A 72,089-nucleotide genomic window follows, 5' to 3' on the forward strand; every position below is an offset into this window, starting at 1 on the left:
AAGTCAGTCTTCATTGCACGACTATGTGCAACAGGGACAGTTTTTTGGGTTTACAAAGTCAAACAATAACACTTTGACCCTGTCTGTCTGGGATCTCAATGACGAATTGTCTGTACCATGTTTGGAGGAGGTATTGTGGCCCCGGTATCAAATTGGGTACCGGGGCCACCCCACTATGCAGTCCAGATACTTGTTTGGTGGAATTCTGACACGTGGAGGGTTTTTTAATTATATTGTGGCCTCGGTACCAAATTGTGTACCGGGGCCACCACACTACGCAGTCAAGATAGATAGATGCGTATTGCGTATCATAGATAAAGTACATTCAGTGGTGTGGGGCAAATTGAAAAATATTCAAAATGCACTGACATTATCAAAAACAAGAGGTTGTCACACGCTAAAACTCCAACATGTATATGATGGAGAGGATGGAGGAGCAGCCGTATGTGTAGTGTAATGCAGATCTGTTGAAGGTTTTTTATATATTTTATTGTGGTGCCCAGTGCCCACTCCTCTACGCAGTCCAGGTACATTTATTGGTGCGAATCATAAAAGTTCAGGGTTTTTAATATATATTGTGGTGACCCACTCCTCTACGCAGTCCAGGTACATTTATTGGTGCGAATCATAAAAGTTCAGGGTTTTTAAGATATTGTGGTGACCCACTCCTCTACGCAGTCCAGGTACATTTATTGGTGCGAATCATAAAAGTTCAGGGTTTTTAATATATTGTGGTGACCCACTCCTCTACGCAGTCCAGGTACAATTATTGGTGCGAATCATAAAAGTTCAGGGTTTTTAATATATTGTGGTGACCCACTCCTCTACGCAGTCCAGGTACATTTATTGGTGCGAATCATAAAAGTTCAGGGTTTTTAAGATATTGTGGTGACCCACTCCTCTACGCAGTCCAGGTACATTTATTGGTGCGAATCATAAAAGTTCAGGGTTTTTAATATATTGTGGTGACCCACTCCTCTACGCAGTCCAGGTACAATTATTGGTGCGAATCATAAAAGTTCAGGGTTTTTAATATATTGTGGTGACCCACTCCTCTACGCAGTCCAGGTACATTTATTGGTGCGAATCATAAAAGTTCAGGGTTTTTAATATATATTGTGGTGACCCACTCCTCTACGCAGTCCAGGTACATTTATTGGTGCGAATCATAAAAGTTCAGGGTTTTTAATATATTGTGGTGACCCACTCCTCTACGCAGTCCAGGTACAATTATTGGTGCGATTCATAAAAGTTCGGGGTTTTTAAGATATTGTGGTGACCCACTCCTCTACGCAGTCCAGGTACATTTATTGGTGCGATTCATAAAAGTTCAGGGTTTTTAAGATATTGTGGTGACCCACTCCTCTACGCAGTCCAGGTACATTTATTGGTGCGATTCATAAAAGTTCGGGGTTTTTAAGATATTGTGGTGACCCACTCCTCTACGCAGTCCAGGTACATTTATTGGTGCGAATCATAAAAGTTCAGGGTTTTTAATATATTGTGGTGACCCACTCCTCTACGCAGTCCAGGTACAATTATTGGTGCGAATCATAAAAGTTCAGGGTTTTTAATATATATTGTGGTGACCCACTCCTCTACGCAGTCCAGGTACATTTATTGGTGCGAATCATAAAAGTTCAGGGTTTTTAAGATATTGTGGTGACCCACTCCTCTACGCAGTCCAGGTACATTTATTGGTGCGAATCATAAAAGTTCAGGGTTTTTAATATATTGTGGTGACCCACTCCTCTACGCAGTCCAGAAAGATACCTTGTTGCAACGTTTTGGACTAATAACTATATTGTGAGGTGTTCAGAATACACTGTAAATTAGTGGAAATGCTTGTTATTGAATGTTATTGAGGTTAATAATAGCCTAGGAGTGAAAATAAGCCCAAAAACTTGATTTTTAAACTTTTTATGTTTTTTTCAAAAAAAATCCGAATCCAAAACCTTAAATCCGAACCGAGACCTTTCGTCGAGTGTTTTGCGAGACAAATCCGAACCTCAAAAATAACGAAAATCCGGATCCAAAACACAAAACACGAGACCTCAAAAGTCGCCGGTGCACATCCCTAATTAAAATAAACACTTTAGGTTTAATACTATCTGCAATGAGCTCTGAAACAATAACTGACAGTGAAAAAAGTGAGTAACTGAAGGCAACATTGTACCTACAGTTTAAGCTGTTCTTATAAATGATTAAATAACATGTCATAAGCCTGAAGTCCTGTGATAAAATGCATAGCAGGGAAGTTTTTACCAAATAACACACCTGGGATAAACCTTTATTCCAAACCAAAAAAAGACACGGACACAAAATTAAAGTTGGAATGAATGACGGTATTTATTTAAATTAAACTAATAGGACTGTAAGACGGACGAGAGCAGGGCAGTCAGGAACGCAAAACCAATAAGGTGGAAAGGTCAGACCATAATACCACCAACCCAGGATCATACCTTATCTATTGGCCGGTGCTAAGATCAAGTCCAACGGCAAGACTACACCCCCAATAAACTCCGCCAGTATAAACCATACAAAACTGGCCCAAAGGTCCTACTAACAAAACGGACCAACCATGGTATGACACCATAACCGCAGGGGGGGTAGTGACCTATGACAAGATCACCCAAGCACCATATGCACAGTTACAGACTGCACTGTTCTCCTACCACGCCGCATGGAATTATACATGCGGCCCGCCAACTACAGACCTAACAACACCCCTTAAACGCCAAAAAAGCTGGTCAATAAACAAACTAACACCCTCATCTGACAAATGAACACCGTCAAATCTATATAAAAAGGGGGACTCTACTCTCAACAGGGGATGCTTTATAACAGAACCACCCACAGAACAAAAAATTTTACTGGCCACCTGATTTATTTTCCGTACCGCCGCCCCGATGTTAATGGCGGGCATATCAGATCTCCAATGTCTACGAGGAACAATACAGGACCAGCATAATTTAATATTAGGCCATCTGTTTGAAATAGCATACGTGTCCTCCCGAATTCTGATAATTAACTCCAGGGTCTTAATTTGCCCCACATCGTTACCACCAGCGTGGACCACTAAAACGTCCGGCACACCAAATGATAAAATTTCCTCTGAGAGAAGAGGGAGTAAATTGTCCCATTTTAAACCACGTTTACCTATCCATCTAATGTAAACGTTATCCGCTAACCAATGACAATTACGAGATAACGGATGTCTGCTAGCCCAGAAAATGTAGGAGTGGCCCAACACCCAAACGGAAATCATAGAGGAATTGGATCCTAAAACGAGATAATAAAAGAGGAGGATAAGCAATAAAGCACGAAAAACTAACTAAGCGGAGAAGGAACAACATTAACATATTTGCATAAACTAAAGAACCATGAACTGAAGTTAAAATTACCCAAATATAAGGCACACCTATTTATAACTAGGAGGAAGGGGGTGAGGTGAATGCTGGGACAAAAACATTAATTCCAACCTTAAACCTGACAGAACGAAAGGAAAAGCAGCAACCCAGGTGAAGGTGAAAACCTATGAGGAAAAAGCCCTTCAACGCCCCCGCAAATAGCGGCGAGCAGCCTAGAGCCCTGGGTTCACTAGCTTAGAGGAGAAAAGAGGAAGAGAAGAGCTGCTTAGAGGGAAAAAACACATGTTAAACATCAGGACGAATATACGATTTATAACAACCAGACTTCCATCTTCCTAGCCTTTGTATGGAAGTTACTGAAGCCCCACTCGCTGCAGCCGCTGTGGCTGCCCCTATCCGAAATGAATGCGTCCCGAATTCTGATGAATTTAAACCAAGAGCGTTTAAAGTGTTGCACATAACCGCATGAAATTGAAATTTGGTGAGGGGGGAGAGATCTTCATGCACTAGCCAAACCTCTGATCCATGTGGCCTAATGCTGGAAAAATATTTACAAATTTTAACCGGACATATACTTTGATCCTGTATTTTACTAAGCGTGAACCAATGACCAATCCCTGCCTGATCTGTTTTTGATCGTCTAATTTTCACTTGAATGCTGTCGTCCGACAACACCACATGTTTACCTAATAATGAAGCATCTGTCCTGCTTTTGGATTGTGCAACTAACTCACTAACTCGCATGGTGCCATGAAAAGCTAAGGAGAATGCAGCCGCAAACAGGGAAGCATCGAAATGGTCCAATGTAATCTCCGGGAAAGTAAAAATCATACGGGACAATAAAATAGGATCTATGGGCTTTCCCCTATCCTTTGGGGTGGGGTGGAGCCTAGACCAGCCTTTTAATGCTTTACTTATTAGAAATGATTTAGTGGGATCAGGTACACTTTGTAACTTGGCCATGAACGATATACCTGCCAGCATAGCTGCCATAGATGTTCTACTAAGGCCCTCCTGGTAACACCCCCACATGAAGTCTATCATACCGTTAGAATCCCCCGAGGAACGATCGGGACCGGATAACAGAAAAACCTCCCATCGTTTCCAGGCTGCCCGATAAGCCTTCCACGTACTTGGTGCTAGAGAGGCCTCTGCTAAGAATGTTAAACCGGACCGACCATCTGATAAACATAAAATGGACAAGGTGTACCCACGGGGTCAGCACTAGGAGCTAAAGATCTAAAGCGCTCCCACTCAAAACGGGACAGGGAATCAGCAATACAATTGTCTATACCAGGTACATGTTTGGCGCGAAAATTTATGTCGAAGACCAGGCAACGAAGCACCAGAACGCGTAGCAAATTAATTGCCGGCTTAGAGGAAGCGCTCTGACAGTTAATCGCCTGCACCACGCCCAAATTGTCACACCAAAAGGAAACATTATGCCCTGACAGCTGAGAGGCCCACAATTCCAGCGCTACGACTATGGGAAAGAGCTCCAATACCAATAAATTCTTTGTAAGCCCCCCGTCTATCCACGATTGCGGCCAGGAAGCAGCGCACCACCGACCTTGGAAGAAAGCACCAAAGCCTTTAGCGCCTGAGGCATCTGTGAATAGGTCTAACTCTAATGTGGAAATGGGAGGTGAAGGCCAAATCCTGGAACCGTTGAACTTCTGAAGGAATGTCACCCATATTGCCAAATCTTCCCTTATCTCGTCACTCAAAGCTATTAAAGCATGGGGTCTGTTTCTGCCTGCCGTAGCCAACTGCAGTTTCCTGCAGAAGATTCTACCCATGGGTATAACTCTACATGCAAAATTGAAGGATCCTAATAACGCTTGAACTTGTTTAAGAGTACGACAAGGAGAGGCCAGAGTACTGGATATCAAACTCTCCATTTTAGCTATTTTGTCAGTTGGCAAGCGACAGCAGCCCGCCTCAGAATCTATTTCTATCCCTAGGAACGACAAGCAAGATGATGGGCCTTCTGTCTTATCCCTTGCTACTGGTACCCCATAACCAAGAAAAGAGCTTGAGCTGCGTATAGCATATCAGAGCACACTGAAGAGCCAGCCGGGCCTACGAATAGAAAATCATCCAAGTAATGAGCGATGCCCTCGTGCCCTGTGCCCGCCTGGATCTCCCAGTGAAGAAAGGAACTGAAAGCTTCAAAGTAAGCACATGACAAGGTGCACCCCATGGGAAGGCATCTGTCAATGAAATATTTATCTTTAATTTTAAAACCCATGTACCGGAACAATTCCGGGTGTAAGGGAAGTAGTCTGAAAGCCGCCTCAATATCTAATTTGGCCATGAGAGCCCCTGTTCCATACCTACGAATAAGCATTAAAGCCTCCTCGAATGACTGATAAACCACTGAACTTATGTCCTGATCTATGGCGTCGTTAACGGACTTGGCTGCGGGATGTGACATGTGCTGAATAAGCCTAAATTTACCCGGTACTTTTTTAGGGACTATACCTACTGGGGATATGACTAAATCTGCCAGGGGGGGGGAATCAAATGGGCCGATTATGCGGCCTAGGCTTATCTCACCACAAATTTTTTCGTCAAGGATATCGGGGAATAAATACGCTGATTTTAAGTTCCTAGAGGCCCTAGCACTAACTGATGTGTTGATAGGAAGCCTAAACCCGTGGCGAAAGCCTTCTCTTAAGAAAGAAGCCTGCTCCGTATTTGGGTACAGTCTAAGCCATCTTTCCAGTGCGTCATTACATATGGGGGATGGGGCTTTACTGAGCGTTGTTATCATTGCCACGGTTTCTGGAGAGGCCGGGGGCACTCCTCGGACACTCTCTGGCTGCGTGGCCCCCGCGGCAGTAGGAGCAGATATGTTTGTATCTGCAAGATTCACCCCTGCCGCACGCTCCATTGTTGAAGGCGAAGCATCTGTTTTTTGCAAACTGGGGAGCTCCACGTCTCCCCCCTTGCGGAAACCGATTCCACTGTGCCCCTGAACTGAAGGCTAAACTAGCCCGGTTTAGTTGCATCCAGATCTTGACATCCTTAACGCCCAAGGGCATGTCTACCCGACCTTCTACTCTCTCTCTAAACAATTCGTCGTATTTGCGCCACGTCCCTGGGCGGTCGTTGATAAACATCTCGTTTATCATGTGCAAATATTTCCAGACCTCCTCGGTGGCCTGAGGTCTCGTCTCAATATAGCACGCCGCGAAGGAGCAATAACCTGACAGCCAGTTAGAAAAGGTTTTGTATGCGTCTTCTCCTATCCCCCCTTTTCCTCTGGCTGATTTTAACTCTTTCCTGCTAGCCTTAGTGATCTCGAACATGTCTACAAACCACCCTTTCTTAATCCTATCTCTAATACAGGGCCGAACGCCCGCTAAAAGGGCGGTGTTCTCGACACAGAACCATGGGGTTTTTACTCAATGACGACTTCCCTATTGGCCCACGTCTATCTCCTTTCGATGCTGACCTACTGAAGTGAGTATTAAGGATCTTAATCAACTTCCGGGGACCCTCCCCCGATGAAGAGGGGGAGTCCTCGTCAGTGGACGACATAGGAGGGCTATGTGTCAAAACATGTGGCAGACTGACATCCAGTAACTCACCGCCTGTGTTCGCCACCGCCTGCTGTCCGGCTCCCGTCGCTCCGGAAGGTCCCGCTACCGCTGAAGCCTCCATAACCTGTGACTCCGGTCCCGACGGAATTCCTGTCGGCCCTGTTGCAGTCGATTCTTGTGTCTCCAAAGTGACCCCTGACCGGTCTGCAGCCCTGAACGTGCTCCTGACCAAGTTCAATGGTTGTGTCGATGAGACCTCTACTGGGGCTTGAGAATCTGCAAATACAGGCATGTTAGAATCGGAAACAACTTGATGCATACCGGCAGGTAGCCCACACCATGCCCTTCTTGAAATACCCCCAGTCTGACCGCGACCTGCCCCGATAAATCCTGGCTGAGGGGGTCTGCATAAGGAAGTGTCCTGAATGCCTATACCGCTAACCTCCGATTGCTCGGCCGGAACTGGATAATAATGGGCGTAAGATCCGAATGGAATGGGATAAAGAGGAGCAGACCCGCTCGCGATACCCGCGGATGACATTCCCCCGGCCGGGGGATAGGGCAGACTCCATCCTCTCTGTATGTTGCTGTTAAGATGAACGGATTGGTAATCCAAGAAACTCCCTGGGCTAGCAGGGAACTCTCGGTGCCCGCCACCCCCACCTTGATGAAGGGGAAGGGCCCCCGAAACCGGACCGGGAAATGTCTGAGAAGGGAAACCTGGGATCTCGGAAGAAAACCTCCTAACCCCCACTGTACTCGAGAAGGACCCTAAATTGGAACGGCAAGCCTCTGATCTCTCCCCCCCAGCTGTGAATGACCCGGGACCGGAAACCAAACTACCCATGCCCTCCAGGACAACCCCTTTGTTACCCAGGCTCTTATTACCACAGGACAGGTCCAGCCCCGGGCCCGGGACCAGAGGGTCATAAATGATGGGTCCTAATCCCCTATAGGGCAAAGGGGCTGATACCTCTTGCATGGCTCTAACAGACCCCCCTTCCGCCTCCCAGCTCCGGAAAATGTTGGACATAGCTGCATTACTAGTAGGCGGTGGAGCCGCCTGATTCACCACCTGAGCCCCTTTAAAGCTTCCCCTGTCAGCAGCCGCAACCCCCCGCTAGTACCCGCTGTAGGGGATAAACCCACGCCCACCGCTGACAACTGACCCTGCACACTGGCGGCGGAGCTTCCTGCCCGGCGCCCAACGGAAGATGACCTACCCCTGGGCCGCCTGGACGAAGGAGCGCTAAGGGACCCCTAGCGGGTACACCGCTAACTAGAGGGGACAGCGCTACCTCCACGTGTGAGACGGCGGGAGAGGAGAGGGACCTGGCTGGGGGAATGGAGTCTAGAAACCTGGCAGGGGGATTCCTAACGCGGCTGGGCCGTGACATATTGACAAAAGGTATGAGAAAATGTAGCAAAATAAGCGGAATGAGGGGGAGAGGAGGAGGGGGGAGAATGTGGAGAGCGGAGCCCCGTGCCTAAGAGGGGGAAGGAGAAACAGGAAGAGGGAGAGAAATAAGGAAAAGGAGAAAGGAAAGGCAGAAGAACAAGGCAAAAATTTTACACAGAAATATACCAAAGATAGCAAATATAGCTACTCAGCCTGACACTCTCAGCAATCCGGAAGCAGGAAGGGCAGAAGCCTCTGCACACTGACTTATAACTGTGTATAAGTCCCAACCCCTTCCTGCACTCATTGGCTGAAACTTACAGGGATCCACAGCTAATAGGTTCTTTGGTAAGTCACTCACCCGCATGATTTTAACTGCGTTTAGTCTGAGGGATACACTTCTCTAATGTTAAAAGGCCATGATTCCTTTAAACAGGTGCAGGGCACCAGGTGGTCATGACATCAAAATGGCAGACTGAGCGGAACAAACACAGATCAGAACCAGCACAGTGAGTAACGGCCAGAGAGGAGCCTGCAAACAAGTCAGAAGAAAGAAGTCAGAAGAGAAGAAGAGAAGTAAAGAGATGAAAGAAGCCAATAGAAAGGTAAGTAAAGGAACGGAGGGGGGGAAAGCAGAAAAGCACAGTGTGAGGAAAAAGGGTAAGAGAAAGGCACAGTGTCAATGAAAAAAAAGGGGGGAGGGAGAAAGGCACAGTGTGAATGAAAAGGGGGGGAAGGCACAGTGTGAATGAAAAAAGGGGGGGTGAAAGGCACATTGTGAATGAAAAAAAAAGGGGAGGAAGGCACAGTGTGAATTAAAAAAAAGGGGGGGAGGAATGCACAGTGTGAATGAAAAAAGAGGGGGGCACAGTGTGAATGAAAAAGGGGGGCCCGGTGAAGCAGCATAGAGGGCGCAGTGTGATCATATGGGGGCACATCATGGTGATGATGAAGGGGCACAGTAATGTGTGTGTAATGGCTCAGGGGCCTTGTGGAAATGTAGTGTGTGTGAGGTAGGTGGTGGCTAATTAATGGGCTTTATTTTGTTTGGGGGGCAATTTAATAGTGGGGACTATTATTTTAAGATGGGGTGGTTTGGGGGCTATTGAATGTGGGGGTGAGTTTGGGGAGAATGAGGTCTCTTTATTAAATGTGACTATAAATTATTTAATGGCAGTGACGGAAAATAGGTATATTTATGAAATGTAAATACTATTAATTTATTGCTCGGGCTGTTTGTAGGGAGGGAAGTAGGTTAATTTATTAAATCAGAATACTATTATTTTAATGTTGGGGCTGGAGGAAGGCCTAATTATTAGTTGTGGGTGCTATTGATTTAACGCCGGGATTGGTTTGAATTTTCTAAATGTACCCATTTTTTTCCAAATAAGGCCCCCAAAATTCCAGGATCCAGACAAGCCGCAACTAAAGAAAGCAGCAGCCACAGGTGGTGAAAGTGACAAGAACAGGTAGGAGAGAGCTGGAGAATTTGTGAAATGTTGTGATTCTAGTGGGACAATCTAAATTTTTGGTGAGTGTTCTGCCCAATGTAAGGGGCAGGCCAAGATTATTAACTCCTTACATACACACTGCATTGTTTATATACTACACTATGGTGTTAGATGTCCTAAAAGTCAGGAGTGCAGAACAATGCATATGAATACACCAATAGCTACTTTTACACGGTGGCGCAAATTTTTCTACCATGCTCAACTATAAGGGGGGCCCCATGAAGTTGTTGTACCGGGGCCCTGAATTTCTCTTGGCAGCCCTGAGTATGTGACATCACACATTGTCCAAGGAGCTCAATTTTGTTAATCTCATGAGATTTAGTGTTTCCATACTCAGGCAGTACCAGTAGGTATGTATGCTAGTCTGGGGGAGTTATGTGTGTGTATGTGTGTGAGATGTGTCTAGGGGGGTCTGTGATTTATCTAGGGGGTAGTGATGTGGCTGGCACGGTGGTGTAATGTGGCTGAGCAGTGGCATGATGTGACTAGGGGTGGCATCATCAATGTAATGTATGTATTATAAACTGAGTGATCTGTGCTATGTACTATGTTCACATTGCTCAGTTTTCAACATTTCATGCACTTATACATTTTCCAAAGAGGTCCCAACATTTAAGGATTCATACAAAAATCCAATAAGACAGGTGAGAGCAGCACAGTTTTAATAAATAATATGTCGTGTTTAATGCGACACAGCCATGCCACATGTTGATCACGCATCCAAAACTGTGGCCCCCTTCAGCAGCAGCACACACCCCTTTACCTTCTCCACTATGGAGGAGGGCCGAAAAAAGTTGCTGTACCAAGGCCCCAAATTTCTCTTGGCAGCACTGGCCCCCACTAAAATAACATTGTTTTTTAATGTGTCACCTTCCTTTCTCTCTTTAAGAAAATGAATGGTAATGATACCAGCATAAGAACACTTTTGGAAAATTTCTGTCAATGAATATCTGCTCGCACACAAAACAGTCAAATGCAACAAAATACTGATCTACTGAGTTCATTTCCCACATCCATTCAGTTGAAACAATTCTTTGTGTAGCTGAGATTGGCGGAAATAATATCAAACTCATACATCCAAATCAATCTAAGAGGAAGATGATTAACAATGGAACTCTAGCAGCCAATATAAAGTTGTAGGTGAAATAGCATGGAGCATCTGGCATATTACTCACCATGGGGAAATCTTTCCTACATTGTATTTAATTGATGATAGATGAGTTTGGAATGAAATCATCTTTTGTAAACTGCACATAAAATATCCATGTATAAATTGATTCATTCAACTTAAATTTGAAAATGTGCCTATTTCCTATACAAAAATACTATTTAGTTTTGTAATTTCCTCTCTACTTGCCAGAACGTTAGCTATCTTAGTCCTGAAGATGCTCATATTACCAATGCTACTGGTTGGCACAGTCAAAATGAGTAACACAAGTAGGCATCAGCAGCCAGTCAAGACAGGATGACCATCAATGACCTCAGTTTGTAAGTGATGTCAAGGCAGAGCATTGTCACATCACGTCAGTGTCTTCCTGTAGTCTCCCCTTCCACTTTTGTGACTGTTCCCATTGTAGGCCTGCAAAAGTAACAATTTGGGAAAGGAGAGAGAATCCTGCTAGTGTGCACTTACAATTGGGCCCCTAAGCAGCCACATAGGCTTATACAGCCATATTTATGCCCTTGACAGTCAATCGGTTTGGTTCCTACAAAAAAATTAGCCTGTCATCATAGTGTGTAAGGCCAATTTGGCCAAAACCGGAATAAAGACGACTTGGTACACTATCCTGTGGTTGAATACACTATTTTAATATATTATGGCTGCAGCTCTCACCTTTTTGATCCCATCTTCTGCTTTAGACCTAATGATGCTGAGTGGGAAAACAGCCTACACAGGGTCAGAGGTATGCTTAGTAGGTTGACCGAGCTACTCTCTTGTCATCATAAGAACTTTTGTTTTATCTGGATTCAACCCCAACCAACTGGAACTTATCCAATCCTGGAGCTTAGCTAGACATCTATTGAGGTTTGATATTGGGCTCTTAGTAATCAGAGTAAAGGACAGGTACATCTGAGTAATTAAGGCCATGATATCTGATTTTTTTCACCGGGTAGTAGCATGTATAGTGCAAATAGCATGGAAGGTAGTATAGAACTCTGTGGAATGTCGCATGACAGGGGCACTAGTGCAAATGAGAGTGCTCCTGAAGACACTCTCATGAGCTGCCAGTGAGAAACAATTTAAACCAACTAAGGACAGTGCACAGAAAATTTTCAGATGCTCTATTAGAGTCCAATGGTCCATGGTATTAAATGCTGCAGAGCGGACAAGATTGAACAATCGCCTCTGCCTCTTGCCACCAGAAGATAATTAAGCACACACACCGAGGCTGATTCAGTGCTTGTACAGTACAATATGTTGTCTCCTGAATACCGGCTGGAATGGATCATAAATATCATGGGTTCCCAATCACCTTTTCTAGAAATGTATGGTTTGATAACTGTTAGTCATGCAGATTGGATCTAAAGAAGGTATTTCTAGAAGAGATCTGACAACTGCTTACTTTAGTGGTTCAGAAAACATGTCTGCTTGCAAAGAGCTTTGTACTGTTTTGACAAATGCTGGACCATTTACTTCAATATACCCTATTAGAAGTATATACCCAAAAGAAAGTGATTGGATTTGTGATTTCTCTTAATAATTTTTTTTTCCCAAAATCTACTTATGCACCAAACATATTATCCTGATCCTTATTAGATATACCAGATCATTTTAATTACTGATATCATAAACAGTAAATATACCCTATTTAATTATTTCACTTTAGAAATGATCCTGCAAACCATACAGGGAAAACAGGTAGCAAAATACCATTAAAAACACTGGCCTGAAATACACTGACCAAAATACATTTATTGTGGCACACAAACATACACAACACCTCTAATAAGGTTCAAATATTTGGTATTCCTAAAAATGCAAAAGGTCACAGACTAAATTTGGGGATATAGTTATAGGGTAATACTTCTTGTGTGAAAATGTCAAAAGACAGAATAATGGTTCAGTGTAATTTTCCTTATACAATTTTGAATGCCTGCAGTTTTGCAAGTGCATATAAATTTAAAACTAGGCATATGTGACATCTGTGAAATGTATTCTCAGTCAAAGGAAAATATATATATATCACCCACAAAACAGTGCGCTAGTTGGAAACATCGTGCAAAGGGTAAAAAAATGTTATAAGCATTAAGACCAAAATTGGGTTAATGAAAAAAAATAATAAAACAAATTAAAATGTAAACTTTAACAGATGAGCAGGAGATTATAGGAGCTAGTGTAAAAGTAATGTTTACACTGTCTGGTATGTGCAGGTAGTTGGAGCAGACAATAAGTTTCTGTGGCATATATAAATGGAGCAGTGGAAGCGAGATTGTGCCCCTACCCAAAAAATCAATTATTATTTTAGTTATTGTTACAAATAAAATATATTTGTTACTATTGGGGCCTATGCTCAGTTGGGCTAACACCTGTTTGGGCAATGTAAAATACAATAAATTGTACTACTCATGCCCACAAAATAAGTGTACACTTACATCTGTATGCAGATCTCTCACCTGCGCTTCCTTATGCATAGAAATGCGGAACAGGGGAGGGAAGGGGTGTGTATACGTAGTCCAAGTACAGGAAGGGTGTGTTTGTGGAGATGCAGCTATGCCTGCCAATATCCGAAGGGTTGAGTGCCGGGACAAATGCACACTGATGATGATGACTGCCATCAGCACTAGCTAAGCCACCTCTGATTGGTTGACTGCGGATTCACCTCTGAAGCTGATAGTGCTTTCTTCATTGACCATACCTATATTAAATTCTATTTTATGTAAATCAAACCTAATAACAAATGCATTTTTCATTATCAAAATGAATGTTAAAAAACTTGTTCTGTGCTTATGACTTGGTAGGGTTTAAGCCTGGACAACCGTGGCTCTTCAGATGTTGTGAAACTACAAGCCCCAGCATGCTTGATCAGTCAATAGCTGTCAGGATAGGCTGGGACTTGTATTTTCGCAACACCTGAAGAGACACAGGTTGTGTAGGCCTGGTGTAAGCGTATCTGATGTACATCTGACATAATCCTGGCGCAGTGGTACTCATATATAACAACAGGTCCCGGCAGTGTCGGACTGGGGCATGAAGGGCCCACCGGGGGACTGCAATGCTAGGGGCCCACCAGAGGGGGTGTGGCCAGCCATCAAAGAGGCAGGAACAGACACTAGAGGGGGAGTGGTCAGCCCACGAAGGATAGCTAGCACCATAGTGTAGTATATAAAGAATGCAGTGCATATATAAAGAGTGCACAGTCTTGACCTGCCCCTTAGATTGGGCAGAACAGTCACCAAAAATCGGGATCGTCCCACTAGACTTAAAACATTTGACAGACTGTCCTACCTGTACTTGTCACCACCTGTGGCTGCTGGTTTCTTTAGTTGCGGCTTGTCTGGAACCTGGAATGTTGGGGGCCCTATTTGGAAAAAAAATGGGTACATTTAGAAAATTCTAACCAGCCCAGCGTTAAATCAATAGGACCCACAATTAATACTTAGGCCTTCCTCCAGCCCCAACATTAAAGTAATAGTATTCCTATTTAAGAAATAAACCTATTTCCCTCCCTCCAGACAGCCCCAGCAATAAATTAATAGCATTTACGCATAATAAATATTCCTATTTCCCGCAACCGTCACTGCCATTAAATAATTCATATTCACATTTAATAAATAGACCTCATGCTCCTCAAACTCAGCCCCACATTCAATAGCCCCAAAACCACCCCATCTTAAAATTAATAGTCCCCACTATAAAATAGCACCCATTAGTTAGCCACCACCTACCACACACACATTACATTGCCACAAACCCGCTGTGCAATCACACACACATCAATGTGCCCCTTCATCACCATGCTGTGCCTCTTTATGATCACACTGCGCCCTCCATGCTGCTTTTGCTCCCCTCTTCTCCTGGCCCCCCTTCATCACCCTGTGCCATGCTGCTTTGGCTGCCCTTCATCACACTATTCCATGCTACTTTGCTTCCCCTTCACACTGTGCCTCATCTCACATGCCACATTTCTTTCTCTCCCCTCTCCAATGTCCTTATTTATCCATATCCCATTCTTGAAATATATTTTTTAAACATGTTTTAACATGTATTGGCTCTCAAATAACTATGGCAAAAAGCATTAACTGCATTTGTATTCTCTAATAAAATGAGGCTTATTGGCATAATATTATTTTTTTTCCACTGATAACAAAATGTGAGAATTTCTAAAACAGGCTCACTTCACAGTAATTTTATGCAATGAAGACTGCTGAGACATTAGAATAATAATACTGATGATGATGACCCATGGAGCTATGTGCTAAAGGAAATGACAAATGCTCTCCAAACAGAAAAAATATTATATGTGTATATAAATCAAAATAAAAAATATATGAATATATAATAAATAAATGAAACCAATCCAATTCAAAAGCAATCCTGAATGGACAATATGAATGGTGGGAAGAAAATATGCACAAATAAATAAACAAAAGAGTAAAAAATGCAATCTTTTATAATAAAAAGATAGAATCCAAGTAGAAAAAAAATCAAAAAGAATATCCAGTAAAAAGAAACATATAAAAGCATGGAGTGCATCCAAAACGGTAGCGTGTATTAAAAAAAAACAGTCATATGAAGATTACCTCATAAATAATGTCCCAAAGGTATCCCAAGGACCCAGAAGTCCATTAAATGTAATGAGACTGGCACCTTTTTTCAACGGCGGTGCACCGCCAACCTCAGTTTGCAAACAATTAACTTCTCTGATACTTCCTCCGCCTTGGAACGCAAGCCTGCGTGTCAATAGCCGAACTTCCGGTTTTTGGCTAAGAGGCACAGCCGCGTACTCCTGCTGCTGTGTAAAAGTAAAAAGTATAACGCTGTAGCGTTTGGGCTCTCTGCAGCTGGCTTAGCACTCGGAACAGCGGATTAGGTGGGGGCGTGGCTTACCAGCGTCGGGGCCTACCGGTGGATAGTCCGGCTTCCCGGCAGGCCAGTCCGACGCTGGGTCCCGGCGCTAGTCTTAAATAGAAAGGCAGAGACAGAAATTTTGCAATATCATTGCTTATACATGTGTTTGTTTTTATAAATTTACCCATTTATCCTTTACATTTCTGTCTCTGCATTTCTATTTAAGACTAGCGCCGGGAACTGTTGTTATATATTATCTGTGGTTATTTGGAGAGATTTAGAGATCACCTCTCCTTGTTCCCCATTTGGCAGCTTATTCATTTAGGGTGAGCGCTGGTATATCTATTTAATACGCAGTGGTACTCATGCACAGCTAGATCTTGAAAACACACTGCCATGTAATATGGGACGTGGTGGATTTTGGGAGATGGTGCCATAGAGCTCTCCAGTGACTGCACCTCAAAAAAGTCCTAGGGTACAAAATATTTCAATGCATTTCTGCCAGGGCCTCCAAATGTATCCCAAGAACCCATGGCAACCACCCTCCTTGGCTGCCCTCCCTCCTGCTTCTTACCTTATGGCTAGACTGAGGTAAAAACTACTGGCTGCTGCCCCACCATGTCAGCACTCAATGTGTAGATGGCACAGGGAAAATAAAAACACTGAATGAGTGACATTGTCACTCATTCATTGTTTTTAGGTACCTCCTAAACCTTGGCTACCTAGGCAACTGCCTAGACACTCCTAGATCAGGGCCATCTTAACAACATTATGGGCCCCCGGGCAAAGCAGTGCACCGGGGCCCCTAGATATAGATATAGATATATAGATGTATACAGATACAGATATAGATATATAGAGATAGAGATAGATAGATGTACTTGCTTAGTGACCCTTGTAGGTTTTTTTTGCAGGTTTTTTTCTTTTGCAGGATTATTCATTTTCATTAAGATCCATGCCTGTGGGCCCCCCTTGCCCGTGGGGCCCCCGGGCAGCTGCCCATGGTGCCCAATGGAAAAGATGGCCCTGTCCTAGATGATGTGTCAGCCCTGATTCCCGCCTCACTCCCCATAATACATTGACAAGTAACAAGTGAGAAGGTTGCAAATCTCAAGAAACACAGAGGAATTAAATAGGCGGCTCACTGCAATACCTAGACTCATGTTTGCTTAAGTTACCTATTGTTTGTCTGTCATCAGTTTATTTACAACATAAAAAATTACGTGGGTTTCAGAGACTTCAAAGTAAAATACTTGACGTACATGTTAAATTAATTTCTATTTTCTACACTACAAGTAACCACACCTTGATAGGGTCTAATCTTTTTGTTTTAATATTAGAATGACCTGAATATTTTTATGCATATACATTGGTATTTATGATGTGGTGCTACATTACTGGTAGGGATAGGTGTAATCAACAGGAGTAATAAAGACAGGGTGTATATATGACCAGGGCTGGACTGGCCATCTGGCACTTCTGGCAAATGCCAAAAGGGCCGATGACCAGATGGGCCAGTCTGCATGCCCATCGAGCAACAGCACCTCCCTCCTGCGCGCTGCTCGGCGGACGGAGACTCAGTGACATGTCGCCACAATCACATGGGAAGTCACCTGTCACTTGGTGTCGTCCCACCACGTGGATGTAATAAGGTATGTCCATCCGTGTCCCCACATGTTAATGTAGTGTGTGTGCGTGTGTCCACATGATTATATAGTGTGTGTGCGTGTGTCCACATGATAATGTAGTCCACATGATAATGTAGTGTGTGTGTGTGTGTCCACGTGATAATGTAGTGTGTGTGCATGTGTCCACATGATAATGTAGTGTGTGTGTGTGTCTCACATGTTAATGTAGTGTGTGTGTCCACATGATAATGTAGTGTGTGTGCGTGTGTCCACATGATAATGTAGTGTGTGTGTGTGTGTGTCCACATGATAATGTAGTGTGTGTGTGTATGTGTGTGTCCACATGATAATGTAGTGTGTGTGCGTGTGTCCACATGATAATGTTGTGTTTGTGTATGGCCATGTTTATATAGTGTGTGTGTTCACAATATTTTAAATATAGTGTGTGTGCGTGCAGTATTTTAAATATAGTGTGCGTGTGTGCACGCACTCGTGCAGTAGTTTAACATAATGTGGGTGCGTGCAGTATTTTAATATAGCGTGCGTGTGTGTGCGTGCGCGCAGTATTTTAATATAATATGTGAGTGAAGTGAGGATCTTAATATAGTGTGGGAGGTAAGCTATTTAATGGTGGGGTGTAGGTGGGGGCTAATTATTTAAGGTGAGGTGAAGGAACCTTTAATTTAATGCTGGGGTGGTTTAGGACTATCAATTGATCATGGGGCTGATTTTTCGGAGGAGGGCTATTTATTAAATGTGAATATGAATTATTTATTGTTGGGGATGTTTGTGGAAAATGGCTAATTTAATGCTAATTTATTGCTGGGACTGTTTGGAGGGAGGGAAATATGTTTTGGGTAAATGGGTATACTGTTAATTTAATGTTGGGGCTGGTTGGAGGGAAATAGGTCTACTAATTAAATGTGAATATTATTATTGTGGGGACTGGAGGGAGGCCTAATTATAAGACGTGAGTGCTATTGTTTTTACACCGGGGCTGGTTGGAGTTTTCTAAATCTCATGTACCCATTTTTTTTCAAAATAGGGTATCCAATATTCCAGGATCAAGACAAGAAAGAACTGAGCTAAAGAAACCAGCTGCTACAAGTGGTGAAAGGGACCAACACAGGTAGGAGAGAGCAGGACAGTCTGCCAGCTGTCCTGAATCTGGTGGGGCAGACCTGAATTTGGGTGATTGTCTCACTTAGTCAGGATTTGGTCCGACTGCAAGGACAGGGAGGTATATCCCGCTTCACAACATACCGATTGTGAAGGAACAGGTTTGTACATCTAACAGTAGTGCCTGTGTATTTGTCTAAAATGATAACCATGTTACATAATAGTTAGGGGCCCTGCTGTCTTAAATACCCTGGGCCCCCTGAGCCTTAATCCAGCTCTGGTTAGGGGAAGGGAACTGATAGCTGCTCTCAGTTCCTGGACAGGACACAGCCTGCAGAGCAAGCCGAGGAGCTCTAAGTATCACAAAATTTTGTAATCTCGTGAGACAAAGAGCTTCCCTGCTCACTCTACAGAAAGTTCCCATCTTTAGTCAGCAGCACCAAAAGCATAGATAACTACAGTGGGCTGGGGGTGTCATTATGTGCCTGGGGGGATGGCATGATGTGGCTGGGAAGGTGTGATAAATGTAATGTTTTATAATAATGTATGTATCAATGCCCCATGTTGGCCACACTCACAACACAATGTGGTTGCGCCCTTTTCTGCAGCGCCGCGCAGCGGTGGCACATAGTTTCTTTCCTGGTGGAACTAAGGTGGGCCTGTGTACTTTAAATGTCAAGGCAGATTTTTAGTCCCAGTCCGGCCCAGTAGATGACAATATTTACTTCTTATTCATTGTCATTTGTGTAAGGGAGGCCCTTATCCTTAGTCAGTGACTTATATTATAAGATATAAAGGTCTAATGTCTGTTAGTATTAATGAAGGAATGTGGGGACTATAAGCAGAGACTAGAGTAAAAATAACTCATGACGACAAAAAGGCAATTCATGCTCAACTTGATGTCCAATCTCTTAATTACCTTGCCAGAGCCCAATGCATGGTTTCATCAATCCAGTCCCCAGGGAGTCCTAACTGTGCAAGTTTTCCATATGTCTTTACTGGAGCACAGGTGTAGTCATTACTGACTGACACATTGTAATAGATCCACAGGTGGTATAATTATGTCACTGGTCACCTGGAAAACCTGCCCTGGCCCCATGGATTCTTTTTCTAAAATAAAATAAAACAAAACAAAACACTGTGATAACATTTTGTGATAAAAGAAAAGAAAGGCAAGGTTACCCTACAGGTTAAACGTCATGGTTTACATACACATTGTCTCAGCATTAGTGGTTCCAAGCTAAAGAAATATAGCATTAATGATGTAGTAACAACAACTGTAAAATTTGCAAGAAACAGTTTACCAGTGTATCTTTGTATTTAATCTATCAATAATATTTTAGCATTAGACTTGAATTCCATATTTTATTAAATTTAGATTGGCACAACCTATGTAAATATTTATTTTTATTGTGTGGAACACTAACTCCTTGTTTATTAATGATTTCCACTTTAAGGAGGTTTCTGCCCAAGCAAATTTTAATCTGCCACTTAGATAAAATATAGGACCTGATTTTTATACTTCTTACTTGTTCTTTCTGATGAGAAGGATGCAAGTAGAAGGCTTGCACAGTATAAAGGGGGATTTTACTATATATTTCAATGTAATGGAATTTTTACATTGGATTGCATAATGTTGTATTATCTTGTTGTTTATTTATACATGTGATCCTTAAATAAAAAAACATTGGTATTATTATTTGTATTCTTCTTATTTATGAAGTGCTGACATATTACAGAGCTGTACATTGAGAAGATCATGACACAAACAAATGAAATACAATGACATGAAACAGAAGGTAATGATGGCCCTGCCCAAACGGGCTTACAATCTAAGATAAGTAATAAGTAATATTAAGTTTTACGTAATTGGTAACTCAAGAAATTAACAAATCTGTTGTGATCTTGATAATGGTCTTGCTATCTCTGATAGCACAGTTTAAAAGTTCATAGGCAAAATGAAACTCTGAGAGATGTTAGTGCAGTTATCTCAGTCAGCTACTACTGTCGCATATGCCAGGTTTTCAAATATTCCCACAGAGATAAAAAAAAAAGATCATATGTATGATGGATCACTTCTATAGTAAGTCATACACTTTGATGTGCTTTATAAATCAACAATTAATTCTCACACTTTAAAGAACTATATACTGTACAATAATAGCACTATAGTTTTGATGTTTGAAGACTAATTAAAGCATTTCATAAAATCTTTACCAGTTGGAAGCAAAAGCATCTTTTTAGTTACATTTTTACAGTTCTCTGAAATAGTAAATTCTTTGGGGCATATTCAATTCCGATCCGATCCGCGTTAATGCGCGTTACCACAGAAAATGCGCAGTACTGCCGGTAATACGGTACTGCAATAACGCGGATTTTCAAAAAACACGTTATTGCGGTACCGCGGATTAGGTTCCCATCCGTTCCGGCGCGATCCCGCGGATCGGGATCGGAATTGAATATGCCCCTTTGCTTTGATCTTGTATCCTACTGTTAAATATGGCAATGATATAGGCCTACATATTTACCTTGACACTAGATATAGGTTTGCTTTGGCTCCAGATATGGTCCTACATATTAACCTTGGCCATGGATATGGTTTTTCATGATATGATCAAATAGGGATGTAACCACTATCAATGTGGCAGTCCACTGGGCTCCTTGATCAGTCAGGAGTCTATTTGACCAACATTAATTTTATTTTTGTTTTTTTCATGTCTCAATTATGATTAGAAGACAGTTCAAGATGCAGAAATGCCCAGCCAATCACAGCAGAATGCTGTGAGTTGTTGCACTGCCCCCACAGTTCTTGAGCCAGGGTCGTTTTAGTCAGCTGCTATATGTCATGTATGAATTCAGTGAGTTGATTTGTAAGACTCACCGAAGCAGGGGCAAGCTGGGCCGGTCCCATAGTGGGCTATCTTGGGTTGGGTCACTCGGCCACCTGCATTTCTTTCCCTTTAAAATGGTCCTAATAGGCTGCTGCAGTCGAGTCTTGCCCCCACCCGGCTAAAATTTGCCAGCCTTCCCCTGCACCGCAGATGCAGTGCAGTAAGCACAATTTCAACTGTCAGATGGTGTCCTCAGTAGACCAATACCCGGTGGAAAATATGGTCCAGTTATATGTGTAAAGCTGGATTGATTAAAGAGGGGCTATCCAAATATGTGACTTTATGACTGCATACACATATCTCTCTCATTCTTAACTGTTCTGTTTTAAGCCTCACCATTAATAATCTCCCTTTACAGGAGTTTAAGTGTAATAATTAGGTGATAAATGGCCTGGAAAGTTTAGAAACACTGGAGAAGCGCTGCGCACAGTAAGCCCTAAAATTAAAGGTATTTACAAGTAAACAAAACATCATATTGAATAAGATAACCATCTGTGTTCTAAGGAAGAGCTATAATTCAGATTTGCAAACCTAACATCCTGTGATGCACATAGCATACAAATGGATTTTAGGAATAACAATACTGTTTGCTTAAGCTTTCACCGATAGTCAGAAAGTGGGAGAGAATGTTAACTAGTTTTAACACAAGAGGTATTATTTGCAATATGATCCTGCCACAAAGCATTTTAAGAGGAAAATTCCATCTGCGGGTTCAAAAGAGCTGGTTTCTGTAAAAGTATGAAATGATTTATCTTTCAGACCAAAGGTTAAACTAATTTCATCATAACATATCTGTAAAATCATTTGTAACATGAAATGTTATTACGAGCCAAAACCATCACATACAAAATCAGAGATCATTTCTGTACACATATACCAATCTCCCTACAAGATATTGGCACTCTCTCACTAGTGTCATATTCTATAGTTACTTATCTAGCATGTTGGTGATAATAACCCGTATTTTCTTGGCTGCAACATATATTTTAGGCCATTTTTGATAATTTTTTTAGTTTTAAAGAAAAGTATCAATCAAATTGTACAGAACTGTGTGGTTCTTAATAAATGTTGGTAATGATATATAACACATCAATGACATGAATATATGTAAAATATTCAATAAAATATTTTCTTGTACTTGGTGAAATGTGATGTTATCAGTTATATTTGGAGAGTATATCTGGAATGACTTGTGTCACATGACTGATATTGAAAGTGGTGAGAATCACCTCTTCCCAGAGACATGCTTTGTTCCTAATTGAAACATGTGCATTATAAGGAATTATGTACTCCCTTAATGCAAAATAAAAAAATATTTGAAGACTGAGGCTCCTAGAGTGCTTCTAATATTATTAGATTTTACCAATATTATTAGATTTTGCAGGCAAGCAATGCACTTATCTAAGGCAAGGGGAAGCATAGAAATAGGTTTGTTAATTTTTTGCTTGAATTTTTTGGGAGATTTCCACACTCTCACGGGAGTTCGTGAGACCCACCCGAAATGCGGGAGTCTCCCGGACATTCCGGGAGAGTTGGCAAGTATGAAATTAGGTATGAGCCTAAGGAGTGAACAATAGCTAATTTACAGCATATTCACTAACAGTGCCTAGGGCAGAGTCAATTCTAAATATAGCCCAGCCTAAGTGTGAGAGAGAAAATAAAATATGCAAACTATTAGTGTAAGGTTGCTATGATCTAGTTGCGTTTTGTAACTTGAAAGGACTTTCAGCACCTGACTCACATTTTATTCTATTGTTTTGCTATTTTTATCTTGCAACCTTTTAACAAACCTGACTAGCAGCTATGTGTTTATTTGAACTTAACTTTAAATGAACCACTCTCCAGTGTCCACCCACTGTACAGTTTCACCCTGATGTAATCCAGACATCAACAGTGCACTGTCTGCAATGGAACCAGGCAGCCACAGATGCCATTGGTCCATATGTAATAAACAGGAACCAGAAAGAGTTAGATCGCTCCTGAAAATCATTGGATAAAGAATGCTGTGCATGGATAGAGATGTCTTCCCTTTTATCATTCCTCTAGATATTTCACTGATTTCATCATATGGGTGTTCATAGAGGAAGGAGAGTTCCTGGGGCTAGTAAGGCTCCCTACACTCTTCCCATATTTTTATAACACTTCTTAACATACTTTAACATTAGTTTGAATGTCACAGTAACGTTTCAAGTTGATAATAAATAATAATAAAAAGAAGTCTTTCCTTAAATAAATGTAATGCCCCATTGGATAATAATGTTATTATGTGTGCTTTTTTCCTTGCGTGACATGGTATAAATGAAACTAGCTATGGAATGGCCTAGTGCTTAGTAAAGGGACCGGAGCATTTAAATTAGAGATGGTCACTGACCCCCGTGTTTTGGTTTTGTATTAGGTTTTGGATCTGCATTACCTTTGTGTTTTAGTTTTGGTTTTGCAAAACCGCCCTTGCGTGTTTTGGTTTTGGTTTTGGTTTTGTTTGGTTTTATTTTGCTATTTTTGAAAAAAATAAAAATTTTTGGGTCTAAAATAACCTAATTTAGTGCTCCATCAGTTTCTTAGATAAGTGAGGTAATTCTAAAGCTAATAAATTATGAAAAAACAGTTGAATCCCTGGTAGGCCGTCCTTAATTCGAACACTTGTCTGCAAATTATACAGACAAACCTGGTTGTCTACCTCCTCCATCTTTGATTATTGGCAATGTAGCCATCATCTTTGGGTATATATTAGACCCTACACTTGTAGTTGAATATTAAAAAAGCAGCCTGCACAGACTGTGGAGCTAGAAAGTAGAATTAAATGGACCACGGTACTTTGGTGGCTATCTAAGCCCCCCGCCCTCCACTTGTAGTTGAATATAAAAAAAGCAGCCTGCATAGATTGTAGAACTAGAAATTCGAATATACAAAGAAATGGACAAAGGCAGTTTGGTATCTGTCTGCATCAGATCCCCTCTCCACTAGGAATAAAATCGAAAACTATTCAGCCGTTGTATAATCTAGAATATAAATAGAAATTGAGAAAGGCAATTTGGTATCTGTCTGCATCGTAATCATCAACATCCTCATTAGCGCCCTCGTCACCTCCATAAATCTCCTCCTCATCCTCTTCTATTTCCAAAGTGGCATCCTCAATTTGTGTATCAGCGGCTACACTCGGGCTGTCCAGGTACACATCAGCAGAACTGCTGAAAGGGCCCTTCTTTATGGGTACACTAACAGAATGCTCACAATTAGACATACTACTGTTGGATGGACTCTCCACAGGGATCGGTGTCATTTCTGATTCAGAGCAAACATTATTCTCCAATGCCTTACTGTTATCTTGCAGCTCGGCTTTGACGCGTAACAGTAGTTGTGCACCACTTGTAGGGTCGGTAACATTTTTGGATCTGCCACGAATAGCCAAAGGTGAAGGCCTCATTCTCTCTTTGCCACTGCGTGTGTAGAATGGCATGTTGGCAATTTTTTTTTTATCGGCACTTAACTTTTGCTCAGTAACACTTTTTTTTCGCTTCAACACAGTAATTTTTTGGGGGGTTTTTGTTTTTTGCACTGATTTGGAAACACTCTGTTGTTTGACATTGCCTTGGCCAGATGACGTACTGGGAACACTAACATCAGGACTGGTGACAGAACCTGATTGCTCATTCTGATCATATGTGGACTGCTTTGAATCCATTCTGAGCGTAAAGCACTTGTAGTGGTAAAAATTATTTGGTAAGATGCTGCTGACAGATATGACTTTTGACAGCCAGAAATATTTATGCACAATTATGGGGGATACCCCAAAAACACTGAGGAGTGCTAAAAATTATTTGGTAGATACTGCTAACAGATATGACTTTTGACAGCCAGAAATATTTATGCACAATTATGGGGGACACCCCAAAAGCACTGAGGAGTGCTAAAAATTATTTGGTAGATACTGCTGACAGATATGACTTTTGACAGCCATAAATATTTATGCACAATTATGGGGGACACCCCAAAAGCACTGAGGAGTGCTAAAAATGAGTTGGTAGATACTGCTGACAGATATGACTTTTGACAGCCAGAAATATTTATGCACAATTATGGGGGACACCCCAAAAGCACTGAGGAGTGCTAAAAATTAGTTGGTAGATACTGCTGACAGATATGACTTTTGACAGCCAGAAATATGTATGCACAATTATGGGGGACACCCCAAAAGCACTGGGGAGTGCCAAATATTAACAAAAAATAATAAACCTCTATCCTCCTATCTTCTCTAGCGATTTTTGTTAGAGCTATTGCAAGAAGAATATTGGATTCTCTGTCCCTGCTCTAATCAGCCTGTGACTACACCCTGCTCTCTCCCTCTGTCAAATGGCGATGGATTGCTGTGGAGGCGTGTATTTATAATGTTGAAATATCGCGAGAACCGAGCCCTGAGATCCGACGATGTCACAATGACGTTCGGCCTCGATTTGGATTCGTAACGGGCGGGAGAGTACCGAGCTGCTCAGCTCGGTACTCGGGGAACCGGACCCGCCCATCTCTAATTTAAATAGACTCCCACCTCAGTGAGACCTCAGGTTATTGCTGCAGGACTGTTTTACCTTCAACCCAACCTCTGTGTGACAGGTCCATGTCAGCACGAGTACATGATTTAGCCCAATTTGCTACAGAAAAGTGCACTAAAAAAGGACTTGGGTAAGCTGCAAAATAAATGTTATTCCTGGTGAAACTGACTAAAGAAGAACATTTTAAAAAGTAGGCTGGTCTTATTGCCCAAAACACATGTGGCCCAAAAAGGATTAATAGGTTTGCTATGGTAAAGCCAAAACCATATTTACCTTTTTACTCCCAGATGTTAGCGAAGATACCGTAAATGTTTTATGCACAATCTGTAGCTTGTCTCTTCCGTCAAATATCCACAAGCATTTTTTTTTCTTTGCTTCACATTCAGAGGTTTGTTTCTGGAAAACTTTAAAGCCTCACTTGATGCAACAACCCATTGTTGTCAAAAGTTAATGTTTATACACTGCATGAAAATATTTATCAGTTTATTTATTTATAAAGGTATGCTCTTCATTAAACAAAAAAAATGCTCTAAGAAACAAATTAATGTTATTACTTTTCTTTTATTAAGAATATCAATGAAATGCAATATAACAAAGGAAATAAACTATTGTAAGAACAGCAAAGAGCAAATACCATTGATAAGCTTCTCATTTCAATAGCTAACATGATAAATGCAATAATTAACTGGGTTTGAAGCCAAGTAATTGCTTTGTAAATAAATCTGATGTACCATGATTTCAAAATAGTGTCTACATTCATATGTATCCTGTAGTCAGCTTCTACCATCAAAGCCCAACATAAGAAACCAAATATTTGCCCAGGGTATAGTCCATGCCACCAAGCGGAGAAAGCAAATGTAGTGAGTACGGGATTCTTCCTACAGTTTTGGAATACGAGTCTTCTCAGCCACTTTGCTGTACTTTTATTCCACGTTCTGGCAAACATTGAGATTTTGTTGGTTGTTTCCAGGGTATAGATGTTGATGTCAGAAAACTTTATATGAGCATTCATTTCTACTGAAAAGCCTGCAGCGTGAAATAGGGCTTCATCCAGAAGCCAGTGGGAGTAGTAAGACAGTTTAAATAACAGTGCTGTAGTCCACATTACATATACACAGTTTAGTTGCCTACAGTCCACAAGATTACATTGCAAGCTAATCTTCTCAGACAGCACACCCCGGAGCATTTGAAATAACAGAAATAATGTGCAGCCTCTAGTCGCGGTCCACAAATTAGTGCACACATGAGCATAATTGACCTGTTGAGCATAATTGACCTGCTGCCGGAACTCCACAAACGAACAAAGTGGTCCACCCAGCAACGCCGGAAAGAAAATGAAGTAGGAAAGGAGAGATAGTATATTGTGTACAGGCTGGACATGGAACCATTTCTCCTTGATGCAACCTTCTGCTATTACCGTCACTTTTCTTTCATGGATATCCAAAGCAAGAGATGTGACCTTTTGAGTCAATAGCATAAGGGATGAAATCATGATGGACAACCTAATAAAAATATACTATGAGAATATGGAGACATTTTTGTTAATACAATAACAATACAGGCGGATCCAGACTAATTTTCTACCCTAGTTAGCCTTTAAACTCTAAAACTACTACAGATAAACCCATATAGATTTTTCCACAACCTAATTTAACCCTTTGGCCAATAGTTCTACACTTGTCAAATCATCCACTTGCATTTTCACTGCATTGCACTTTATTTTGGCTCATACTGCCTTGATCAAATAGCAGCATAGGGAGAGCAAAATTCTGTTTAGAAATTCAGCACTGAGCTGAACCTTAATGTGCTAAATATATCCCAGGTTGCTGTAATTTCAAATATTTTTTTGTGTAATAAAAATTAAGTTTTAATATGAAAACATTGTGCAGGTGCATTTGCCAAGATATACTAGGGCTCACTTAGACACACATGCACAAACATAAGTTTGTGCATGTATGAAAAGATGCCGGCAAGAAAAAGTATACTTGCATCCATGTGTAGTGTACTGAGATGTGAACAACTGAAAGAAAGTAGTATCAGAGTGTGTATGTGCGTTTGACAGAAGTGTAGGATACACAAGCGTTAGGCGTATGTGTTAGTACTCAGGACAAAAGTGGCATACATTATTATGTTTGTACAAATAGGGTAATGGGGTCTCATACACCAGAGATAAGAAATCCTTGTTAATAAAAGCAAAAGTCGCATTTACCATATATAAAAAAAATTAAATGCAACACGTCAATATCCGTTGCTTATCCCTTTAAAAATTAGCATTCTGCATGGGAATGCCAGTTATGTATTACAAATAGACTGCTGCTAATTAATTTAATTAATTGATCTAAAACTGCGATGCAAAAAAACCTATTATCATCATCGTGCACCAGCCCTCCAGCACCCCTGAGATTATGCCTCCCGTCTGTGTCCAAGTTTATCTGAGTTGCATCTATGTGAACACGCCCTTACGTTATTTGGAGTATGCTTGCTGGTCCCTTCCCTGCTCCCGGCTTAAGAAGTTGTAAGTCAAAGATACACAAAAAACTTAATATGGATGTATGCATGTTTTTTTTTTACTTGTGCTCATGCGTAGTATGAAAATGCGTATCTTATGCAAGAAAAACAGGTGTATATGAAGCTCTAAATGAGCCCCATTATGTTAAAAAATATGGTTTTCTAATATATGTATACATTTTCTAAAATTGATGTACTTTATTTACTATACTTACTTTATAGTCATGATTTCCTGTAAGAAGTATTGTTTATACATTAGCCAAAGATGACAACCGGTCAGCCAAGCCATCTGCAATAGAAATGCCCACCAGTGCACAGAATGGTAGCTTACTGTGTACAGCAGTACAGTGGAGCCCAGGGCAGGGATGAAGAGTAACACTGAATAAGAGCCCATTGAAATACATGCTAAAATCACTCCTCCAACTAGGAGGTATATGTATCTGAAATAAAGCACAAAGTAAAATTGAGAGATGAACATATTGTATACCTCCTATTTTGCATATATATACATAAACAGGATTTTGTAGTGCCAGTGACTAATTACAACTTCAATATACTCCACATATATGAAAAATGCTGCATAGTCTCCATTAAAATGATACATTTTAAATATGTATTTACGGAAATATTTATCTTGTACTCCTGTAGCTCCCCTACTGTTTGGTGACTCCATCCAAGAAGACATTATTTACCCAGTGCCAGTGAATGCAGCCAGTTGTGGAAAACAAGGAGCACTAACGGTCTGGACTATCTGAAATTGTGCTCCGTCATTTCTGTATTATTATTAATACTTTCAGATCCATTAAATTCAAGCTACGTTGTGAAGTGACACTCATTTTTTTTTTAATAGTGACTTTGATTTTGAATGATTGTATTTGATTCCGTCCTGTTTTACAAGCAGTCACTATCTATAAACACAAACTACTGTGAGAGATTCTTTGGGAAATCCTATTTATCGGCCTCCTGTGATTGAGAGTGCTGGTTGTTAGTATGCAGGCATTGCTTCCTATATCCACTAACAAATAAGGGTACACGCACAATTGCAGTGTTAATCTATAGACCCTAGTATACTTCAGAAAAAAATTAAAAGTTCACAGTCTAAATGTCTTCCTTTGAATATTATGAGTTTACAATTAGCTTGTTTGTACATAATATCAGCCATTGTATAAAAAAATATACAGAATTAATAGTTATCACCTAATACCTGTGATAAGATACTGTCTTGATAAGCAGAGGCAAAATCCCAGTTAACAATTACCCCTCACTGTCACACATTAGAAAAATGCATTAATTGTCATTCATTTTCAATAATAGGATAGCCCTTTCTAACAGTGATAAAATCACTTACAAAGTAAAATAAGTGGCACTTGGGGAGGGGGGGGGGGGCAACTGAATTAGGAGTGATGGCTCCATAGCTGCCTTATGCGTTCGTTTGTTGCGCAAATTATAGGCAATTACAGCACTGGTCTCTTAATAAAATATAGTTAAATAGTTGCTCTCAGGTGTGAAAAAAAATAGCAAAATAAGCATATTTTAACAATCTGCAAAAATAACGTGAGGAAACAATAGACACATCGCTCCTAATTGATTCACCCCCTTCAGCTGCAACTCTTCCATTATGTCCTTAAATTCTACTAATATACATTATTATGTTATCAGCCTCCAAATGAAATGAGTTACGTTTTCCTGACCACCTAAACCTGTCAATATAAAAGTAATTATATGTACCTTATTTCTAAACATACTTTTTTCTAAACATAGAGGAATTAGCTGAACGTTTAATTCCTTTATTTTTTCCTGCTTTTTTTTCTTGCTATTCTGTCTCAAAATCCTTAATGATAGTCCCCATTTGCAGACTGGATTTGTCAGTTCTGAACCAGTGCTGATGCCTTTATATATTAACATATGAAAAGATGACAACAGTCACTATCATTATTCTTTCTAACTTCTTTGATTCCAACACTTATGTTAAATGAACATTTGAGTAATGTGACAGTAATGAGGAGTATTCAATTAGCACATCAAAGCATACCTGAGTGTGATAGGCAAATGGCCAAAGGAGCAGAGATAACAGTACAGCAAAGCACATGGGAAGGCAGCCAACTGGTACAGAGCGACTGGATGAAATGTTACCTGAATATAATCCATTAAATGGTTGTATTTACCAATGTGACAGGTGATGTGCTTGACTAGAATTGTCTTCATCGCCAGTGGAAGAGCTCTCCGTCTTCATGCTTATATAGTAGCACATGACATGAAGAGCACTAGTGAAAACAAACACACCACTGACTCTGCCTGATAACCAAGGTGACCAAGTTATTCCAGAGAGGATTTATTTATCTGCACCTATGCAGAGCAACAAGTATTTTTTTTTCTAAGAGCTGTTTCCAGCACTTTGACAAGAACGCTGATGGAGGAGAGATCTGTGAAATGCTAAGCTTGCTAGGTTTACCAAAAATCCCCCACATTGCTGATCAAGTGGGCAGATAATGGTAAGGGGAAACTGGAGATACCTTAATCTTTTTATCAGGTGGACACAGTCTGCTGAAAGACTAATGGAAAAATAATTGTCTATCTTTTTACTGATGGATAAAAAGTGATTTCTGTTTTGAGGACAAAAGGGTGATGGAGCCTGACCTTTTTTTTCTTAAGTAGAACAAAAACAATAATAAGCAGCATTCATTTCATTTCTGTATTCATTCATTCATTCATTTCTGTATTTATTCATTCATTCATGCATTCTATTTTTACCATGATGTGCTTATTTTTCTTTAAAGTTGTATTGGATGTTATTTATGAAAAAACCTTCCTGGTAAATTAGTGAAGAAGTAGAACCTAGAAGATTTAATCCCCAAGTTGGAACAGATTCATAAAAAATGTAATGTGCATTGTGCATCATATTTCACTTTGTATCTATCCTGCTTCAGGTTCTCTTAGTAAAAAAATAACAAAAACTGCTTTAAATGAACATAGGTGCTCAAATGTTACTCATAAATCTGGCATTATATTTCACGTTTCTGACACACAGCACGTTGCTAGCCAATGAATTCTCTGCAATCCTGCAGGCCCAGGCTCCCAGGCTTTCAGAATTGTCTGTCCGGCTTAATAATGACTCACGGAGGTAAATATATCAAATGCAATTTCAAATCGCTCAGTATCACTGACGATTTTATGTGCATAGTCGCCATATGTATTAACCTGGGATATTGACATTCCAAAATCCAATCTCTGGTGATTTGTGTTGATTTTAAAACACCTATCCTGCCGGTGGTTTAATCAGACTCGCTGGAGATTAAACAGAAACTCGCCCGAGATTGACTAATGTTAATATAACAGGAGACATAATACAAGTTTTAAACATGAGGGTAATCATGACTTCTTGTTTAGAGGGGCATAAATGATAATTAATTATCTTCCGGGGGTCAAATTATTTTATGAATAAATTAGTGGACAAATTTCAATAATGATTATATGTAAGGGATTGTTTTTAAATTGTATTATATTATAGTGGTTTACTATTTCCTTACCAGTGGGGCAATAATTATATTTTTATGATGTGGCAACAATTAATGTTTCCCAATGGGGACACCATTTAAAGTGCATAGTTGTGGCACTACAAGTGACAGCATGCACAGGAGCACAAGTGCCATAAAAATATAATTATTGCCCCACTGGTAATGAAATAGTAAGCCACTATAATATAATAACATAAAATAAAAATCCCCTTACATATAATCAGTAAAGAAATTTGTCCCACTAATTTATTCATAAAATAATTTGGCCCCGGTAAGATATTTAATAATAATTTTTGCCCCTCTAAGCAAGAAATCATGATTAAGTTAAACTTGTATTGTGCCTCTTGTAATATTAACATTGGTCAGCAGTGGAAAAGTGGTGTGTTAATTTTGCCTATCAAAGCAGTGTTTTGTATCTGGCAATTTTCACATCAATCTCGGGCAAGTTTGCAAAATCGCAGCTTCATACATATGGTGACTTGTATTGCTAGAGTATCACAACGTCAGGACTGCGATTTGTAGCTATTCTGGGTGGCGCTATATAAATAAATGTTGATGATGATGATGATGAATAGCGATTTTGAAAAAAACACTTTACTGGCGATTTTCTATCAAATCGCACTTTCAAACATCGGTGAGTTTAAACTCGCACGAGAAAAATGCAAAAAAAGCCAAATCTCAGCTTGATACATTTACCCTATGGTCTCTCAGAAGCTCTCAGTTGCACCACCTGGGCCGCACCTATTGCTCTTGTGAAAGTCAAATAATTGGATAAAGTTGTTTCTAATGAATAACCATCAATTTAATTGGCTTTATCTGAAAATATGCTAATAGTACGCTACGGCGTGAAAGCGCGTTTTACGTAGTAACACTAGCAAACACTTCTACATAAATTTACACTCACACATTCATTTGTACATAGTTCACCTTAATAAAGTTAGTCTTTTATAATCAAATGTAAGAGATTTAATAGTTTAATACAATAATGTTAAAACCACTTTAATGATATCTAATGTTCAGGATATAGGAAATGTATCATGTTTAGTGTCATGCTAATAGACTTTTTACCATCAGACATCCGCCTTGCATATGTTAGTTATTGATGACAAAGGATTAATGCTCAAAATGATATTGTGTTTGGAATGCTAATAGGCGGGCTCCTGAGGATAGACACGTGCGCAGCTTTTGGAGAGTTGACAATCACCCTTGGAGAGCATTGTGTGAACCGACCTATGACCTGCATTATATTGGACTGTCCTTAATCCTACACCAATGGAAAAATGCCATGACATCACCACTGTTTTTTATGTACCACAAACTGTATATAAACCAGGCACTAAGACCAGTCTATTTTGACCACAGGCTTGAGGACTGAATGTGCGTATGTATCAGCTGTACATTTTATATAATTTTTATTTGTTACATCTTGCTATTAAATTTCTTCTGTGCCCTGGAGCCACAATTAATTGCAGCAAACAATATTTATAGATAGCGACTAGACGAACATAACACCCACAAAAATCCTGAACCACGAGAACTGCATATTCCACTTGATATAGAACCATGGGTCATCTATGTACACCAGCCTATATTAAACATTAAAGTAGTCTACCACTTACACTCATGTGAGGCGGTGAAGTTTTAAATGTACCTAAGCCAACAGCAGTATTCTTGCCCCCTCTAGTTCAGGACACTGGGCTCTACTTCTCACAGGACCGTTCAACAGACCTGTGGTTCTGAACAGTAAACTGGCACAATGGTTGGCTCCCTATCTGCTGAAAAGTGTTTGCCCTTTGGCCCCTAGGCTTCAACTGGTCATCGTAGACCATGGACTGCTGTTCCCCCACTCTTCTCTCCCTCCTTATTGATATCCTAGTTCTGTTGCCCCTCATATATATGGCGGAAGCTGCGGATAATTATCTAAGCACTCAGCCCAATAATTACTTTAGCCACCTCCACGGACTACTCCCTTTTTGTGTGTTGAACCTCCCAGAACAGATTCCTAAGGTTGGTCCTACATTGAACTGCTGTCACACATTGGGGTCTTAGCACCACATACCTGATCCATGCCCCTCCTGGACGTCTATGGCACTCCTAATTCCTGTGTCCCTATTTGTAAGCATACACTCCCTGCTGGCCATCTTTGATTGTATCACATGATCCATTCTGACACAAACTAGTCTCCAGCAACTCCGGTCACATGATTCAACCTGCCTATCAGTGCACTGAGTGCCCTACTTAAACCATGAACTGCTGGTTGCACATTGCCAGAACAACTCTCATCCTTTGGTGAAGGTCTCCTGGCTCTGATTCTGTTCCTGACTGCAGTATCTCCTACCTGCATTACCAAGTGCTCTGTTCCTGACTGCAGTATCTCCTACCTGTACTTCCAAGTGTTCTGTTTCTGACTGCAGTATCTCCTACCAGCATTACCAAGTGCTCTGTTCCTGAATGCTGTATCTCCTGTCAGTCATAACAAGTGCCTTTCGGTTCTATCCAAAGCATCCATCTCACATTCCTCATTGCGGGTTCAGTCTCTAGTTGGTTGCTTCACCAGGTCTGAGTCTCCTGCAGTTTGTTTCAGCTCTGAGCTCCCTGTAGTGGGTTCCAGGTTTGTGTGCCTGTATGCAGGTCTCAGTCCTGTGTGTCCCGTGACCGGTTCCAGTCCTGCGTTCCAAGACTCAGATTAGACATCACCATGGACAGAGTAAATTTACATATATTAAAAGATGGGGAAATGGGGATTCCTCTTTAACCTGCAAGTTCACAATGAAGCCAGGCTGGTCACAGTTAGAATACCTCTACCTGCTTTGCAGACTAAAGCTACCAGACCCAAGCACTCAAACAGAAGATCCCCCTACACATAAATATAATAGTGCACTCCCTAAACCAGATCTTACGGATGAATGGCAGCCTGTTTCCTCAGGTCAAATCTAGGATTACATATACTTGCCTACTCTCCCAGAATGTCCTTGACACTGGAAAATTTCAAAAAGTCCTCCCAGACTCCCGAAAGAGCTGACATCCTACAAGATACCAACGAATCCTCCCAGGTGCTGCGAAGTGTGAAATTGCATTGCAACTTGACCTCCCCTCCAGGATTTCATGCCATGAAAAGTTGGTAAGTATTGGACAACAGCTAAACTACCCTATGCTAGCCGAACAAATGTTAAGCATCTAACATATTTTGCATCATGTGTTTCCTATCCATTACACTGTAGACCTATCAAACTATTTATAGCTATATATCCCATAAAGTGCAATGGGACTTTGTCCTACTATGCAAAATATATTTTGGGTTATGTTTTTATATAGTTATAATTGTTAATCACTATTGTAATTTGTTATGCTTGGATGTTTGATGTGGTTATTAAATATGCTTTTTTTGGCACACACATTTAAAGACACTCCACTATTTTTTACTCACCAACTATCAAATCTGTCTTGAATACTGTCTATTTGTGTGTGTTTTATTCTATTTCTTACCATCTGTCACCAAGGTAGTCTCCCCTTATGGGTCAGGAATGAGTGCAACTCGACTTTGTAAGTATGCTAGTTTATATAAAGCCTACACCCCATTATGGTCAATAAAACCATCATCAGACATGTAAGAAGCTTTCACCTATTTAATTTCCTTAGGCTTGTTCTTGTTTTGTACTAAGCCTTTTTCACTACTCACCCCTTTACCTTGCCACCCCTTTCTTTTAAATAATATTGAGCCTATAGCAATTTCAACTTTAAATGTAAAAGATCTTAACTGTAAAGCAACTGAAGGAAGAGCTAATATATGTTTTCACAAAACACATTTTGTTAAGTCCTACCCCCGGAAGTGAAGCTTTCCAACTACCTACCACATCTGTGACCCTAATCACAAAAATAAGAGTGCTAGACTAATATTAAAGCACTTTACATTTGAGCCATAAAACGTAATCCAGAGTAGGAATAATTAGCTCAGGTGTATGCATCTGGGAATTTCCTCCAGCTACCACTATTGTTCCTCTTCACAATATTTCAGACATTCCAAAATGTAAAAGTGCAAAATTGGGACAAAACAAGCCCCACCCCAGATCTGACTAAATGTCGCCCATTTTGGGAGTTCCCAAAATCGTGGCTATTGAGATGTATAATCTTCTCACACAGTCAGTGCATTCTAATTTGTGGACAGTGATTGCACCACGGAGACTTACTACTGGGCACTTACTTCTGCATATATACTAATAACAAAGCAAAAAAGCAAAAGGATTGTATTGACACTGTATTTGAGTTTGATCTCAATACAATTTCACTTTTAATTTACCGACATTTCAAAATGTAAATAGCAATATTACTGCAGCATGCAGTGATACTTATATTATAAGCAAACAATAAAAAGATATATTATCAAAACATTGATTATTTGCACCCATCCAATCTGTCATATTTGGAAATGTGTTCTTACAAACAATATCCCTGATATTGCTGGGTAAATCCAAGACCCCAATATTATCACTTAAGGCAGTGAGGACATTGGTGCCTTAAAATAAGAGTGTTGACTGTAACCCATGTGGGCTGTAAAGGGGCACATGCATTCCCCATTCAAATTCAGTGCTAAAATTAAGACCATGATAGTAAGAATAGTAGGCTTGGGATGCGGGTTTGTTCAATATTTTACACGCAAGTTGCTTTATAAAAAAGAGCACAGAGCCATTCTGGCTCTCGACTAACTGCTCTTTTTAATGAGGTCCTAAAGTTGGCAGCCTTCAACTCCCATCCACCCATGCTAATATTGTGGTTAATCCCAAAGTACTCAAGTACTGTTCTAATTATAGACCCATCTCATTGCATAATGTGGTTCTCAAAATGTTTGCAAAAATCCTAGCGAACCGTTTGAATGTCCTTCTCCCCTCCCTAATTCACCTCAATCAAGATGATTTTGTCCTTGGTCATCAGATGTACCGTCGCTATCATTCATTCTATCAATAAACGTAAACTACCCTCCCTTATCCTAGCACTGGACGGGGAGAAAGCGTTTGATCCTTCACTAAAGGCTTGGCCTCAACACATTATGCGCTCCCGGACCCCTTGCTGGGTGACCTCCATGTTCTTGCATGGGAAACCAACATTGGCAAATCTCTGGACTTGGAGGAGTGCTCCAAAGTCTGGGAACACACTGCTTTCAGTTAAATCTGTATGAGGATTAAGGAAAATGCTTACAAATTATTGTATTGCTGGTACTATGATGCCATCAGATTTTGTAAGATATTTCCAGATATTTTAGATAGATGTTGAGGGGGTGTCCAAGCCCAGGCACACTTCTCCACATTTGGTGGTCTTGCCCCAAGCTGGCCAGTTACTGGTCCTCTCTCCGTAACTTGATTTGTTCAGTTGTTCTCTGTGATTACCGACTTCTACCTAAACACTTTCTCCTCCCACTGCCTCCTCCCTGACACCATGAGATATCAAATTAAGCTGATTTCTCCCTGGCATTTGACTCCTGCTTTGTTCCATCGTCTTGCATCTTCTCTTGTGACCCAGGCTTTGTTTGACCTTGCTCCTGCTTACTCCCTGATATATTGCAGCTTCTGACCCCTGGCTTGCCTGACTCTCCTTTTGCCTGATTCTCCTGTGAATCATCAAGTGCCTCATGCCTCCTGGCTAACCTGGTAATCCAGATTCCTGGTGCCTGCACTTCACCTATTGTGCCTGGTCTCCCGCTCATCTGCATATCCTAGTAACCAGCATTATCAAATACTTTTGTTCCTGTTTGCAAATATATGTTACCAACATTACAAGTGCTTTGTTTCTGTCTGCAAATATCTTACCAACATTACCTGTTGGACCCATGGACTTAGATGAAGCTGTATTAACATTGACTACATTTGGTTATAACCTGTGTGACTGGTGTTCTAAATAAAGACACTCTGTTTGCATTTGCAACTATTGTCTGTGGTTTTCACACTGGGAATCCTGAACAGGGTACAACAAGCAACAGAAAGAAAATGTATGAATACAATGATATTTTAACATAATTATCTTTTATTTATAAGAGTACACAAAAGTACTGCAGCGTCATACATGAAATCTACAGTAGTACACAATACACAGACAGCAACGATCCATATTATATTACAAATTAACAAATTACACGCAAAACTTGGTAATGCAGATCAAGTTATTTGTGGGACAGTGAGTAAGAGTGATGGTAATGTTCATTGGTAAGTAAGCCTGCGCTCTATAAAACAGGTATGGGGAAGCAGACCTAGAGGTACAGGAACACAGAGTGATGCAATAGTAGAAAGAGACCACAAGGAAATAGGGCACTGCTTGTAAGAGCTTACATCCCAATGGCAGACACAAATAGGGTTGCACTGAGTGGGGTAGTGGAGATAGCAGCAGAAGCAAAAGAGGAGGGCTGATAGGCTTCCATAAATAAATGAGTTTTAGGGGCACGCTTGAAGCTTTGGAAAGTGTAGGCGAATCTGATAAAACGCGGAAGATCATTCATTTATTTACATGGTTTGGCGCATGGAGTCAAATCTGACATACAGGTTGTGTACTTGTTATTAAGAATGAATGTATGAGTGTATCATCCACCGAAATAACAGCTAAGAAAATAACTAGTAAGAAAGATGATACAAAACAAAACCACAAATATACCATAGCGAGTGAGTAAAAACATTAGAGAATGCCAGTCATGAATCTACTCATTCAATTAGGAAGAAGTACGAGGACTGTGGGCCTGATCTAGAGTAGAATGAAGGCGTAAGTGTAACTTGCATTAGAAAACTTTGATACTAACAAAATCGTTAAGTTTGCAAACGGATCTCCACGATTCCCTACAATTTAACATCCAGCAGCATGCTGGGCAATTACACTTCACTGTAGTTTCCTACATGATCAAGTTGAACATGAAAATATGAGTGCAGTGATTTCGCAATGGAAGATACCTTCCATTTCTAACCATAGACACATTGCTCCTTTCATTGTCAAACTCAATGAAAATGCACCCGGCAGTCACATATGTGGAACTACTCTTAAACATATACTGCAGAGCTTTTAAGATGCTTTTGACTAGGGCCAAACCACTGATTGTATTACATCTCCCACTCATCCATGTGTCACCAGTTTTGAAGTATATGGAATTGAAACAATGGCAACCAATCAGATCATCAGAATGTTCACAGCAGCAAAGAGTATTTCAAAACACAGCAACAGCAGGACAGTGTAAATATGAGAGGGAAGATATTAGTAGCGTCGACATACCTACATATGAAATGAACTTTACATATAAAACATATTTTAAATTAATTTACTTTTTTTTACATCTGCATTGTGCTTTACTTGAGATGCATCTGCACCTCTAGCGTGAAGTAACATTAAGGTCAATTTGTGTAGCTATAAAGCCATGTGTTGCCTTTTGAGAAAGAGAAACAATTTTAATTAAATGTATTATCAACCAATTAGCATTACGCTGCACATGGTCTGCAATTAATCTTTTGAGATTTCAAAATTGCTGTTATGGAACTTTTCTCTGCTTTTCTACTTCATAAAAGACTACTGTGTAAATATGTTACCTACTTCTATGATCAGCTGGTCTCTGTTTTCTTTGTTAAGGTTATCAAAATGGCTGCCTGGTACCTCTGGCATTTTTATGCACGTCATATGCAGATTCTACTAGTGTTTTCTGCACCTTTTCAACCTTTGTCTCAACTCAGCAATGATTTCATCAATCAGTCACCTGCACTCATCCAAGCCCTATAGGAGGTGTAGTGCACTGGTTCAGTGCTCTCATGTTTACTTTGATCCTCTGCAGTCAGTCATGAGCTATCCTGTCTGTTGCTCTTGGATCACTCAGCTCCTGCTACACGGAATACCTATAATTTGTGTGAATTCCCGACCCTGGCCTGACCTTTGGCTGTGAAGTTCACCTGTGACCCTGACTTGTATCTGACCATTTTACCTGCAGTGAAGACTCACACAATATTCTAGTATACTGTTTTTAAAATAAAAAACATTTTTGATATTGTGTTTTAATTTAAGATTGCTGGTCCTCAGACAGAAAGTAATATGATAACTTTTAGCGAGCTTCAATCAAATAAAAAATACACATGTAGGGGGAATTCAAACTTCCACTTTAAAATTACCGTGGTAACGGTAGTAACGTAATAATGCACAGCCCGCGTGGTTCTTCTAAATTGGATCTGCCCCGTAGTGTCCATTTTTGCATAACATGCAAAGAAAATGGCTTACAATATTTTTTTCCATGAAATACAAATGCAAAAGAAATCAATACAAGCTGAATTAAAACTATAGGAATAATATTAATATTCGAAGGTAACCAATATGGATTAATATATCAATACCTACTTCTATCAGGAACTTTTGGGCATTATGTCTGAAATGACTGCTTGATTTGTGTTGCTATCATTATCCCAGGTAACTTCTAGTGCCCTACAAAATTACTATTAATAAATAAATATAATTTACTAGTGTAACAGCCGGCATGCATCACCACTTTATCATCATCATCATTATCATCATTTATTTATATAGCGCCACTAATTCCGCAGCGCTCACATCAGTCCCTGCCCAATTGGGGCTTACAGTCTAAATTCCCTAACATACACACACACAGACTAGGGTCAATGTGTTAGCAACCAATTAACCTACCAGTATGTTTTTGGAGTGTGGGAGGAAACCGGAGCACCCGGAGGAAAACCCACGCAAACACGGGGATAACATACAAGCTCCTCACAGAGTGACCATGGTCGGGGATTGAACACATGACCCCAGTGCTGTAAGGCAGAAATGCTAACCACTACGCCACCGTGCTGCCCACTTTAATCAGAGAATGTAAATGGTAATAATACAGGGTTTCAATTGATACGAGTTATATGGCAGGTGTTAAACATTGGTGATAAGTGGAACTTTGTAGACATCTAACGGACAGATATAATTAGCCGTTATTATTAGTGCATTATTACCGTTACTGTGGTAATTTCTACACTGATTTTTGCTCGCAGCTCTATGAGCCGCAAGAAAAAATCAAATCCTGTGGCTGCGTTGTTCTTACTAATTGAATCTGCCCCTAAGAACACGTAAGGGGAAGAAGGTCAGGAGCAGGCTACTAAAAATTAAATAAAAATATTAAGGAGGAATGAAAATATCAATTGAAGAGAGAGAGGGTGAAAGAGAGGGGAGTGGTTTGAGAAGGAAGGAGCGCTTAGAGAGGTTAGAGAAGTGAGGAGCCAGAGGCAGAACACTGTATAACTGGGCCAGATAGCAATATTTGTGGAAAGGCCTAGCAAGGCGGTTCTAGTCTCCTCAGGCCCCCACTCTACACACAGAAAGGCAGAGCAGAGACCTCGTCTGAGAATGCCACATGTGCAGAGATGCCCCCTCCGAGGCTTGAGAGTACAGCGGGACCTCGGGAGGGTAACCTGGCAGTGAGAAGCCCCCCCTTAGAGTTTCATGGACAGAGTGAGATGAGAAATTAGTGAGAGGAAAGAAAGAGTGAGGAGAGAGAGAGAGAGAGAGAGAGAGAGAGAGAGAGAGAGAGAGAGAGAGAAAGAGTGAGGAGAGAGTGAGGAGAGAGTGAGGAGAGAGTGAGGAGAGAGTGAGTGAGAGTGAGAGTGAGAGTGAGTGAGAAAGAGAGAGAGAGAGAGAGAGAGACACCCGCAGGGTAAGGACGATTCAAATAGCTGCAAATCAATTAAATGTTTGGCACGTATCACATATAAAACCTGTTCTTTAGTAAAAGACTGGCAAAAATAATGCAGCAGGCCACAAATTTCCACGAAAAACACAGAATTTTTTTTAAGGAAATTACAATATTTGTGATTTGGTTTACTATTTAAATTAACACATAGCAGATACCATCATAATGGTTATTGCAGCAAAAACATTATCTCCCTACTCAAATCTTCTTTGTCCCTTGCACTATCACGCTATGTTCCTTATTTTCATTTCTAAAGACTGTCTCCATGATCCTTTTCTTCTCTATCTATGCTGAACCCCTCAAGTTCATCCCTTACGTTAACTCTTTGTCTTCCTGCCTCTCACTCCTCTTTTATATGACTGTCTCGCTTCACATTAAAATATGTGTTTGTGTTTCCCAGTGTTCACAAATCTTCCTAATCTGCCTTAAATATCTATTCTTAAATGTACAAATTACAGCACCAATAGGTAAATAAACACCAAAGGATTGCAAATGCTATAAACCAACATAGTCGTTGTGCAGTACTACAGCATCACCTAGTGGTCATGGGTAATACAACTGCAGAACAATTAAAGGCATATATATATATATATATATATATATATATATATATATAATTGTCAGCTATTTATGGTTCTAATTGCTATTAACAAAAAACATTTTTCTCTAAAAAGATGCTGTCTACTGCCTCAAAGAGATATATTAGAAATGCTATAATAATGCAGATTTGTTCAAATCCAAACATGATAGATGTGACGACTTGCAGGCAAACAGATATGTTTTTAAGTTTTATTTATATATATTTTATAGCACGGTGCTGAAGACCCCTGGAAGGCTTTTCTTTTGAGGCCAATGGATGCACATTTTGATAGGTTCCTTAGAAGATCCTGCTAATTCCTAGTTTTGGTTCACTGGCTCTTTAATTCTACAAGTTTACATTATGCATTAAGTTTTCTTATACTTTCATGAATGCAAATTAGTGCAAAACTACATGCACCAAGTGGTATATAGAAGCTAAGGAAGAGGAAAATATGGGAGGAAACAGGGTCAGAAGGGGTGTGACGAGCAGGAAGAAATAAGGTCGGAGGAAGGGACAATTTCAGTGTAATCTGTGCCATTACTAACTGCTAGATACACCTCTGACAGGATGAGTCAGATTGACGAAAGCATTATATGTGTTACACCTATTTAACACTTTGAGATGAATTAACAGATGCATGGAGTTTTCTTGGTTTAAACATTTGAATACATTACAATAGCTAAAATAACTATATATACATACATACATACATACATACATACATACATACACACACACACACATACAGACTTTTCATGAATTTAGTGTCCTTGTCACGAGTGCCACAAGCCACTCTCCCCAACAGGATCCTAACTGTTGTGGTCTCTGCTGCTGGCGGAGGGTCCTGATCTTCCTTGTAGCTCCCAACTCTACCTGCTACATGTGGGAAAGAAAACTGATGGTGTCACCGGGGATCTGCACAGTCCATTCACATCATTGCAGGACAGCGTGTGTAGTGCAGTGCAGCACTGTGACCCCACCATACACTGCAGAAGGGTACGAGCTGCTGGCAGGGGTGGGTTGGGAGCGACAGCATTAAACAAACATACTTCCCAACAAAATACTAACTGTGCAGGGCAGTTCCCCAAATTCACGACTGTCCCACCAGAATCAGGACTCACCTAAATGTTCTTGCAGATTTAAGATCCTGCTTCTGCTACTGGTGTTAATGTTGCTGCTGCTTGGAAAGATCCTGGAATGGTGAGACCCCACCTCCCCTCCACTATCCCTCTTCATCATCATCATCATCCCAGCCATTATTCATCAATCACCCCTGTTATTAACCATCCGCATCATTATCTACATTAAGCATCCCCCACAACTGTTATTCATTGCACTACCCCAGCTTTCTTCACACCCTCATCCATGTTATGCATGTCCCCACACACAATCTGCCTTCACTATTTCCATCACACACTATCTCATCTCCCCACCCATGTTATCCATCAAACACCCCTCCCCAATCCTCTTCACCTCCCCGCCATCTCTAACTTAAAACAAACAATGGGAGCTGTGGTTAGAACTTACCTCCACTTCTCTCACATTCAGTAAAACAGTTGGAGTCCCCGCACCTTTTCACATGATGCAGTGGCTCCCAGTCACAGGTCCGGAGAATGCTGCACAGTTATGAAGTCACCGCAGCACAAGAATCCCAGCCTATCGGTGGCCGGGAGCTGACACATCAAGTATCAGGTGCAAGGACTCTAGTATTAAACAATAACTGTAATTTCAAACACTGTGTGTAATGTTCATGGATCAAAGAAGCACTTTGTATTATTCTCATTTTCAAAACCAGATTTCCCAGTCGTCACAACTTTGTGGTGCCATTCACTATTTACGTTACAGAACCAAGTTATGGTAAAATTTCTATATACCTTTTCTGTTACCCCGATCTGAAGAGTACTCTGAAAATTCCAACAGCCCAGCTCTGCTCTCAACCCTATCACTACGACATCATGCGAATGGGTTGGAAGTTCATAGGGAAGAGGCATCTACAACTCTGCTATGTGTCTGAACCAAATCTGCTTCAATAGCAAAGAGTGCAAGGCCGATAGAACTTTTGAGATGAGCATTGCAATTCAGGTGAACACAATCCAAATTTTAATGTTAGTCATAACTATGTTTGCGCTGGAGCTAATTGTGTGAAAATATGGGAGACCTCTTGGTCCCAGGCGATTCCTCAAGTTCTCTCCTGGTTACATTAAAGAAAAAAACACCAGAGAAGTATATATATATATATATATATATATATATATACACAAATATATATATATACATATATTTGCTGTTCTCATATTCTGAAAAACTAGATTAAAAAAATGTGGCATCATTTTCTGGGGGTGCACTAATTGCATAACATTGTATTATGGAATTCAGGAAACATTTTTTTGTTACTTTGCCCATAAAATAAAAAGATAGTTAACCTAAATAAAAGCTCCCTCTGTCCTAAAAACAAACAAATAATAAAGTTCCCTTAGTTGAACTTAGAAATAATTTGTTACTGGTGAAGCCAACCCAGCATATATAAACAACATTTTTTCCAGTTATTAAGGCAGCGAAAACTACCTTTGATTAGGGAAAGGATAAGGGATAAATACATAAAAATAGTTATGTTATTATAGGACTACCTAGTTTTTGTGATGGTCATAGTAAGTCTGCTCACAAAGCTCACCATTCATTACAGTTGTCCTTTTTGCGTTCTCTTCCTTATAACCCGTTCCTTCTCCCAGAGTTCTCCTGTAAATATTACTGAGGTTTGATTAAAGCAGATTGGGCAAAGATGCGACAAACAGCACCTTCCAAGCACCTGTGCCAGGAAGGTGGCTGACCATATGGCCATATACTGGTAATTCTAATTTATTGTAATGGTTTAATGGTTTAAAATGGATTTAAAAATGAAAAAAAATGGGCACAGCAAGGAGTCAAAGACGTTCATCGTGGCATGCAGGGAGTCGAGGAGAGGGGTTTCAGCGCAATTTAGTCATGATGACATCATCATCATCATGACCATTGAGTTTAAGTTATTTATCCATTTAAAGACTCCATAAAAAAACTGTTGAACAAATGTTTGCCAATTTTCCATCATGATAACAGGCATGTTTGGTACAACTATGCTCAGGAGAACGTAGCAACTTTCTGGACTTGAACTAATTGTGTAATACTAAGCTTGGAAAAGTCAATAGTTATTTTCCCAAGTCTATCCGACTCACTTAAAATAAAAATATATTAACTAAGTAGGCGATTCAATCAGCCGCAAGAAAACTATATATACAGAAAAAAATACATTTTAAATTAAATTGGGTACACAAAGCAGTTAGAATAAAAATGTTTCCTCCTTTCCATGGCAGCAGTGTCACTCAGCTGTGTATCAGGTTCAGCTGTCTCGCTCACTGTCTCATCTTACGTCACAATGCTGATTACGTTCTTCTGCGTTCCACAGTTTTTCTTCCGCGTTCCAATCGATGTGTCTTGCCTTCCCTCGCTTGTTCACAGGACCTTGTGTAGGGAACGAAGATGATCGCCGAGCTATCACCAATCGCACCTAAAAATGGCGGATCTGATCAAGCAGACACAGTTGCAAAAGAGGTGACACATTTAATATCTATGTACATGTTTGTGTTTATACTTGTAACTCTGGGAAAGAGCGACAAGGGATTGTATTAAAACAGAGTAGCATTATTTGTTTTATATACTGTATAGGTATAGTTACATTTTCAACAGTGTTTAGTACATTTTGTTTATATCTGTCTAGAGCCACTTTAATGACCTAATCGTATTGATTGTTAAAACAATGCATAACCCATTGGCATGAGAGTTCTGTTATTATTAACATCACCTTAAATCTTGGTGATGATGATGGCCATACTTGTGCATAGTCAATGATTTGTCCTGAAAACTGTGACTACAATTTGTATTAACTTTTAAAAGTAACCTATTACCAATTATGATAGTGAAGGGAAATCAGTATCCATGTACAACTAATAATATGCATAATGGTAAAACTGTCAACATTATTTAACTTCTTGTTGTCTTTTTAGTGTTAAAATTGCTCCAGGAGCAGTGGTCTGTGCAGAAAGTGAAATTAAAGGTGATGTCACAATAGGTCAGTATAAATGTAATTTGGTACAGTATAGGTGTTTCCTTTTTCAATCTGATTTCATGTTGAGAAACGTTATTAAATGTTTAATAGTTCTACTTTGGTTACATGTTTAAACAGTAAGGCTGAGTACACGCTACAGAATATTTCTCCTAATACGATATCTTTAACAAATGTACCAATGACTGAAAGTCCCTATCAGCATGCCGATTCATGCGTACACATTTACATGATTTTACACAATTTGCCTTCAGCTCGGTGCTCTTCATCTGTCTTAACCATCTGATGAAAAGATCATGACTGTAACCTCTATGGGGATCTGTCTACACTGCTGGTCATGAGTACATACACAGTTCAGAATTTGCCCAACATCGTTCATAGTGATTCTTAATCCGTTTATAAAATCGAAACAATACTATGTGCTTTGGTCTGATAAAACATGATCATGGGAGCTTACACACTAATGCGATATCGGACCTAACAGTCGCTTATTGTGTGATTGGTATGATAATCGGGTGACAAATCTGTAGTGTGTACTCAGCTTAAGGAGTGCTGATGGTGGTTCAGTTATGGGGTTACCTCCCTCCACCTATTACAGGCATGTTCCTTCCTCATGTGTAGTAAGCTTACAGAGGGGAAAGATTGCTAATGATTGGTGGAGGGACTTCCTTTGATGAAGGGAAGGGAAGGGGAAGGTACTGTGTGTGCAGAGTATAAACAGGCAGTGCTGAATCACAGGAAGTTATATACATTATATACACACAAAACTCCATGGTGATGGAAAGGTGCATTAAAATGAAAAAATATGAACATACATTACAATAACTAATTTTTATTTTTTCATGCTACGGCCCTTTTCAGTTTCACTTGCAATATTAGTAGAGGAGCAGGATTACTTTATTAGTATCCTATCAATGTGAACTCTTTTTACCAGATTCAATATTACATGTCAACTGTTAATAAATCATGTTCATTTGTTCCAGAATTACTGGCACTGTGTTACAACAAGTATATTGATGGGACCATTTTCGTATATGATTTCATTTTTCTTACTTATATTTCACATAACCTACTTGGCACTATAATGCATTTCTGTTAGTAGGATATGTGCACTGCCACTCAGTGATAATATCACACAAACATGATCAAAGGGTGTTTCTTCCTACAGATACTATGAGGAGCTCTGCTAAATCATTTAATGAAGAGGGGGATATCGGGCTCAGTGTTATTAAATAAACATTTCACGAGTGTATTTTATGTGGAGAGCTCCAAAGTATGGAAAAACCATTATCTGGAAACCAAAAATCCCAAATGGATATTAGACCCTGTACCTGTAATAGTTTCTTTTTTTTTTCAAAGTTTCTTTTTTCTTTTAGGACCAAGGACTGTAGTTCACCCCAAAGTTCGTATTTATGCTGAAGCAGGCCCAATTATTATTGGTGAAGGCAACTTGATAGAGGAGCAGGCATTTATAAGAAACAGGTGATACACTATACATGGGTTCAGGGAAGAATTATCAGTGAATATGTGTGCTGTAACTCAAAACGTTTGATTTTATTGGTTTATGCTGCATAGTGATTGGTTTCTGTAGAATCTTAGGGATGTTACTGGTAACATCTTTGAAATATGTGGCTTACCCAAACTGGACACAGTTCCTTGTCGCTTAATTTGTATTTATTCATATTAAGGCTATAGTTTTGTTGCTAGGTAGCAAGTGCTCACTCTGAGAACATACTTTATCAATGTCTTTTGCAGTTTTCCTGAAAACATTGCACCCGACTCAAGAGACGTGGAGCCAAAAGCCATGATCATTGGTACCAACAATGTGTTTGAAGTGGGAAGCTGTATCCTTCTATCATATACACTGGTCTTGACAAATGTATTTAAAAGTCAGGAGCTAGCTCCATTGGGGCTCAAAATGATGTGGCTTATCCATATAGAGGCTTAATTCAAAGGGTGTAGTTTTACACAGGAATATTGCACTTATGATACTGCTCATAGGGGTTGTCCACTTCTGGACTACTCCCCATTAATATAACCTGAACCTCTTTTTGGAATTAGCTCCTGCTATTATGATTGGATCACATGGGTATTGGTGAAATGGAAACCACCGTGCACTGCTCAGTTTCCAAAATCTGGAGCACGGTGAGGGATTGGGGGTACTGAATTAGGTGTTCGGCATCTGAGGAGGGGGATTTCCTGTTAACAAGGTTCTATGTGCCAATCACCTATTTGTTTCCTGGAAATTGCCTTGCCCTATAATCCTGTATTTAGTAGTTCACTTAATACTGATTTCATTAGAACTGGGACAGCGTTTAAACTTTTATTAGCATTTTTTTTATTATCTATGAAGAACTATCAGGATTTCTCTGAAATAGACCTTAATGACCATATCTAGATTCCCAGGCAATGAAGATGGGTGACAACAATGTTATTGAATCCAAAGGTAAGCTGTTAATGTCCTAATGTTTTTCTGTGCTGTTATTTGCTTTTTTCACACTTCTGGGAAAATAAGGTCATTTTAGCTTCACTATTAAGTTTTAAAACCAGGTAAATGTCTGTTTTCTTTCTTTTAATTTTACTTTTATGGTGACTTTACTCCCCTAGTACATTTCGAAATGTAACTTATTTATCATATTGTGGTAATAGTATAACAGCTTGAATCTGTTTAGTATTTGTAATAGAAGTGATCTATGAAGTCAATGCAATAGCCTCATCCACCTTGCGATTATTCTAACTTAGTTTAATGATCACATGTTCTGATGCTGCAATTTGCATCAATGGTGTAGCTACATTGTCATTTAGACTTCTTACCTGTCGTGCACCTTTACTAAGTTTGGTAGAAATTTTATAAAAAAAAAAATTGCTGAACTGTGGCTTTTTTTTTTTTAATCAAACTCGCGTGTGTACTTCTGCCTGAAGAGAAGATATGAATCAGGCTGAACTAGGACATTATATTGAAAAAGTCACCGTAGCCCCACCCTGCATAAAGTACACGCAGTGACTCTTACCCACTGTTGGTTGCAAGCAATCTATATATTGAATTCTCTCGTATTGTTGATGCTGACGTTACAGTAGCAGAGGGTGGGCAGTTCATTAGTGGTCATGTGGACACACTAGAAAGGTGACTGTTGAAACCATGCACCAAGTTTGGCCTCACACTGTTGAAGTAAAATGCTGAATGCTAAAGGAGGGACTCCCAAATTAAGAATCTGCAGTGCTGCACGATCAACAAAAAAATAAACCAGAACAAATACAGATAAGTAAGGGACAAGAGAAATAATAGGATTGGTAAAAGTCAATAAAGAGACAATAGAGAAAGCAACTACATGAGGTGACAACTAGAACAAAGGAAACAATGCAAAGAGGATGAGGCGATGGGAAGTAGAGAGGCCAAACTTGTGAGACTTAACATTCAAGACAATTATGGAAGTAAACCAAGTTACTCATGTAACATTTATTGCATTATCTTGTTTCCTTCTGTGTTTTTCACCAGTGTCTTTATATGTACAATGCAGAATTGTATTTTTTTTTTTTGTTACCTTTGGATACTATGTTACTATAACTGTATGTAATTCACAGAGCCGAGGAACTCTGACATATAGATAGATATGGCCTTGGTGAAGGTTACAATTAATTTAGAAAAAGTGCAGTACACATGTACAAACATGTTAAAGTCTGAAAAAAGAAAAGTCATTTTTTTTAGTTTACAGTTGCGCTGTTACTGCTGATTATTAAGGACATTTGGAAGGTATATATTTCATAAGTCATTGCTTAGTATATTCATGCAGCTATTCATCATCAAGTATTCTACTATTTCCTGCATTCATTTGTTCACTAAGGGCACTGAAGTCCGAGGTTCAAATGCAGTTTTACTCAGATTGTAGCTGTTCCTCAGTTTGTTAAATGCCGATATACAGAGTGATGTGTATTTCTAATCATTATCATCGTTGTGGCATTCAGACAAAGCAATGATACATGGAAACCCTGGAGATAATTCTGTTTAAAGCCATACACCTAAGGACTGTATGGAATTGGGCTAAGCTATGAAGGGTGGAAATGCAAATGACACATTTTAATTTATTTCTTAGAACAACAAAAAGCCTTGACAAAGCCTTACAAGCTTTAGGGTTAATTGCGAGGCAGGGAAGCATATCTTGATGTGCTTAGAATTTAATTACCAAACATTATTCAAACAAAAGGCAGGAAGCTTGGGGAAGTGCATGTAAATGTCTACTTAAATATCACAAAGCTGGGACGGAAAGGAAATTCCTTTGCAATAATTGTCCAATATTACATTATACTTTAGAAACTTAAGCCCAAGAGGAAGCAGATAATAAATAGTTCTCACATGTACAGTTTTAGAAAATGTCAGTACTTGAGGGGAATATTTGACTTTTTTATGGTTTTAAATATTGGCAACAAATGCGCATACATTATTAAATATGCGGTTAAAGGAACAAAACATAGATGCTGTTCTATACATATTTAGTAAAAATCCAGGCATATGTCATTGTGCACAAATAACTCTTTCTCTGTATATTTTATGAACGCTGTCTGAGAAATTTCTTTGTGCTGATTACAATAAAAATAATTAATCTTTGCTGGAGAGTAACTAATATATAAACTCGCTAACATTTCCTATGGTATGTGTTTCAGGTTGTATTCTTGCTGCATATGAATAAACCTTATATATTTATATTTGTTTTGACTTGTACGTTAACCTAATCTCTACCTACTTTAATTTTGTTAGCGTTCGTAGGCAGGAATGTCATTCTGACCAGCGGCTGCATCATTGGTGCCTGCTGCCAGGTGGACACCTGTGAGGTCATCCCAGAGAACACAGTCATATATGGATCTGAATGCCTACGTAGGGTGCAGACAGAACGTCCCCAGGTTGGTGCAGGTGTCCCAAACATGTTGCCCCGTTATTGTCGATGTGGCAAATAGCCCACTTCTTAGCCTACATTTACAAATGAATTGTATTCTTTTTAACCACAATATGTTGCATTGTGGCACATATAAGCAAATTGTTTGTACATTTGTGGCTTCTCCACAGATCTCAAGGGAGAATGATATGATAATCAAATTTTTGTCATTTAGGCTGGGTGCAAGTTTGATATTTTGCCAGATGGTTGGTAACATTTGATGTATAGCTTTATCTAAGCAAAAGCCTACAAAGATTGTTGCTGTTTTAAAAGCTAGATATAATTAACCATTTAAGTGTACTGGGAAGATTAATTTGCCGAGTATGTGGCCCGCGGACATGGAGCTACACACGTTTCCAGCAATAACGGTAGGAATCTCTGCTCATTTAGGTGCAAGGAAAAATGAGCAGAGATTCCAACCATAACATCTGCGCAGGGTTTCTCTGCGGACGTTCCGGAGACACCTCGCGCCAAATTGAATCTATGTATGTACTTGCGTGGATATACGTTTAATTTCCTCCCAGCCAAACAGCATGATGACTCTTTTATGCTTATAAGAGTCATCTTATGCTTATAAGAGTCATCATACCCATATGTTTACTGATCAGTCATAGGTGGTTAAACAATATTCATTTGGAAGTTCTCATTCACTGTTACACACTCAGTGTAATTAGATGGAACCCTTCATAGAGGGCAGCCAATGTCAGAGAGAAATATGTATGTATGTGTGTGTATGTGTATGTATGTATATATATATATATGTATGTATATATATATATATGTATGTGTATATATATATATATATATATATATATATATATATATATATATATATATATATATATATATATATATATGTGTGTATATTTATGTGTGTATATTTATATATATATTAATGTAACTGAAAATTCTCTTTTTGTATGACGTTTGCAGTTGTCTTTTTTTCTTTTTGACAATACAGCCACAGACACTGCAGCTGGATTTCCTGATGAAGATTCTCCCGAACTATCATCACCTCAAGAAGACCACTAAAATTAGTTCTACTCCAATGAAAAACTAGCAACACACTATCATCCATTACATGATTTCAGCTATATTGTCTTTACACTATGCATTTAGTCTGAGTTTTGTTTTTTTAATGCTGTTTATTTATATTTTTCCTGTCTTATGTGCCACATAATAAAGTAAAAATAGCACAAAGGTTTAGTGCTGTCCTCATCACCCTTTATTATTAAATTCACGGCAATGATTGTAATGTGGCCAGTACATACATATGTAGTGGAGTTCATAGAGGCAACCTTCTGAAGCAGGAAGATTATTGTCCACCCACTGTTCATTTATATGGTCTTTTCTAAAGTATTGTAGTTCCCTTTTTGAATATGTATTGAGCAACATGCAGTGACTGCTGCAAGTTATGTTTAGTGTAACTTGTCAGACACAAGTGATCATAAGGGGAGAACCTCTCTACTATAGTTTCCCTTTAAAAGTACAGGATACTCTTTGACCGCACAATTCAAATCATGTTGTTTCTATAGGTCTGCTTAGAGTCTAAGGCATGACGATTGGGCAGACAATAAAAGGTACCGTATATACTCGAGTATAAGTCGACCCGAATATAAGCCGAGGCACCTAATTTTACCACAAAAAACTGGGAAAACTTATTGACTCAAGTATAAGTCTATGGTGGGAAATGCAGCAGCTACTTTTAAATACTGATAAATTTCCTGGACGCATAGGACAGAGTGCACAGTGATGTAAAGTAAATAAAATTAATATTCAGTATAACAGTATAGATGGGTTGCAACCATAACTATTAATATACATGTAAGAACCAATATACAATATAAGAGGCACAAAGGTACAAATGGCGAGCAGGATTGGATTGTGAATAGTACATATAAACCACAGTTGGAATGATGCTCTGTTGGGGCTATTATAGTCCTCTATATTGATAAAGCAATGAGAAAACAGTCAATTCCTATGTAGGTGTGGTGGAAATGGAAATCCTCCTTAGTGTTGTCTCCGTTGTCAAACTGTTTCTGTGGAGGAGACCCAGGGTGGGCTGATGATTGAGGACTTACCCTCACATAAACGAGCTGGCGATGTCCTCTAGGGATCCTGTTTTGTGCTGCTTGTGTCCAGTGCCGTGACAGCGCTTGTGCAGTAATGTTGAAAGACTGATGCAGAAGTTGCGATCAGTCTCGGGTGAAGACTGCGCATGCTCCAAAAAAAGTATGATTGCTTCTATGGAGGCGAAGATCAGAGGCAATATTTGATGCCACTCGGGGGGGGGCGGACTGATGGTTGATGCTTTGACAGGTTAATCCAACTCGTTTCGTACCGCGGGGATATCGCACACTGCTGCCGCCGGCCACTTCAAGCAGGTACTTTTCATTGTGGTTCTAAAGCATCACTCGAGTATAAGCCAAGGGGGGGCTTTTCCAGCACAAAAAATGTGCTGAAAAACTCGGCTTATACTCGAGTATATACGGTATGTATGATTATGCAGTTAGAGATCATGTTTATATGCAAAAAAAAATCATTGCAAACTTATATGGTACATATACAAGCACACTTAATTTTCTGTCAAGGTCTCAATTTGCTTAACCATTCATGTTCCAGAAACAACAACTTTATTTTATCTTTTATGCCTATAATCCTCACCATCAGCATATTCCACCTACTGCTATAGTGGGCATAATGAGATTTGATGGTGATATTCATCAGAATTAGTTGAATACAGGTGTTAACAAAGGGTATTGTGACAGGATGGACCACCAATGCCACCCTGTCTGTTGCTGCTGGGAACCGGCTAGGCTTACTTTGCCACCGTTCCCTTTCGTTATCCCAAATGCACCCTCTTGCCGCAGTAGGAGGGGCTTAAAAATGCTGCCACCTCTGGACTCCAGAACCGGGTTTCTTCTGGGTAACTGACGCTGCAAGTGTACCCCGTTACTGGTGTACCTGGGCTGGTACGCCTGACCTCTTCCTATAGATCAGGGTATACAGTTTGGACACAAGCTATTTTTAGAATCGGGAAGCAATGTGTTTACACAAACATGGATTTACATGCATTGCAAAGCCAACAATATTTACACTTCTCTATGAAATTCTAGAGAAGCTGTGATGTCCTGCATCGCATGCTGTTTACATTGTTCAGAAAGGTTTGAACACTCTGACAAAAGGCCACACGGTAACGACCCCCTGCTGGGCCTTTGGCCGGAGCAGGCATTTGACACTTCTTCACAAAACTTAGTTAGCAATTCCTGCTATCAGACTCCCTCCCCATATGCCTAATTGGAGGTTTCCACTAGCAACCTTACAAACCCCAAACAATGACACTTCCATACAAAACACATCCCAGTACAACAAAAGACCTCTATCTACAAAGGCTCATTGTATCGGATATATACATCCGAAATAAGGCATTTCCTTTATAAAGGTTAAAACAGAAAAACGTTTTTTCTACCCTGGTCTCAGAAATAATGATTCCTATCTCAAAATATACACAATATCAAAAATAAGTGCATGTTCAATTATATAAATAAGCACCCTGCGCTATTTCCTTTAAATAAACTTATACCAGAAGTTATTTATCAGTGATCCAGTCACAGGTATTATAACATTTATTCATAGGGGGGTATTTAATTGTTCCTCTGGGCGCCGCGGGAACGAGCGTGTTAAAACTATTACCGGTTATACGGTAATTACTTGCTGAATTTCATCTCGCAGCTCCCTGAGCTGCGAGATGAAATTCAGCGAGTATACTACCGTATTAACGGTTTTTACGCGCAAGTTTACCGTATAAACGGTAATAGTTTTAACGCGCTCGTTGCGGCGGCGCCCGGAGGAACAATTGAATACCCCCCCCCATAGAGCCCTAACACTTCATTTTTGCCACAGAGAGACACCATGTGTAATAGAGGTATTAAATATTGTGCAGCTCTACTCCAAAACTGATCAGAGGTGACAGCATTTCACCACAGACCGTGTTTTAATAATTAATATCGTTACCCTGTGTGCCCACTCTTTCTCAGGCCCAATGACTCTGCCAAACCCCCCCCCACCCCCCTCCCATTGAAGCACACCAAGCAGCCATCTAAAGGCAAATGTGGAGGAAAGAGCAGGAATGCCCCTCTATTTCCTACGCATTTGCCTTGAAACATGGACATGGTTTTGTTTACTAAGCTAGTTGCTTTATTGGAAACTGAACTTTGATGCCATTGTGAGCTTTTAAAACTTCTAATGGGAATTTTTGGAGTTCAAAATCGACCTTTTTGTTTACTGCTGCTTTGAAAATTGCATGTGGTTTTGAATATATTCGCACATTCACTGCCAAAAAAGTGATTGCTTGATGCAGTGACTGCAGAAAAAGCTTCTATCATCATAAATGCTTCCAATATTGTATTGCTGCAACCTTCTAGAAATTTCTGTGGTGTGACTAGATACTCTGTTTAGTAGGAAAACTTGGGTTAGACCAGTGGTTCCCAAACTTTTTTAGTGTGTGGCACCCTTAGGGTCTCCATAATTTTTTGAAGGCACTCCTCTAAAATAATTACAGAGCAGTTCTCTTTTATAAGTAGTTTGGTCAAAAAACCTAATTAGTATTTAGGTCAGGACAAAAATACTTGTTAAGTTGTTTGCAAAAATAATACCCATAAGTCCAAGGGAAAAGAATATTTGTCAAATAAAAATTTATGAACACTATAGTTTGGAATCTGAACTTCCCTAATATTTTAATGATCTGTGTGCTGCCAATGGGAAAAAAGAAGGGGGAGTGGTCCCAAACCCCAATACAATGTATAAAGATATTCACAGATTATGTAGACTGATGTGCGGTTAAGCGTCAGTTGTGCAGGGGACAGATTGCACAAACAATACTCTTCAAATCAGTGTTATAATTAAACAATTAACAGAAACCCAGTGCACTGAATACACATAAAACATTAACATAAATAATGAGCATAAAACGGTCTCAGTCCATGATAAAGTTATTTTGCTCTAATCGAAAATAAGTTGTCCACGCCACACCTAGTATTAGGCAAATAATGAAACAGAGTCCTAAAAGCCCATATAGCTCTGTACCTCCAAGAAAAAATGGGAGTGGTGGATAGATAAAGTGAATTTGGTGGACTCCAATCGCATCTGCTAAATAAGCTTGAATGGGATGAAGAATAGGAGGCACTAGTAGTTCTTTATGGAGGTGTGTGTGTATATATATATATATATATATATATATAGATATATAGATATTATTAAGGATGAGCGGGCTCGGATTCCGCTAATCCGAGCCCACACGAACAGTGCGGATCCGACGTGATCCGAGCACTGTTCGGGTATTTCCGGTGCCAAAAAAAATGAAAGTGAGGCTCTGACGTCCAAGTCTCGCGTCGGATCTCGCGAGACTCGGATTGCATAAATTCCCCGCTAGCAGCCGCCATTTTCATTTGGGCTGTGATAAGGGTAGAGGGAGGTTGTAGGGTAGTGGTGCTCCTGCGTGATCAGTCCAGTGGTGCTTTATGCTTGTGTCCAGTGCTCTGTCCTTGCTGAGTCCAGTGGTCCTTTTGTCCTGTGCTCTGTCCTGCTGAGTCCAGTGGTGCTTTAGTCCTGTGCATTTTTGTGCTAAGTCCATAGTAATTTTCGAATTATTAAAAACTCCCCAAAAAATATTAAAAAATTATACAAAAATTTTTTTAAAAATAATTTAAAAAGTATAAAAAAATTCTAGAGCAATATATTATTGCAGTCCTGAAATATTAGTACTGCAATACCTACGTTCACTGTTTCTGCAGTCCAAAAAATAGGAACTGCAATCTATATTACTACGTTCACTGTTTCTGCAGTCCCAAAGAATAGGAACTGCAATCTATATTACTACATTCACTGTTTCAGCAGTCCAAAAAATAGGAACTGCAGTCTATATTTCTACGTTCACTGTTTCTGCAGTCCAAAAAAATAGGAACTGCAATCTATATTACTACGTTCACTGTTTCTGCAGTCCAAAAAATAGGAACTGCAATCTATATTACTACGTTCACTGTTGCTGCAGTCCAAAAAATAGGTACTGCAATCTATATTACTACGTTCACTGTTTCAGCAGTCCAAAAAATAGGAACTGCAAAATATATTACTACGTTCACTGTTTCTGCAGTCCAAAAAATAGGAACTGCAAAATATATTACTACGTTCACTGTTTCTGCAGTCCAAAAAAATAGGAACTGCAATCTATATTACTACGTTCACTGTTTCAGCAGTCCAAAAAATAGGTACTGCAATCTATATTACTACGTTCACTGTTTCAGCAGTCCAAAAAATAGGAACTGCAAAATATATTTCTACGTTCACTGTTTCTGCAGTCCAAAAAAATAGGAACTGCAATCTATATTACTACGTTCACTGTTTCAGCAGTCCCAAAGTGTGTGGTTTAGGGGTACGCTCTCTTGTGCTGCATATAATGGAGTACAAAAAGCTGAGATTTCCTAAAAGACCCGCTGGCGGGGATGCTGAGAACATCTGGTCCGGACTGAAGGACCTGACAACCATTGCAGACATGTCTACTGTCGCTGCATTGGATGCTGTCACAATTGAAAAAATGGTGGAGGATTACTTTGCTGACACCATCCAAGTAGACATGTCAGACAGTCCTTATTCTTACTGGCAGGAAAAAAAAGCCAGTTTGGAAGCCCCTGTACAAACTGGCTCTATTTTACCTGAGTTGTCCCCCCTCCAGTGTGTACTCGAAAAGAGTTTTTAGTGCAGCGGGGAACCTGGTCAGTGAGCGGCGAAGAAGGTTGCTTCCGCAAAACGTTGAAAAAATGATGTTCATAAAAATGAATTATCAATTCCTCAATCAAGAACAGCACTGCCCTCCAGAGACTACAGAGGGACCTGTGGTTGTAGAGTCCAGCGGGGACGAATTGATAATGTGTGAGGATGAGGAAATACACACTGAAGGGGGCGAGGAATCAGAGAATAAGGATGAGGACGAGGACGACATCTTGCCTCAGTAGAGCCAGTTTAGTTTGTACAGGGAGAGATGAATAGCTTTTTTTGTGTGGGGGCCCAAACAAACCAATCATTTCAGCCACAGTGGTTTGGTAGGCCCTGTCGCTGAAATGATTGGTTTGTTAAAATGTGCATGTCCTATTTCAACAACATAAGGGTGGGTGGGAGGGCCCAAGGACAATTCCATCTTGCAACTCTTTTTTTGCCATTATGTGCTCTTTGGGGCCTAGTTTTTCAAACTGCCATCCTGTCTGCCACTGCAGTGCCACTCCTATATAGTCATCCTATGGCAAAGCGGATAACTGCGGCCGTAACAGCTATGTTGGTGTTAGACAGTGGAATTTAGACGGTTGATGGAGGTATTGTGTCCCCGGTACCAAATCCCGTCGAGATTCCCCTTCAATAGGCAGTCCAGAAATATTAGTATCAGATATTAAACTATGTTCACTGTTCCTGCAGTGCATAAATATTAGTATCAGATATTAAAGTACATTCACTGTTCCTGCAGTGCATAAATATTAGTATCAGATATTAAAGTACGTTCACTGTTCCTGCAGTGCATAAATATTAGTATCACTGTTCCTGCTACATCAAAAAAGCATGAACCTGCCCTGCCATCAACTAAAACAAGAGGTAGTGACGTGCTTGAACTCCACCCTCTTATATGCTGCAGAGGATGGAGGAGCAGCAAAAAAGCCATTCAAGCCTACACAGCCACCTACGATGGGCCACGTGTTTGTGCCGCCCACTTGTGTCGCTTAGCTTAGTCATCCAGCTACCTCGGTGCAACCTTTTGGACTAAAAACAATATTGTGAGGTGTGAGGTGTTCACAATAGACTGGAAATGAGTGGAAATGAATGTTATTGAGCTTAATAATAGTGTAGGAGTGAAAACAAACCCAAAATATGGATTTTAGCACTTTTTATGCTTTTTTAAAAAAAAAAAAAAACAGAACCCAAAATCAGAACCAAAACCTTTCGTGGGGTGTTTTGGCAAAACAAATCAGAACCCAAAACCTCAAGCTAATCAGAACCCAAAACCCAAAACACCAAAAGTGGCCGGCGCACACCCTTAGATATTATATAATATTATATATAATTTTTATTTTTTTAGTGTGTATATAGGAATGTATGTGTGTGTGTGTGTATAATATATATACACACACACAATGGAATGAAGAGAAAGCGACTAGTAGAGTTCAGGACGGGGGTAACAATGTGACTTACCCTCGTTTTGGAAGTTTACCCGGGAAGCCCGGTCCAATTATGCCGTCCTTCTGCTTGCCCGTTGCTGGATTCTGCACAGATGTGCTCGTGGCATCTGTGTGCCTGTATCCTGTGCCAGTGTCGGACTGGGACATGAAGGGCCCACCGGGGGAAATGCAGCGGTAGGGGCCCACTACAATGGGGTGTGGCCAACTGTAAGAGGGGTTGTGGTCAGTCATTAAAGGGGATGGGGTCAGGCCATGGAGGACAACGTATAGCACCTTAGTATGGTCCATAAAGAAAAAGAGGACATTTGCAGTGAGGAGCCGCGAAGGAAAAGACAGAAGAGAAGAAAGAAGTCAATAGGAAAGTAAGTGAAGGGGAGCAAATGCAGCATGGAGGGCACTGTGTGAAACAGGGGAGACAGGGAAAGGGGAGGGATGAATTGAATACAATCAATCATCATCAGCTATTTGTGTGCTGTCCATTCTTTGTGGTTAGTGTTCTCTCCCCTCATAGTGTACACAGAAAACAAATGCTATACTACAGTACTAGAGATCAACCATTCATCATATGAAAACCACAATATAAGGGTATAGACTAAAAATTAATATATCCATGAAGCACTATGGAGACCACAAAATTATTAGCATAAAAATATATGCACATTTAAAATATTACATAAATCTAATTACACTCTAGACACTGGCAAATAAAAACAGGACTCTAAAAAATGATCTACCCACAAAATGTACACTCAATAATAATCCAATGCCACTACAAAGGACAAAAGCAAAACATTAATATTTAAGCATATAGCAGATGCAATCCTATAAGGACCTAACTGTCTGAATGTGTTTTATTCTGATTAAGATATGCTTCTATAGGGAATAGAGTCCCACAATTGATTGAAAACAAATAAACATGGAACATGATATAAACAGTGAATTTGGTTACTAGTTTATTAGGAATCCATTCATTGGTCAGCTGCAATAGGATCCTTTTATAGAGGCACTGAAGACGTATATTGCAATGAAGCCATTCTAATTTATCTCCCTCCCTCCGAGGTCACACAGTGGAGAGCTCTAGAGAAGTTTGCACGATTTATTACTTACTGATTACACGGACTCACACTGCAGTTAGGATGGCAACTTTATGACTACAGGACGCCTGCAACTACAGCAGAAGGAGTAATCTGAGATCTGTGTCACTGTGAAGCATTTCTGCCTCTCTCTGTCTCAGGAGCAGGAAGTGTTCTCACGTGCTGGCTGTAGGCAGGGATTAGTTTGACAGTCTCCGTTTCATATGTAGACTGACCGCAACTCGGTAATTCTCTGCTCTGCCTCACCAACAAAGAGGGCGGGGTTATCAGGCAACAGGGCCTCCCGGGGGATACCCCGGCTCCCCGGCAGGCCAGTCCGACACTGTCCTGTGCCCAATCCTTCGTGCATGTGCAGAGGCACTGAGATGTTCCATCTCGGTGCAATGTGAATTCAAGAATCATGTTTAGAACTCATGAGCTTCAAGGTCAATAAAAAATATGCACCCTACTCGTTTCGCCCTTGTGGGTTTCGTCAGGGATTGCTGGATTAGAATCCTCCAACACTCATCACACTGAGACAGAACATCTCAACATCTCTGCGCATGCACGAAGGATCGGGCACAGGGTTAAATTGACATTTAACAACACTGCACATAAGTCTACATAATCTGTGACTATCTATACACTTCTACATTGCGCCTTGGATTATATGGTACGTATATAACACTTTACAGCTATTATTAAGAAGAAAAAGAGCAAACAAAATAAAATAACAATCGGTACAAAAATCATCATGCTGTGCCCCTTTACCGTCACACTGCCCCTTCATGGTCACACTGCCCCTTCACCATCACACTGTGCGCCTTCATGCTCACACTTCCCTTTCACCATTACATTGTGCCCCTTTATGCTCACACTGACACTTCGTCCTCCTTTTTTCTTATCCCCTCCATCGCTGTTTCCTATCACTATTTCCCTCCGTTCCTTTACTTACCTTACTTGGCCGCCTTTTTTTCTGTCTTCTTTCTTCCAGCTTCTCTCTGCGCAGCTCCTCACTGAATATGTTGGCGCTATATAAATAAATGATGATGATGATGTTCGGCGTGATGACGTTCTCGCATTCAGTGAGAAAAGGGAACAGGTAGGAAGATGCTCGGTCCCTTGGCTCGAGCCGGATTGGTAAGTATTTTTATTTAATTTTTTCTGCCCTGGCCCGCGGCACCCCACGGAGCTGCAGTGCACACTTTGGGAACCATGTTTAGGCCTTGCATATTAAACTAATGACACATGGCTAAATTCAGTAAGGACCACATTAGCTGTAAGTAGGAGCCACACATTTTTGATGCAATATTTAAAATTTATATAACGCCCCCCCCCCCATCCCAAAACAAAGAAAATGGAGAGAGGGGTCACGTCAAGGTGATTTCTTTCAGATGGGTACCTACACTAACAATTTATAATTCTGTAATGACATATTTAAATACATATACTTTAATATGGAGTTGGTCCCCCTTTTGCAGCGATAACAGATTCCACTCTTTTTGGAAGGCTTTCCACAAGATGTTGAAGTGTTACTGTGGGAATTTTAGCCCATTAATTCTGTAGAGAATTTATGAGGTCAGGCACTGATGTTGGACGAGAAGGCCTGGCTCACAATCTCCTTTCCAGTTCATCCCAAAGTTGTTTGATGGGGTTGAGGTAAGGGCTCTGTGCGGGCCAGTCAAGTTCTTCCACACCAAACTCATCAAACCATGTCTTTATAGTCTTTGCTTTGTGCACTGGGGCACAGTCATGTTGGAGTAGATAAGGGCCTTCCCCAAACTGTTGCCACAAAATTGGAAGCATAGCATTGTCCAAAATGACTTGGTATGCTGAAGCATTAAGATTGCCCTTCACTTGAGATAAGGGGCCTAGCCCAAACCCTGAAACACAGCCCCATACCATTATCCCTTCTCCACCAAACTTCACAGCAGGCATAATGCAGTCAGGCAGGTAACGTTCTCCCGTCACCCGCCAAACCCAGACTCGCCCATCTGACTGCCAAACAGAGAAGCGTGATTCATCACTCCATAGAGCAAGTTTCTATTGCTCCACAGTCCAGTGTCAGTGTTCTTTACACCACTCCATCCGACGATTGGCATTGGTCTTAGTGATGTGAGGCTTGCATGCAGCTGCTCGGCCATGGAAACCCATTCCATTAAGCTCCCGCTGCACATTTTTTCTGTTTACATTAATGCCAATGGTAGTTCGGAACTCTTCAGATATGGAATCAGCAGAGCATTGGCGACTTTTACGCACCATGGGGTAAATGTATCAAAGTGCGAGTTTGCCAGCGTGTTTAAATCGCGGAATGTATCAAGCTGCGATTTTGACACTCATGTTCAAAATCGCTGGTCATCTCTGGTGATTTTGAGCGATGTAAACACTCCCGAGTTTAGCTAACTCTCCTGTGTTTGGCAAACTCGCCTGTGTTGTAACAGTGAGTTGTCAACACATCACTTTTACAATGGCCCTGCTAAAAAGTGAAAGATTAGATAAAAGTTAAAAAAAAAAAAAAAAACGTGGGGTCCCCCCACTATTTATGCTTAACCCTAGTGCTGCCTGACTAGTGCACTTGGAGAACCACAAGTGCCAACATGCCCTGACATCCCTGGCTTGCGTAAGCTGTAATACAGTAAATACAGCTTACGCAAGTAGCGCATGCGCAATGCGCTACGTTAATTGTGAAGCGCTAAATACAGTAATAGGTGATTTGCCCACTAGTGAAAATCCCATAATACAGTACTTTGAACTTACGCAAACAACGTAAGATCATTGCGATACGGACCTCCTACTAGGTAGGAGGTGTTTGCGGCGTCTGAAGACTTTTTTTATTTTTCTTCAAGCAAGCACAAAGATTCGGGATGTACAAATATGGGCCCCTTCTGGGCGAAGTGTTCCAGTTTTTCAACAATTGTTTATGGATGTATAAAATGGCTGGGACTGGGGCAAGCCGTCAAGATGGAGGTATAAATATTAAGGGACTGGGGCAAGCCAGGACGTTGGTAAGAAGAAAGAAGACATCTTTGGTAAGTATTTGGGTTTTTATTATTTTTAATAAATAGATGTGGTAAAAAAGAGGGTGGTTAGTGTCTTTATTGTGGGGTTTTTATTTTTTAATAAATATATGTGGTTTTTATGAGGGACTTGTGGTTTTGTAAACTTTTTTCTTTGTGGAACTACAGGGCCCAGCAAGCCAGGGATGTCAGGGCATGTTGGCACTTGTGGTTCTCCAAGTGCCAACATGCCCTGGCTGCCGTGGGTATGCTGGTGCTTGTAGTTATACAAGCAACTGCATGCCCACAGTTTTTAGGGCAACCTGGCTGGCTGGGACTTGTAGTTCCACAAACAAAATTGGTGTCAGTTTGTTTTTTTTAACCCTTTACCGCCGTATTACCCTACTACTCACATCCCAGGGGTAGTAGGAAGAGCCCTAGTGCTATCAGCACTGGGCTGGTTCTTTCTAGGGGGGGGGGGGCGGTCGTTTTTTTTGGCGGACCCCACTCCCTAGGGAATCCAGCCCAGCGCTGAACAGTCTAGGGTTGGTTAGTCATTATGGCAGGGGGACCCCTGCCGCGTGTCCCACTGCTATAGTGCCGCCAACCCTGGCTGGTTTGCCTTGTGCTGGTAAAGTGAAAATCGGGGGGACCCTACGCAAAATTTTTCCCCGATTTTCACGGGACCAGCACTAGTCAGGCAGCACTAGGGTTAAGCATAAATAGCGGGGGGACCCCACGCTTTTTTTTTTTAAACTTTTATCTATTCTTTAACTTTTTTACACTGCCAGGGCAGTGTAACAGTGATGTGTTGATACAACATGCTGCTATCAAGCAGCGTGTTGTATCTGGCGTGTTTAGAAGCAAACTCTCCTGAGTTTGCTAACTCGCAGCTTTATACATTGGAGACTTGTATAGCTGCAGTGGCAAACAGTGGTGAGTTTGATCTCTGGCAATTTTGCAAGTAGCGATTTTGACAGAAGCAGAACTCTGGCGATTTTGAATGAAAACTCAGCTTCATACATCGGCGAGTTTCAACTCTCCCGAGAAAATCGCTGGAGTTGCAAAATCGCAGCTTGATACATTTACCCCCATGTGCCTTAGGAGTTTTTGACCCCATTCTATGACTTTACATGATCTGCTTTGTGGCTGAGTTGCTGTTGTTCCTACCACTTTCTAATAATATTACTTACAGCTGAACGTGGAATATCCAGCAGGGATGAAATTTCACGAACCGTCTTATTGCAAAGGTGGCATCCTATCACAGTACCACGCTTGAAGTCACTGAGCTCCTCAGAACGACCCATTTTGTATCACAAATGTTTGCAAATGGAGACTGCATGGCTAAGCGCTTGATTTTATACGCCTCTGGCAATGGGTCTGAGTGTAACACCTCAATTCAATAATTAAAATAATTAACAAGTGTGGCCAAATACTTTTGTCCATATAGTGCATATGCAAAAAATTGCTGTGATTTCCTTTTAACAGATGTAACTGAGACTTGGCTCATGAAAGTCATGGATTTGGTGGGAAACTTGCCTTTACAAGCCATCACCGCTTGAAATTTTCACTGCAAAGTCTCCGATTTCTGGCGACTTGCATAAATCGGAGGTTCACACATTTACCCCCAGATGTTCGTTCCACACAAGAGCCATATACAATGAGTATGGAGATATGATAGTTAGAAAGCTATATAAAGAGATTGATACAATGATGTATGATGCTGCACATCCTAATCCATGCTGTTCAATTTTATTGTGTACACTGCTTGGTGTATTTAATATTAAGTGTTTATGGAATTTCAGGTATTGGTTTCTATTTATCAAGCTGTGTCAAAAGCTACAATGTGATTTTGAATGACTTTTTTAACAAGAAATGGAACCTGTAGTTACACCGTAAGGTGATTTTTTTTTTCCTCTGGATCAACGCAATTACAGTTTGTGTCATTTTTCAACCTTAAACTAGTGTGGCTGATAGAGTAAGATGAATTTGCAGAACTTCTATTTACAGTTGTGCATTGCATAACCACTAGATGTCACTGTATGACTGATTTTAGTTGGTACCGTAGCCAGCAAAAGCAGATCAAGATGACAAATGAAGGAAATGTAACAGAGTGGGCTTCACTTAAAAAGGTGCAGAACGCTCAATTTACATAAGTGTGCCTGTTTTTTTTGTCAAAACACATAGGTTTATATAGCAAGGTAGCGTTATTGCAAAAAAGAAGTTTGCAGTGGCTGATGGGAGGAATTAGGTGCAGTGTGCGCATTACTTGCAAAGTATGGAATAGACAACTTATCCACCTAGATTTGTGGAACAGTGTAAAACTAAGATTTAATTTTACTGAGCAGAGCTGTGCATTTCCATTTACACTTTGCTAAATACTTGATTTTTGCACTATAAGAACTCAGAGTGGAGGTGAATTGCACGTGCAGAGGGAATGGTACGCCACGAATTGTGTCATTTTGGCCCGTCACCGTGGCGTAATGAAGCGTTGTTTAGTCACGGGACAGGGCCAAAATTACGCGAATCTTGGCAAATCATGTCATTGAGTCATCCATCCCTTCCACTTCTATATGAAGTGGGTAGGATGCAGGAGAATGGTCTGTTCTCCCAGAAGTCTGGAGACCCAGAATTAGGAAGAGGGGGCAAGTATGCCCTAGTTGTACTTCTAGTTGTAGGTGGCTTCTGAGAGAGGGGAAAAGGCATGCAGAGTAGTCCATCTAGGAGCATTGGTGCAAAATGAAAGCATTTTGCGCTGTGCAAAAAGTGTGCTATTAAACACAATCCAATATGTTTTACAAGAAGGTAAACTTACAATGAGCACATTTTGCAGGCTGTGATGCATAGGAGAAAGAATAACATCTACAAAATGTACACGTTGTGACAAAATTGTTTCCAGTTCAGATATATTAACCACTTTTTACAAACCAAACCCATCCTGTTTATAATGCATAAAACAAGTCCCATTCATACTTGTGTTTTAGTGTTAAAGAGAACAATTTTTTATAACAATTCCTGGCATTCAACATGAGGTCGAGAACCTGGTCTCCTCTGTTTCCGGCATGCTTCTATTAATATGTGATCTTATCAGGTGTAGTAGTCAATAGTATATAAAACTGTATGCAATAATGTGCCTCCTACTGGGCCAATCATCAACAATCTATCAGATTTGGGAGGTAGACCTAATAAGTTAACCATTATCATTTTTGTAACTTCCTAGATTCCTCTCCAGTCTGGTTTCCGCCCCCTTCACTCCACTGAAACTGCCCTGGCTAAAGTCACCAATGATCTCCTCTCTGCTAAAGCCAGGGGCCACTTCTCCCTTCTCATCCTCCTTGATCTCTCAGCAGCCTTCGACACCGTTGACCACCCCCTCCTCCTCCACACCCTCCAGTCCTTTGGCCTCTCTGGCCCTGTCCTGTCCTGGTTCACCTCTTACCTCTTACCTTGCTGACCGTTCTTTCTCCGTCACCGCCTCTGGGTCTCTCTCCCCCCGTCCACCCTTCCAGTCGGGGTTCCTCAGGGCTCTGTTTTAGGACCCTTACTCTTCTTTTTATACACCTCTTCCCTGGGTGAACTCATCAGCTCCTACGGCCTCAATTACCACCTCTACGCTGACGACACTCAACTTTACCTCTCCTCTCCTGATCTCTCTAGGGTGTCCGCCTGCCTCTCTGCCATCTCCTCCTGGATGTCCTCTCGATTCCTCAAACTTAACCTCGCCAAAACTGAACTCATAGTCTTTCCTCCCTCTCACACCTCGCCCCCTTCTGACCTCTCTATCACTGTCGACAACACCTCTATCTCCCCTGTCCCCCAACTTTGCTGCCTCTGTGTCATCCTCGACTCCTCTCTCTCCTTTGGCCCCCATATTCTCTCTCTTGCTAAATCCTGCCGCTTCCAGCTGCGTAACATCGCTCGCATCCGGCCCTTCCTCTCCCAAGATGCTACCAAATGTCTTATCCACTCTCTGATCATCTCCCGCTTGGACTACTGCAACCTCCTCCTTACTGGCCTCCCCCACTTCCATCTCGCTCCCCTTCGATCTGTACTTAATGCAGCCGCTAGGCTCCTCTTCTGTCTCCCCCCTCTACCAATCCCTTCACTGGCTCCCCTTCCCCTACAGAATCCTGTTCAAGCTCCTCACACTTACATACAAAGCCCTCGCCAACTCCACTGCACCCTACATCTCCACCCTCCTCTCTATTCATGCTCCATCCCGCCCTCTCCGTCGCCTCTCTTCCCCCCATATCACCTCCTCCCACGCGCATATCCAAGACTTTGCCTGCGCTGCCCCCCTTCACTGGAACAAGCTCCCTCCCTCCATCAGAACTTCCCCTAATCTGTCCAGTTTCAAATGGGCTTTAAAAACCCACCTTTTTCTTAAAGCCTTTCAGTCTCCCACTTAATTTCCTACCTTTTCTTCTGCCTCTTCCCCTCTTTCCCCTTCCCTTATCCTTTTCCTCCATTCCTCCATCTCCCCCCCCGTGTCTCTCTGTCTGTCTACCCCACCTCTTAGATTGTACGCTCCTTTGAGCAGGGAATTCTCTCCTTCTGTCTTCACCACTGTTAACTCTGCTCTCCAGCTACTTAGCCCTCCTCCTTGAGGACCCTCTTCCCCCGTCCCCTCTCGCTCCCTCCTCTCCCCTTGGTGGTCGGCCTGTCATCCGTGCCTTCCCCCTTGGACTCCGTCATTGGCGGATCTTCCCCTCTCCCCTCCCCCGCCCTCTCTAGCTGTGCTTTGAGCTCACTGAGTTACTGTGCTTATTGTTTACTGTACTGTGCTGTCTCACCTCGTATTGTAATTTCGTTTGTCCCTGTACGGCGCTACGGACACCTAGTGGCGCCCTATAAATAAAAAATAATAATAATAATAATAGATTTCTGGGTATTATTGAGTAATACTGTATATACCTGAATAATGGATATCTTTCATGTAAAAAAATTAAGTAACCAAGGACTTCTGAGACAAAACAAACCTGTATAGACCAAGGCCGGCCCCAGGTCTAGCACCGTGAATTTTTGGTGCGTCCCCTCAACTGAGTTTAGAAATGATACTTTTATTATTAACTGGAAAAAAGTTAGCTTAAACGAAATATTTAACAGAGGCGTGGCTTGACGTCAGAGTTGTGCAGATGTGTCTCTGGGGGACTCCTACTATCCGTTTTCTATTTTGTGTCCAAATGACCGAAAGTCAATCCTAGATTAGGTGACAGTGTATGCTGGAATTGCCGGTTGAGCTGCAGATCATATGACCACCAATCTTGAGGCATTCTCCTTCACAAACCACGGAACACATACTGCGGTCTTCCCTTGCAGGACTACAACTGCTCCACGTGGGCCCCGGATTCCTACTGCCAGAGTCCCACTCATTACAGAACTGCCGCATGTTGTTGGGTACCTTCCCACCTCCCTCTCTTGACCGCCTGGACAACGGTGTCTATGGGTTCAGAACCCAGTGCCATCTTGTCTACCTTTTGTCAACCGGCATCTCCTGAGGCATTTGTGCTCCAACAAGGTTGCACCTACCAGACCAACAGTCGGTACCTGCGGTGAGTGGCAACAAGAGCCGAGACCGCAGACACCATCAGTCTCCACATGGTTTTGGAGCGACACTGCTCCCCAGCTGTCTGGGATCATGTCCACCATGGTGAATGTACTTATACCACACACGACCCAGTTGTCATTCACCTGCTCCTGCGTCCAACATAGTGACACACCATCCATAGGGTTACATCTCTCAGGAGCTGCAATGGTTAGTCTGTCTGCTGGGTTACCATCTACCCTGTGTCTGGGATCCCTTGATTAGTGGGTTCTAAGGTCGCCCCATCCTCCTGCTATTTGGGTCATTGGATCCTGCCTGGCTGATGCTACTGGTGTCCCTGCATATATACCTCCAGCTCTGGGACTATTACCCTTTAGACACAGCTATTTGAAGACGTGGAACTTATCCTATATCATTGGAGCTTAATCACAATAGCACACTAACCAACAAAGGGTCACAATTTTGCTTCATTTCTCATTCTATTTATAAAGCCAGTTTACTTTCATTGATTTCTGTCTGGGCTTTCTTACCACCCAGTGGTTGTCTATTATAATAGCACTGTATTGAAACATAATGGCAATCCTGACCAGTGCCAGTAAGGATCTCACTGGCTTGTTGTGCTTCCACATTTACTGGACATCTGCATCTGGTGCCTGTTCTTGTGCTGGCTTCCTGCCCCTCCATTAAAGCTCACCTGTTCATTCTCTGCCTTATGGATGCTGCCTCACGCACTGCCCCTGCTGATTCCATATTCACACTGACATCCTTGCTGTTATAGACTCTGTTGCTGTACGTACCATCCCTCACTGCAGTTTATGGCTCCCGTTTCCTAAACGACACTGACTTGCGGGAGCGGGATACTACCTAACCTTTATCTACAAAAGTACTTCTTCTTGGTGATTCCGTTGACTGTCACAACACTACATGTTTTTCCCGACATGGCTGGACAGCTATTTACACATGGCTCACAGACAAAAAATCTCAGCTGCAAACTCCCAGTATGTTTTCCAGAGGTGGTAAATTGTTCCCACCCCCATCCTTGGCCCCATCCTCTCCATGCCCTGACTCGGACTCCTCGCAGATTACTATGGCCAAAATCATTAAACAGGTGAAAGCCACCTTCCAGTCAGAATTCGGCTCTCTGGTGTCCCTGGAGAAAAATATCTGACAAACTCTGCGCCTTTCGATCACAAACTGCCCAAGACCTTGCGGCTTTCTGCACCAAACTGGACACCCTTAAGGAGCAATTTGAAGATCGACTGAACTGCTCTCGCCGCAATAACATCATCATCATCAGTTATTTATATAGCGCCACTAATTCCGCAGCGCTGTACAGAGAACACATTCACATCAGTCCTTGTCCCATTGGAGCTTACAGTCTAAATATCATCAGACTTTTTAAAAAAAAAAAAAAAACATTTGCAAAAGTGAAACACAAAAATACCAGGGTATCTCAAGGATGCCATTGAAATAATACAATGTAATTTATAACCATCACATTGGTCCCCTTCTTCTTCACATTGTTCCCCTTCATCACAATGTGTCCCTTTTTCCCACTGTTCTCCTCTGGGCTTTGCTTACCTTCCTATGATCTTCTTTTCTTCTGTCTTCTCTTCTGGCAGCTGCTCCTCTCTGTGAGGCCAGTCTCTCCTGACAGCATTTGATGTCACTGCTTGCAGTCAGTTTGGCCCCTATTTAGCTGTCTGGCATTATTGTCTTACCGCTTCAGAGCCAGTTTTGGGTGCCTAGATTTGCCAATTCATGCATGTGCAATAAGATTGGAAGCACACGCTTGATTTTAAAAAATGTAAAAAATATTTTTTCGAAAATTAATTAATTGCTGGCATTCCAATTCCAAATAAATACTTTATTTAAATAAATAAGAGATGGTGATCATGAAAGGAATGTGAGGATCGTGAGAGTCGGTACATGTTAAATATGCTTCCCCATACTCTTCCCTGAACAAACTCTGCATTAATACATAGATAATCATGATTTTGCACTGTTATGCTTTTAAATATAACAACAACACAATTGTTCTCTTTTTTTATTGAATTGGTATCACTGAGTGTCCCTGTGTGTGCAAGTGGTATAAGTGCTAGTCTCCACTCATTCTGGATAACTAGCTTCTCTAGCAGTGCTTATAAATGAAATCTAATGAGAAAAATGGGGGTAAAATACAACAGTTTATTGATCTTAATGTGGTGTGGCTTGAGATGCCCACACAGGCAGCACTGAAATATGTGGCATGTACACTAACACTAGAAAAGGTCTGCTTGATCTTCTCCAGGCCTAGTCTGCTGTATTTTGCTTACAGTATAGTCATATTGTATTTTGGTTGGAATCAGGGAAATAGCTGCAACAATATGACAATAAAAACTGAGTTGCTGTTAATTTATACACTTCTAAAGCTTACAATATAAATTAAATTATACAATGTTATTATTACAAAAACAGTAAGCATTTTGCTACTAAGATGCAGTTCCTTTGTATCAGTTTGTGAAGAGGCTGAAGTGCCAGGGGTCCTACCTGAGTAATGGGACTACTATCAATCAGGACTATTACTAACTGGAAGAGTCCAACCACACTAAACTCTGACAGCCAGAGTCCCTCTATGAACCAATCATATCGCCATATTTCCCCCCCCCCTAGCTACTCCAGTGTTGTAGTACAGTAAATTACAGAGCGGGACCCAAACAAATATTTGCATAGGGATATCATGAGCTGTTCTTATGCCACTGAATCTGTATGTAACTTGCTGTTTTTACTTATTTGTAAAGTTTGCATTTGAACATTACATATAATGTACTAATGAGCAATGCTCTTTAGAATAGATTCAAATAAAAGAATTAAAATACATTTGGAAGGCTTTTACTAAGAGTTATTACATTTAAATGGATTCATAATT

The 72,089-nt window shown here is 40.7% G+C and overlaps 2 protein-coding genes across 2 annotated transcripts; one reads left to right on the top strand and one right to left on the bottom strand.

Moving 5' to 3' along the window:
- Positions 1-4,419: 4,419 nt before the first annotated feature.
- MBOAT4 (membrane bound ghrelin O-acyltransferase MBOAT4) lies at positions 4,420-30,680 on the bottom strand. Its single transcript, XM_075198978.1, has 5 exons — positions 30,565-30,680; positions 28,748-28,972; positions 26,579-27,526; positions 6,968-7,195; positions 4,420-4,552 (listed from the first exon to the last, which is right to left on the bottom strand). Exons 1-5 carry the CDS (start codon positions 30,678-30,680, stop codon positions 4,420-4,422), a joined length of 1,650 nt encoding a protein of 549 aa, XP_075055079.1.
- A 15,124-nt stretch (positions 30,681-45,804) lies between these two features.
- Positions 45,805-52,550, top strand: DCTN6 (dynactin subunit 6). Its single transcript, XM_075203714.1, has 7 exons — positions 45,805-45,909; positions 46,362-46,426; positions 47,797-47,902; positions 48,176-48,264; positions 48,819-48,866; positions 51,174-51,316; positions 52,310-52,550. Exons 1-7 carry the CDS (start codon positions 45,872-45,874, stop codon positions 52,406-52,408), a joined length of 588 nt encoding a protein of 195 aa, XP_075059815.1. The 5' UTR covers positions 45,805-45,871; the 3' UTR covers positions 52,409-52,550.
- The last annotated feature ends 19,539 nt before the right edge of the window (positions 52,551-72,089 follow it).

Source organism: Mixophyes fleayi, chromosome 1 (genome assembly GCF_038048845.1).
Source record: "Mixophyes fleayi isolate aMixFle1 chromosome 1, aMixFle1.hap1, whole genome shotgun sequence".
Lineage (NCBI taxonomy): Eukaryota > Metazoa > Chordata > Amphibia > Anura > Limnodynastidae > Mixophyes > Mixophyes fleayi.

What these genes read in the sequence shown, in the direction of transcription:
- DCTN6 (XM_075203714.1), top strand. Translation starts at nt 45,872, where the DNA reads ATGGCGGATCTGATCAAGCAGACACAGTTGCAAAAGAG. An exon ending in CAGGCATTTATAAGAAACAG is followed by an intron (nt 47,903 to 48,175) that starts GTGATACACTAT and finishes TGTCTTTTGCAG; the next exon opens with TTTTCCTGAAAACATTGCAC. An exon ending in CAATGTTATTGAATCCAAAG is followed by an intron (nt 48,867 to 51,173) that starts GTAAGCTGTTAA and finishes TAATTTTGTTAG; the next exon opens with CGTTCGTAGGCAGGAATGTC.
- MBOAT4 (XM_075198978.1), bottom strand. Translation starts at nt 30,680, where the DNA reads ATGGATTATATTCAGGTAACATTTCATCCAGTCGCTCTGTACCAGTTG. An exon ending in CAGGAAATCATGACTATAAA is followed by an intron (nt 27,527 to 28,747) that starts GTAAGTATAGTA and finishes TATTTTTATTAG; the next exon opens with GTTGTCCATCATGATTTCAT. An exon ending in GGCGGTGGCGAACACAGGCG is followed by an intron (nt 4,553 to 6,967) that starts GTGAGTTACTGG and finishes TATGTTTATCAG; the next exon opens with ATGGTCGGTCCGGTTTAACA.